Below are 71,294 nucleotides of genomic sequence, written 5' to 3'. Positions count from 1 at the left end.
ATAAAAATCGCCTATTCACCCCCCCCCCCCTCTAGTCGATATAACGCACTTTCATCTGGATTATTAGTGGAGTAGGCATATCACAAAATGACATGTCGTGCAACCGAGCGTATCCTTCAGATATGAAGGAGTGGGATGCTCCAGTATCGAACAGAACTGAAGCTGGGTGACAATTGACAAGAAGCATACCCAGTACAACATCGGGATCATCTTGAGCTTCTGTAGCTGAGACATGGTGCACACATGCTCGTTCAATGGAGGCTGGCTTGGTACTGATCATCTTGCCTGATGGCTTTTCACGGCCAACAGACCTCTCGGACTGGGGTGGAGTATAACTGGACTGAGGGCAGTCACGTGCGTAGTGCCCTGGTTCTCTGCAGGTGAAGCAAGTTCCTGAGGTAGGACGTGGACCTACATTGGCAAGTGGTCCACTAATAGGCCTGGGTGGAGCACGTTGCTGAGTTGGGTGAGGCGCCACATAGAATGGCCTCGGTGCATATCGAGGTGGAAGAGCTGAGTTCGGAATCCAAATCCGTCGCTTCTGAGAGCCGGGGCGGGAGGAAGAACCCAGATCATGGTTGTGCTTTGGAGACTCCTCGTAAGTGAGTTGAGCTGTCTCTGCATTAATGGCCTTGTTCACAAGAGCCTGGAAAGTATCACAATGATGCAGGTGGAGATCACGACGCAACTTAGGGTTGAGACCCTTCCGGAACCTAGCCTGCTTCTTAGCGTCTGTGGACACTTCTTCTGTAGCATAGCAGGCGAGGTTTCCAAACTCTCTACTGTAAGCATCAACAGGCAGCTTACCCTGGGTAAAACTACAGAACTCTTCCTTCTTGCGGTCAATGAGAGCCTGAGGAATGTGGTGCTCACGAAAAGCCTCGGTGAAATCCCTCCAGGTAGGAATCTGACCAGCTGGAAGCATAGCCTCATAGTTCTGCCACCAAATACTAGTAGGACCTTCCAGGTGATAGGTAGCATAGGTGACCTTGTCACCTTCAGCTACGCTCGCAGAATGCAACTTGTGAGTGATGCTCCGGAGCCAGTAATCTGCATCGAGTGGCTCAATGGAATGATGGAAGGTGGGTGGTTTCAGACCAATGAAGTCGGTGATGGAAACCAACTTCTTACGCTGATGTGCGGTGTTCTGCTCAATCTGTGCCAGCAAGCGGTTAGTCTCACGCTTGTTCCTCTCGGATGCTAACAAGAACTCTGCACCAAAGGCTGGTCAGGAGGATCCTCGTCCCTACCATCTCCGTGATTCTTGCTATGAGCAACTGAACCTCGGTTAGCAGACGACATCCTGGCACAGAAACCAAGGAAACAAGGATGGAATTAGCATTGACATAGGGATGCGGAATGTAATGCAAAAGCATTGGAAATTCTTGAAATCCTGGGACAATTTCGGCAGCATAACGGCTGTAAATGCTCAAAAGGATTTTTGAGACATTCATCAAAGGAATAGCATAATCAATCAGCATCATAACATCAAGGTTCTGGGTCAAACTGAGGACACACGAAAGTAGTAGAACTGTAAGGAGACACAACCCAACAATCCTAAGACTTTACGGTTTAGTAACACGTCATCCTGAGAGATAGAGGAGAAGCCTAGGCCTTAACCCTCATAGAAAAGAAGAGGCTGACTCAGAAAGAATGACATGAGGTAAAGGAGTAAAAAGAGCCTTACATTCCCTTCCACAATCAATTCCCTTATACAACTAAAGCATTACTAGACTCAATTTCGACCAGTTTGGCTTGGTAATCCTATAGTCAGTCAGGCTCTGATACCAACGCTGTCGGGACCCCGATCCTAGGTCACACCGATCTAGCATGTAACACTTCGTATCACTTTGCGGCCTCACGCACGGTATTCCCATGGGTGCCACCTTACCTGGCCCGGGACTGTTTGCACCTTTTGGCTCACGTATATGACAGTGTCGCTAGCATCTATATGATAGAGAACCCGGGCCGACATGACTAGTCGTGAACCCAAAGTAGCACTAACTCACGGGGACAGGCATACATGAATCAACCTCGAGCATGTCGGTCAACAGCGTATGAATCCGAGCTGTAGCACTGGGCTAACAGGACTCTGGGAACCCGGGCTGTAGCAGGCTAGGCAGGACTCCGGATGTTACGGCGTGACATTTCCCCGAAGGGACAGACACAGGAACGAAGTGAATCACATGCCGGCCAGTCAAGTGTTCCGGAGAAGTAGTGTTGGGCTAGCAGGACTCCGATGAACCGGGCTGTAGCGGACTACTATGGCACATGGAAGCACAAGACTACATTTCCCCATAAGAGAGGCTACCAGAGGTAAACAACTAGGTTGACGGATCCCACACATAGCAATACACGTTACACGTACGCATAACATGCAAGTATGTGTTGTACAACATGGCATCACAACATAACTCAAACTCATATAGATAAAGGCCCAGAAGAGCCACATAGCATCAATACAAATAGGGGTCTCATGACCCATCATTCAGAGCATACAAGCAACGGAAGCATTACATGTCTGAGTACAAACAACTACAAAAGGAAAAGACTAAGAAGCCTGACTATACATGACCCTCCCAAGGGTACAAGATCGTAGCTAGGATACAAGCTACTCGTCGAAGTCACTAGCGTAACCAACTGCAAAACATAAATAAGCAAACATGAGTACAAAGGTACTCAGCAAGTCTTACATCAAAACTATCTACATATGCAACATTATCAACAAAGGGGGTGGTGGAGTTAACAGCAGCAAGCCAGCTTTGACTCAGTGGCTAGCCTATACTACGAGTATCAGAAACTTCTTTGAGGTGAGAAGACGCACACGAGTCCACATATTCACCATATCAATACTCCACTATGGATCCGTTCCCGTCTCCCTACGAGAAGGCCATCCATAGCACTCACGCTTATCTTGCGGATTTTAGAGTATCCACTTCAAGTTGTCTATGTACTACATAAGTCCTCCAAGTTTCCATATCCGAGGAAAATGGCTATTCGAATAGATAATATTGACCCTGCAGGGGTGTACTTCTTCACACACGCTCTCGCCACTTATAGCCCTGTACACGTCATGTACCTCGGCAACCTTCAAGCGGAAGTCGGGCCAGGGTGTCGGCCACGACCTGGCTAACCACACAAGTCTCTCGTCCAGGTTTATCGCCTAGCTATTCGGGTTCCATCCGCAAGGAGATCCGGCCAGGGTGTCGCTCACGGCCCCAAACGATGTGTGCAGGGTTCCCAAGCCCACCATCCGGGTGCCACTTGGTACACCGTGCCACGGTGCCTAGTCTGTCCCAAGACCGTCCCGTCGGACACCACCTGGTAGACAAGTAGCACTACCTACAAACGCCAGAAACTAGTTGCAACTCCTGGACAGAGATCAAGCGGATTAATAAGCCGAGAGGGGCCGGATAACCGGAACCCAATGTGTGGTAGTAACTGGACTTGGATAACATACACAGAACTCAGTGCTTAAGGACGGTTCCAATGAGACAACCCACCATGTACTCCTACATGGCCTCTCGTCGCTACCTTTACCAAAACATGTTCACACACTTAGCCTTTACCGGTAGGACATGTTCACCACTCCGATTCATTCCCGATGAATCAGACCTGACACAACTCTAAGCATAGCTGGCATAAAGAAAAACAAGCATGGATGAGCAGGCACATCAAGGCTCAAGCAACTCCTACTCATGCTAGTGGGTTTCAACTATTTACTGTGGCAATGACAGGTCATGCAGAGGAATGGGTTCAGCTACCGCAGCGGAAAGTAGCAGTTTGAATCGTTGTTGTCCTAATGCAGTAAAAGGAGCAGGAGCGAGAGAGTGGGATTTATCGAGATGCTCAAGGGGGTTTGCTTGCCTGATAGATCCACGAAGAAGCACTGCTCCTCAAACAGGTACTCGGGACACCTTCCGGAGTAGAACCTATCGAGAGGGGACGGTGCCGGCAATCAATAAACAACCATATGCAACAATATGATGCATGAAGATGACATTTCAAAGATGCTATGATTTTCCCTAATGCATCTAGCATCAATTTGGTTGAAGTCCATATGAACCAAGGGTTCATATGCAAACCCCAAATTAAGTATATAACTTGCCATTATTACATTTTCACTTATACAGCAAGTATAAGTTGGTTTTTCATGCATGAAACTGGCATAAATGGATTCCTTGCATTTTTCTGATAATTTTTCATATATAATTTATTTGATTTGGACTTATGGTTGAATTACTATGAATTTTAGAAGTTTTAACTATTTTATGAAATTCTCTGAATTATTTAAAATCCAGAAAACAATTACTGCGTCAGCGTGACGTCACAGAGGCGTCAGCGGGGCTGACCAGGTCAAACCTGACGTGTGGGGGCCACACGTCAGTGACACTGGGGTTAAGCCCGAGTCAAACCCGCACTGACCAGGGTTTGACTTGGCTCTGGGGCCCACTATCAGTCTCAGGGGGGGATTAGGCTGTGGGATTAACGTTAATTAAGCCGCCACGTCAGCCTCGCCGGAGTTCGGCCGGCGACGACCAAACCGCGCGGCGGTGCTTCGCCGGAATGCGCTACAGGCGGCGGAAGAGCGCGCGGAGACCACCGGGGCGTAGCCCATCATCGTCTGCATCCAATGGAGCATGTGGGATAAGCTGGGGAGGCCGGAGCTCACCAGAATGGAGCTCGCGGTGGCTGCCGGAGTTCGGGGCTGGTGCGGGTTAGCGCTGCGGTGTGCTAACGAGCGAGGCGAAGGTCTGGCGGGGCGCTACGCGTTGCGGGGAGCAAGTTGGACTCGCCGGTGTGACCATTTGGTCGCCGGAGCTGCGCCGACGACGAGCTCAAGCGGCGGCGGCTATGGTCGTCAAGGGGGCGACGTCTATGGCTCGAAATCGAAGGGGAGGAAGGAGGGGATCCACGCAGGAGCTCACAGCGGTTCGTTCGGTGGCCTCAGCCAGCTCGGGGAAGCGTCGGAGCGGGCGCACGGTCGCCGGCGATCTCGGTGGCCTGAGGTTGAAGAAGACGGCGGTGAGGGCATCCGGCGTCGCTTGGCTTGGCGAGGAGGTCGAGAACGAGGTAGCAGAGCTACTGGGCACGTCGAGGGGTCAAGGGGGAGGCTCTGGGTGCGGCAACGGTGAGCGGCAGCGGCGGCTGCGTTCGATGCGTGCGAGGGAGAGAGCCAGGGGAGAGGATGGGGACGCGAGAGAGCAAGAGAGAGTCGGGGGATCGCGTGGCGTCCTCAGGGCGACGGGGAGACATGCAGGAAGGCAGGAGGTGTCCGGCGCGTGGCCGGCGCGCGGCGAGCACGCGCCCCTGCCTTCTGGCGCGAGGAGGAAGATGACTGGCGTGGCCAGTCAGCTGGGCCGGTTTGTTGGGCCAGAGCAGGTGGGCCGCCAGGTGAGGCCAGGTATGATTCCCTTTCTCTCTTTTATTTTGTTTTTGTTTTCTATTTTCTGACATTTGTTTTGTATCTGAAAGAAATGTTAAAACATTTCCATAAATGCTGAAAATAATTGTGGCATCTAGATATAATATTCTAGAGGCCCTCACCAATTCCCAACATTTTTGGAGCCATTAAAATATTTATATAATTTAAACATCTCCAAATCAAATATTTATGCATTGATTCAAAAATCCAAAATGTGTAGCAAAAATGTGCAACACCTCTGGTTGTTGTTCCCAACATTATCCAAAGAGCATGAACATTTTTGAATAGCATTTTGGGTTCATTGAAAATCCATTTTAAAGTTGAACCTATTGGGAAAAAACTTTGGTGCTAGGGTTTGCAACATCCCCATTTCAACTTCATTTGAAATTTAAACATGATGCACAAAGCAAGCCTAGGACCATACCAGAACTAGGGATGTGACAGGCGGCTACCTCCGGCGAGGGACTCCGGCGGGGCGAGGTGCGGGCGGCGGCTCGCGGGGCGACGGCGCCGGCAGCAGGTGCTGGCGGCGGCGAGGCGCGGCACGGCAGCGGCGGCAGCTGTGGGCGGCGGCGGCGGCTGGTGCGGTGGTGGTGTGGGGCGGCGGCGGCTGCAGGCGGTGTGGGCGGCGGTGGTGGTGTGGTGTTGGGGCGTATATAAAGGGGCGGGGCGGCGGCGGCTTGGAGGAGGGGCCAAGGCGGGGCGGCGGAGTCCGGCTCGGACTCCTCGTCCGAGTCGGTCGGCGGCGGCGCGCGCGACGGTGTAGGCGGCGGCGGGCCGGCCTGGCTTGGCTGGGCCGTAGGCCCAGTCGGGCGCGAAACTTTTTTTTTAAATAATTTCGCCGACGGAAATAAAATCCTAGAAAAATAAATAAAAAATCAAAAAAATGCCAAAACAAATTTTCACCGTCTAAATAAAATATTTAGAACGAGATGAACATTTTCTTGGCCCTAAAATGCAATTTTGAAAAAGATGCAATTTTTTTAATGCAAACAAAATTGCGATAAAATCCAAATAAAACAAATATTTGATTTTAATATTTTTCCTCCAATATTTCAATTATCTTGGAGAAGTCATATTATCTCCTCTCATATATTTTAATATGAAATATTTTTGGAGAAAAAAATAATTAAAACCAAATCCTTGTTTCAATATTTGATAAAAATCAAATAAGCAAACCGGAAATCCCCAACTCTCTCTCCGAGGGTCCTTGAGTTGCTTAGGATTTCTAGGATCGTGTATATGATATGCATGGATGACTATGTATAACATTCCAAATTGAAAATTTGGGATGTTACAATAATAATAGTTGGGGTCGTACTATGATGCAGCGGCTATCGCCTCCTGAGCTGCAGCGTGGCGACGAGCAGCCTCCGCTCTCCTCTCGTACTCATCTTCCTCCTCTCTGGTAATAGTATATCCTCCTCTTGCCTGATAATCAAAGAAAGCATGAGCAGGGAGAGTAATATGGACAGCACGATGTCTGTCAAAGATTAGTCAGTACTGGAGAGGTGATTCGTTCCTCTCGACAAAATGGTGGGAAACCATAGAATCAAAATCTAAATAAGCAGGAGGCAACTCCATGTCTCCTTCACGAACGTCTATCTCAAGAAATTTAGCTAAGCGGGTTGCATAATTCCTCCAAAGAAATCTCCATTATGTCTATTATGATGCAACCTACGAGCTACAATGGCTCCCATATGATAAGATTGGTCTCCTGACACAGCACTCTTGAGAATGCTAAGGTCAGGGACACACATGTGACATGCTTCATCCTTAGCATTTATGCACCTACCTATGAATAGAGCAAAATAATGTATACCAGGAAAGTGAATGCTCCCTATGGCAGCTTGCGTTATATCTCTAGATTCCCCTACAGTTATACTAGCAAGAAAGTTTCTAAATTTAGATTTAGGGGGATCCCTAACACTACCCCATTGTGGAAGTTTGCAAGCAAAAGTGAAATCCTCTAAGTCCATGGTATAAGATTTGTCATAAAGATCAAACATGACTGAAGGAGAATTACACGAAGATGAATACTCAAACCTCCTCACAAAAGAGCTTGTGAGCTCATGATACTGGGGGCATTTGTCTGCCTCAAAGTCCTCATGATCGGCATTACACAAATATGCGTTAAATTCTTCTTTAATTCCCGCTCGATCCATAAAATTTTCAGAAGGCCACTCACAAGGACGCACTGGAGCGTCTCTTGGTGGCTCTTCGTCAGCATCACGCACTGCAAGCCTGGGTCCTTGCTTCTTTGAAGAACCACCTTCGAACATTTTCCTAAGCATATTTCTTCCTTTGAAAAAATTCTGAATTTTTTTAGTAACTTCAAAATAAAAGTAAACCAAACTCAATAATATTGATAGCAACCACTCCTACAAGTGCCTAGGGCCTATATCATGCATCAAAACTACTTTTGACCATATAAATTTGACATGCAAGCTCAAGAACAGGGTCACCTAAGCAGAAAAAAATTGCAATGAATAAAGCACCAGAAAAAAAACTAATTATACCAATAGAGGAGTCACATACCAAGGAACAATCTCCCCAAGCAGTTTTCTGAGAGGTGCTTTGAGCAAGGAGATCGAAAATGGCAGCAAAACGAGCTTTGACTCGGGTTTGAGCTGGTTTTTCGTGTTTGGGGGAGGAAGGAGTGTGTGGCTGAAAGAATAACTGGAGGAGGGCCACCGTGGGCCCACGAGGCAGGCGGCGTTCCCTAGAGGGGTGGGCGCGCCCTCCACCCTCGTGGCAAGGTGGTTGGCCCCCTAGTGTGTTCTTTGTTCCATAAATCCTCAAATATTCTATAAAAAATCATATTTAATTTTCAGGGCATTTGGAGAACTTTTATTTTCGAGGTATTTTTATATTGCACGGATAATCAGATAACAGAAAGAAAATTATTTTTACTTTATTTCAACTAAATAATAGAAAGTATAGAGAGGGTACAGAAAGTTGTGCTTCTAGTTTCGTCCATCTCATGCTCGTCAAAAGGAATCCACTAACAAAGTTGATCAAGTCTTGTTAACAAACTCATTCCGATTAACATGAAACCGGAGAAATTTCGAATAACACTAGGTTACCTCAACGGGGATATGCACATCCCCAATAATAAGTATATCATATTTCTTCTTGACAGTAGGAAGAGGAAATTCAAAACCTCCAAATATAATCGATGGAATTTTTCCGGTAGAGTTGATACTATGAATTTGAGGTTGTTTCCTCGGAAAGTGTACCGTATGGTCATTACCATTAACATGAAAAGTGACATTTCCTTTCTTGGAATCAATAATAGCCCCTGCAGTATTAAGAAAAGGTCTTCCAAGAATAATAGACATACTATCGTCCTCGGGAATATCAAGAATAACAAAGTCCGTTAAAATAGTAACGTTTGCAACCACAACAAGCACATCCTCACAAATACCGACAGGTATAGCAGTTGATTTATCAGCCATTTGCAAAGATATTTCAGTAGGTGTCAACTTATTCAAGTCAAGTCTACGATATAAAGAGAGAAGCATAACACTAACACCGGCTCCAAGATGACATAAAGCAGTTTTAATATAGTTTCTTTTAATGGAGCATGGTATAGTAGGTACTCCTGGATCTCCAAGTTTCTTTGGCATTCCACCCTTAAAAGTATAATTAGCAAGCATGGTGGAAATTTCAGCTTCTGGTATCTTTCTTTTATTTGTAATAATATCTTTCATGTACTCAGCATAAGGATTTGTTTTAAGCATATCAGTTAATCGCATACGCAAAAAGATAGGTCTAATCATTTCAGCAAAGCGCTCAAAATCCTCATCATCCTTTCTCTTGGATGGTTTGGGAGGAAAAGGCATGGGTTTCTGAACCCAAGGCTCTCTTTCTTTACCATGTTTCCTAGCAACAAAATCTTTCTTATCATAACGTTGATTATTTGATTGTGGGTTATCAAGATCAACAGCAGGTTCAATTTCTACATCATTATCATTACTAGGTTGAGAATTATTATGAACATCATCATTAACATTTTCATTAGGTTCATGTTCATTACCAGATTGAGTTTCAGCCTCAGAAATAGAAATAGCATTTGGATTATCAGGTGGTTCAGCAATAGGTTCACTAGAAGTTTGCACAGTTCTACATTTTTCTTTTTCTTCCTTTTAGAAGAAGTAGGTGCATCAATATTATTTCTCTGAGAATCTTGCTCAATTCTCTTAGGGTGGCCTTCAGGATACAAAGGTTCCTGAGTCATTCTACCAGTTCTAGTAGCCACTTTAACAGCATAATCCTTTTTCTTACTATTCATCTCATTGAGCAATTCTTTTTGAGCTTGAAGTACTTGTTCTACTTGACTGGTAACCATAGAAGCATGTTTGCTAACAAGTTTAAGTTCACCTCTAATATTAGCCATATAATCACCCAAGTATTTAATCATATCAACATCTTGTTTTAATTGTCTACCAAAATAAGCATTGAAGTCTTCTTGCTTAAACATAAAATTATCAAACTCATCCAAGCATTGACTGGCAATTTTAGCAGGAGGGATTTTAGCTTTATCATATCTATAGAGAGAATTTACCTTTACTACCTGTGTCGGGTTATTAGGGCCTGGAGGTTCTTCAATAGTAAAGGATTAAGATCATATGTTTCTTCGACAGGCGGTAAATTAAGACCATGTATTTCTTCAATAGGAGGTAAATTCTTAACATCTTCAGCTTTAATACCTTTTTCTTTCATAGATTTCTTTGCCTCTTGCATATCTTCGGGACTGAGAAATAGAATACCCCTCTTCTTCGGAGTTGGTTTAGGAATAGGATCATTAATTGGAGCAGGAGCTGGCTCAGGAGGTGCCCAATTATTTTCATTTGTCAACATATTATTCAATAAGATTTCAGCTTCATCCGGTGTTCTTTCCCTGAAAAGAGAACCAGCACAACTATCCAGGTAATCTCTGGAAGCATCGGTTAGTCCATTATAAAAGATATCAAGTATTTCATTTTTCTTAAGAGGATGATCAGGCAAAGCATTAAGTAACTTGAGAAGCCTCCCCCAAGCTTGTGGGAGACTCTCTTCTTTAATTTGCACAAAGTTGTATATTTCCTTTAAAGCGGCTTGTTTCTTATGAGCAGGGAAATATTTAGCAGAGAAGTAATAGATCATATCGTGGGGACTACGCACACAACCAGGATCAAGAGAATTAAACCATATCTTAAGATCACCCTTTAATGAGAACGGAAATATTTTAAGGATATAAAGTAGCGAGATCTCTCATCATTAGTGAACATGGTAGCTATATCATTTAATTTAGTAAGATGTACTACAACAGTTTCAGATTCATATCCATGAAAAGGGTCAGATTCAACCAAAGTAATTATATCAGGATCAACAGAGAATTCATAATCCTTATCAGCAACACAGATAGGTGAAGTAGCAAAAGCAAGGTCAGGTCTCATCCTAGCATTTAGAGATTGTTTGCTCCATTTAGCTAATAACCTTTTGAGTTCATATCTATCTTTGCAAGCTAAAATAGTTAAAGAAGCATCTTGATCAAATAAATAACCTTCAGGAATAACAAGTGATTCTTCATCATCACTTTCATCTTCATAATCAGATTCAATATTTTCAATCTCTCTAGCCCTAGCAAGTCGTTCCTCGAGAAAATCACTAAGTGGCATAGTAGTATCAGGCATAGAGGTAGTTTCATCATAAGTATCATGCATAGCAGAAGTAGCATCATCAATAACATGCGACATATTAGAACGAATGGCAGAAGCAGGTTTAGGTGTCGCAAGCTTACTCATAACAGAAGGTGAATCAAGTGCAGAGCTCGATGGCAGTTCCTTACCCCCCTCATAGTTGAGGGATAAATCTTGGTTCTTGGATCTTTCAAGTTCTTCATGGTGTCCAGCAGATATAAATCCCAAGTGACTCAAAGAATAGAGCTATCCTCCCCGGCAACGGCGCCAGAAATTAGTCCTGATAACCCACAAGTATAGGGGATCGCAACAGCTTTCGAGGGTAGAGTATTCAACCCAAATTTATTGATTCGACATAAGGGGAGCCAAAGAATATTCTCAAGTATTAGCAGCTGAGTTGTCAATTCAACCACACCTGGAAACTTAGTATCTGCAGCAAAGTGTTTAGTAGTAAAGTAATATGATAGTGATGGTAACGGTAACAAAAGAGTAATGAAAGCAAAGTAATGTTTTTGGTATTTTGTAGTGATTGTAACAATAGCAATGGGAAAGTAAATAAGCGTAAACCAGTATATGGAAAGCTCGTAGGCATCAGATCAATGATGGATAATTATGCCGGATGCGGTTCATCATGTAACAGTCATAACATAGGGTGACACAGAACTAGCTCCAATTCGTCAATGTAATGTAGGCATGTATTCCGAATATAGTCATACGTGCTTATGGAAAAGAACTTGCATGACATCTTTTGTCCTACCCTCCTGTGGCAGCGGGGTCCTAATGGAAACTAAGGGATATTAAGGCCTCCTTTTAATAGAGAACCGGAACAAAGCATTAGCACATAGTGAATACATGAACTCCTCAAACTACGGTCATCACCGGTAAGTATCCCGATTATTGTCACTTCGGGGTTAACGGATCATAACACATAATAGGTGACTATAGACTTGCAAGATAGGATCTAGAACTCTCATATATTGATGAAAACATAATAGGTTCAGATCTGAAATCATGGCACTCGGGCCCTAGTGACAAGCATTAAGCATAACAAAGTCATAGCAACATCAATCTCAGAACATAGTGGATACTAGGGATCAAACCCTAACAAAACTAACTCGATTACATGGTGAATCTCATCCAACCCATCACCGTCCAGCAAGCCTATGATGGAATTACTCACGCACGGTGGTGAGGATCATGAAATTGGTGATGGAGGATGGTTGATGATGACGACGGCGACGAATTCCCCTCTTCGGAGCCCCGAACTGACTCTAGATCAGCCCTCCTGAGAGGTTTTAGGGCTTGGCGACGGCTCTGTATCGTAAAACGCGATGATTTCTTCTCTCTTATTTTTTTCTCCCCGAAAGCAGTTATATAGAGTTGGAGTTGGAGTTAGAGTCGGGGGGTCTCCAGTGGGCCCATGAGGTAGGGGGCGTGCCCCCCACCCTCGTGAGAAGGGTGTGGGCCCCCTGGTCTTCATCTTTGGCGAGGATTTTTATTATTTATTGTAAGATATTCCGTGGAGTTTCAGGTCATTTCGAGAACTTTTGTTTTCTGCACATAAAACAACATCATGGCAATTTTGCTGAAAACAGCGTCAGTCCTGGTTAGTTCCATTCAAATCATACAAGTTAGAGTCCAAAACAAGGGCAAAAGTGTTTGGAAAAGTAGATACGATGGAGACGTATCAAGACGTATCAGTGACGCCTATATACATGATCATTCCTAGATATTCTCATAACTATGCTCAATTCTGTCAATTGATCAACAGTAATTCATTCACCCACCGTAGAATACTTATGCTCTTGAGAGAAGCCACTAGTGAAACCTATGGCCCCCGGGTCTATATTCATCATATTAATCTTCCAATACTTAGTTATTTCCTTTGCTTTTTACTTTGCTTTTATTTTACTTTGCATCTTTATCATAAAAATACCAAAAATATTATCTTATCATATCTATAAGATCTCACTCTCGTAAGTGGCCGTGTAGGGATTGGCAACCCCTTATCGCGTTGGTTGCGAGGATTTATTTGTTTTGTGCGGGTATGAGGGACTCGCGCGTAGCCTTCTACTGGATTGATACCTTGGTTCTCAAAATTGAGGGAAATACTTACGCTACTTTGCTGCATCATCCCTTCCTCTTCGGGGAAAAACCAACGCAGTGCTCAAGTGGTAGCACATATAAGAGCCACTTCAACAATTTAATCATGGTCTTCTCCTATCGACCCCAAAGAAAAGAAAAGAAATAAAACTATTTACACGGGAAAGCTCCCAACAAGCAAAAGAAGAACAGGAAATCTTTTTGGGTTTTCTTTTTAATTACTACTACAAGCATGGAAAGTAAACTGATTAAAAGCTACAACTAATTTTTTGGTTTTTCTTAAGGTTTATTACACACACAAGAAGAAAGCATAAAAAGGGAATAAACTAGCATGGATGATACAATGAAAAAGTATGAGCACCGATATCTAGCAATGAGTGTGTGAACATAAATGTAATGTCGGTGGGAAATACGTACTCCCCTAAGCTTAGGCTTTTGGCCTAAGTTGGTCTATGGCCACGGCTGGCCTGGCGGATATCCATAATAATAGTTGGGGTCGTACTGCGAAGAAGAAGACTCTGATTGCCACTGGTTGGCAATCATCTCCGGATCCCACTGGTAATTAGACTGTCGTGGAGGATCAATTTGTGGTTCCAACTCTGGCTCTGCGGCCAATGCAGGGTTCCGGTAGGCGTGAATATCCTCCAGCGAGACGAGGTACTGGCCTGCAGATAAATCAAACAAGGAAGGAGCAGGCAATGTAATAGTCTCCGGATGATGTTTATCAAAGAACAATTTGTATTTAAGCTCCCCTTCCCTATTCTTTATAATGAAATCATGTGCTACCATACTCTTATAATCTAAATAAACAGTAGGCAGCATTTTTTCTTCTTTTTCATAGTGCCTAATAGGTATGTTATAATATGCAGCAAGGTGTGAAGCATAGATACCACCAAAGATGGGTCCTTTTGTACGGTTCAGACTTAACCGTTTAGCAATAATACCGCCCATACTCACAGAGTTATCATGGAATAAACCGTGGAACAAAATAATAATATCAGGAACACTAAGGTTTCCATAGTTTCCGCGACCAATTAAGCAACGATTAGGAAATATTGCAAAGTAGCGTAAAACAGGAAAATGTATGCTAGTGATTCGTGCATCGGAAACCTTCCTCGTTTCCCCTACAGTGATGGTATCGATAAACCCATCCACATCGTCACGATGTGGTTCCTCTATTTTGCCCTCGAAAGGGATCAAACAAACCCGACAAAAATCATAAAGTGACATCTTCTTAACCACATCATATAAATAAAACTCTACTGAAGGAGGTGATTTCCTAGGATAATAGTAGATGTTTTGCACAAAAGTATTGGTGAGTAAGAGATACTGTTCGCGTTGGTCGCGGAGGAAGTCGGTGAGGCCTGCATTCTTAGCCAATTCATAAAAATCCTCATAAATCCCGGTTGCTCTCAAGAATTCATCGGAGGGGCATTCACACGGCCTAACCTCCGCGGTGCGAGGCAAATTATATTTGGGCTTCATTGCTTCTTCATTTTGCTTTTCCTTTGAGCTTTGGCTCGATGAGCCCCTCAAAAATCTCTTCATTATTCTGTGAAAAATTCTGAAATTTTTATGAACTTCAAAATAAAAATGAACCAAACTCAACAAAATTGATAGCAACTACTCATACAAGTGCCTAGAGCCTATATCATGCATCAAAACTACTTGGAACCATATAAATTTGACATGCAAGCTCAAGAACATGGTCACCTAGGTAGCACAAATTTGCAATGAATAAAGCACTAGAACAAAAACTAATTGGACCAATGGAGGAGTCACATACCAAGGAACAATCCCCCCAAGCAATTTGTGAGAGGTGCTTTGAGCAAGGAGATCGAAAATGGCAGCAAAAATGAGCTTGGACTCAGGTTTGAACTAGATAATCGTGTTTGTGGGAGGAAGAAGAAGTGTGTGGGTGCAGGAATAAGTGGAGGAGGGCCACCGTGGGCCCACGAGGCAGGGGGCGCACCCTGGGGGTAGGGTGCGCCCCTGACCCTCGTGGCCAGGTGCCAGCTCCTCCTGCTGTGTTCTCAGTGCCAAATATTCTCAAATATTCCAGAAAAAATCATATTTAAATTTCAGGGCATTTGGAGAACTTTTATTTTCGGGGTATTTTTATATTGCATGGATAATTCAGATAACAGACAAAAAATACTATTTTTATTTTATTTAATATAAATAACAAAAAGTAAAAGTGGGGTACAGAAGGTTGTGCCTTCTAGTTTCATCCATCTCATGCTCATCAAAAGGAATCCACTAGCAAGGTTGATCAAGTCTTGTTAACGAACTCATTCTGAATAACATGAAACCGGAGAAATTTCGAATAACACTATGTTAGATCAACGGGGATATGCACATCCCCAACAATAAGAATATCATATTTCTTCTTAATAGTAGGAAGAGGAAATTCAAAACCTCCAAAAATAATCGATGGAATTTTTCCAATAGAATTGATACTGTGGACTTGAGGTTGTTTCCTCGGAAAGTGTACCATATGCTCATTACCATTAACATGAAAAGTGACATTGCCTTTGGTGCAATCAATAACAACCCCTGCAGTATTCAAAAAGGGTCTTCCAAGAATAATAGACATACTATCGTCCTCGGGAATATCAAGAATAACAAAGTCCGTTAAAATAGTAACGTTTGCAACCACAACACGCACATCCTCACAAATACCGATAGGTATAGCAGTTGATTTATCAGCCATTTGCAAAGATATTTTAGTAGGTGTCAACTTATTCAAATCAAGTCTACGATATAAAGAGAGAGGCATAACACTAACACCGGCTCCAAGATCACATAAAGCAGTTTTAACATAGTTTCTTTTAATGGAGCATGGTATAGTGGGTACTCCTGAATCTCCAAGTTTCTTTGGTATTCCACCGTTAAAAGTATAATTAGCAAGCATGGTGGAAATTTCAGCTTCCGGTATCTTTCTTTTATTAGTGACAATTTCTTTCATGTACTTAGCATAAGGATTCATTTTGAGCATATCGGTTAATCGCATATGCAAAAAGATAGGTCTAATCATTTCAGCAAAGCGCTCAAAATCCTCATCATCCTTTTTCTTGGATGGTTTGGGAGGAAAAGGCATGGGTTTCTGAACCCAAGTCTCTCTTTCCTTTCCGTGTTTCCTAGCAACAAAGTTTTTCTTATCATAACGTTGATTCTTTGATTGTGGGTTATCAAGATCAACAGCAGGTTCAATTTCTACATCATTATCATTACTAGGTTGGGCATCATCATGAACATTTTTATTAACATTATCACTAGTTTCAGGTTCATTACCAGATTGTGTTTCAGCATCAGAAATAGAAATATCATTTGGATTCTCAGGTGTTTCAGTAATAGGTTCACTAGAAGCATGCAAAGTCCTATCATTTTTCTTTTTCTTCCTTTTAGAAGGACTAGGTGCATCTATATTATTTCTCTGAGAATCTTGCTCAATTCTCTTAGAGTGGCCTTCAGGATACAAAGGTTCCTGAGTCATTCTACCAATTCTAGTAGCCACTCTAACAACATAATCATTATTCTTAATATTCAATTCATTGAGAAAATCATTTTGAGCTTTAAGTACTTGTTCTACTTGAGTGGTAACCATAGAAGCATGTTTACTAATAAGTTTAAGTTCACCTTTAACATTAGCCATATAATCACCCAAGTGTTCAAGCATATTTGAATTGTATTTCAATTGTCTACCAAAATAAGCATTAAAATCTTCTTGCTTAACCATAAATTTATCAAACTCATCTAAGCATGGGCTAGCAAACTTAATAATGGGATTTTAGCTTTATCATATCTATAGAGAGAATTTACCTTTACTACCTGTGTCGGGTTATCAAGACCATGAGTTTCTTCAATAGGTGAAGGATTAAGATCATATGTTTCTTCAACAGGCGGTAAATTAAGATCCTGTATTTCTTCAATAGGAGGTAAATTCTTAACATCTTCAGCTTTAATACCTTTTTCTTTCATAGATTTCTTTGCCTCTTGCATATCTTCAGGACTGAGAAATAGAACACCTCAGGAACAACAGGCAATTCGTAAGTATTAGGGGGAGAGTATTCATCATCACTATCTTCAATATAACCAGATTCAATAATTTCATTCTCTCTAACCCTAGCAAGTTGTTCATCAAGAAATTCACCAAGTGGCACAGTAGTATCAAGCATAGAAGTAGTTTCATCATAAGTATCATGCATAGCAGAAGTGGCATCATCAATAACATGCGACATATCAGAACGAATAGCAGAAGCAGGTTTATGTGTCGCAAGCTTACTCAAAACAGAAGGTGAATCAAGTGCAGAGCTAGATGGCAGTTCCTTACCTCCCCTCGTAGTTGAGGGATAGATCTTGGTTTTTGGATCTCTCAAGTTCTTCATAATGATAAGCAGATATAAATCCCAAGTGACTCAAAGAATAGAGCTATGCTCCCCGGCAACGGCGCCAGAAATTAGTCTTGATAACCCACAAGTATAGTGGATCGCAACAGTTTTCGAGGGTAGAGTATTCAACCCAAATTTATTAATTCGACACAAGGGGAGCCAAAGAATATTCTCAAGTATTAGCAGCTGAGTTGTTAATTCAACCACACCTGGAAACTTAATATCTGCAGCAAAGTATTTAGTAGCAAAGTAATATGATAGTAGTGGTAATGGTAGAAAAAGGTAATAGTAGCAAAAGTAGTGTTTTTGGTATTTTGTAGTGATGATAGCAATAGCAACGGAAAAGTAAATAAGCGAAGAACAATATATGGAGATCGTAGGCAATGGATCAGTGATGGAGAATTATGCCGGATGTGGTTCATCATGTAACAGTCATAACCTAGGGTGACACAGAACTAGCTCCAATTCATCAATGTAATGTAGGCATGTATTCCGAATATAGTCATACGTGCTTATGGAAAAGAACTTGGATGACTTATTTTGTCCTACCCTCCCGTGGCAGCGGGGTCCTAACGGAAACTAAGGGATATTAAGGCCTCCTTTTAATAGAGTACCGGACCAAAGCATTAACACATAGTGAATACATGAACTCCTCAAACTACGGTCATCACCGGCAAGTATCCCGATTATTGTCACTTCGGGGTTAACGGATCATAACACATAATAGGTGACTATAGACTTGCAAGATAGGATCAAGAACTCTCATATATTGATGAAAACATAATAGGTTCATATCTGAAATCATGGCACTCGGGCCCTAGTGACAAGCATTAAGCATAGCAAAGTCATAGCAACATCAATCTCAGAACATAGTGGATACTAGGGATCAAACCCTAACAAAACTAACTCGATTACATGATAAATCTCATCCAACCCATCACCGTCCAGCAAGCCTACAATGGAATTACTCACACACGGTGGTGAGCATCATGAAATTGGTGATGGAGGATGGTTGATGATGACGATGGCGACGGATTCCCCTCTCCGGAGCCCCGAACGGACTCCAGATCAGCCCTCCCGAGAGGTTTTAGGGCTTGGCGGCGGCTCCGTATCGTAAAACGCGATGAATCCTTCTCCTTTATTTTTTTCTCCCCGAAAGCAAATATATAGAGTTGGAGTCGAGGTCGGAGGAGCTCCAGGGGGCCCACGAGGTAGGGGGCGCGCCCTAGGGGGGAAGGCGCGCCCCCACCCTCACGGCTAGGGTGTGGCCCCCCTAGTCTTCATCTTTTATAGGGATTTTTGTTATTTCCGAAAAGATATTCCGTGAAGTTTCAGGTCATTCCGAGAACTTTTGTTTCTGCACATAAATAACACCATGGTAATTCTGCTGAAAACAGCGTCAGTCCGGGTTAGTTCCATTCAAATCATGCAAGTTAGAGTCCAAAACAAGGGCAAAAGTGTTTGGAAAAGCAGATACGACGGAGACGTATCACCCACCTAGTGCCAGCCTGTCTCCACGTGAAAAGAATGAAGCCAGTGAGTGGGACCGGTCGAACGCTCGACCGGTATGCCGGCGCAAAGGGTTTTCCAACAAACAGGGCCTTCTGCACTTTACTTTGTGATAGCCATAGTGTTTTATTTGACATAATCCCTCAGCTCGGGTTTTTGACTTGTGAATGGGCTATTGAATAGAACAAGATGCTTGCAGATTATGTGGTGATGATATGTATTTTAGGATTTACCATGCTAGTATCTTGTAGCATTTTTATATCTTTTCTTGGAACCAATCAAGTGTATGTCCGAGTGTTAGCTATCAATCATGTGTATGTGTAGGGAAAAAGTGAAACTAATAAGAAGTGATTTTTTTGTATATGTGCCAGTGTAATTCTATTGTTGAATATGCTGCTACAGGCATTGTGGATTGCCAAAAATGAAGTCATCTTTGAGCTTGGAACCATCAAGCATGTTTCTGACCCCTTGTAATGTGGCATGTTTCTACTGCATAAAGCAATGGAGGAAGCTTATGAGGATGCGACTTTTTGCAAAAGGCTACGCCCAAAGTGGGCAAAGGAGCAATATCGGCAAGGAGAATGTTCACGAAGGTGTGAAAGGATCGAGAAGAGGTGTCTAGAGGGGGGTGAATAGACTCTTAGCAAGAAAATTTGCAGTTTTTAATTTTTTAAGTTGAAGTGGAGTGTTGGCATAAGTTTAAACATTCACAATACATATCAAGTAAGCATGACAAGAGTATATGAGCAGCTGAAAGTAAATCATGCAAGTTGAAAGAATGTAAAGGGATGGGATTGGAGTGTGCAAACGCAATTCGAGACACGAAGATTTTTGGCGTGGTTCCGATAGGTGGTGCTATCGTACATCCACGTTGATGGAGACTTCAACCAACGAAGGGTAACGGTCGTGCGAGTCCACGGAGGGCTCCACCCACGAAGGGTCCATGAAGCAACCTTGTCTATCCCACCATGGCCATCGCCCACGAAGGACTTGCCTCACTAGGGTAGATCTTCATGAAGTAGGCGATCTCCATGCCCGTACAAACTCCTTGGTTCAACTCCACATTCTTGACGGAGGCTCCCAAGTGACACCTAGCCAATCTAGGAGACACCACTCTCCAAAAGGTAATAGATGTTGTGTTGACACCACTCTCCATAATTTTGGGAGAAGTATGCTCGGCCAGTTCACGTTTCCACTATCAATGGTGAATGGCACGGTTCTGCTTTGGGTAAAAACATTGGAGGTGAGTCCTCTCGGCTTCTCTTCTTCCGCCTCTATTCTTATCCCTTTATGCCATGGTTACTTACGTTTTGGCCTTTATGGCGTGAATTGGCTCGGTAAATAATGCACTACTGGTTTTCAAAGTTCCTGATAGCTAGTTAGGTGACTCGATGTTCCTCTGGCTATAGAAGAACTCATTTGTTGAGTCTGTTCTAGTATGTTTTAGGTTTACAAAAGGGCTCTGTTCTAGGTAGGTTACTTGGCATTCGATTTCCCTTGCTTTCTTTGAGAAATTGTTGGGTTGCTGGGTTGATGACTGTTGTGAAGTTGTAGTAATTTTGTGGCCACCATTTTGGCAAAGATGATGCTATGGCGGCGCTGCCAACAGTTGATTTCCGTGACCGACGGTCCTTAACTTTTGTTAGCTCCTTTACATTGGATGGATGTCTCAGTTTTGTCATCTTTTTGGTTTTGAGAAAAGCATGTTGTTTTTGACGTCTCCTGGCAGTGCCTTCCAATATTTAGTGTGAGATTGATTGTCTAGTGTCTTTTTTGGTCACTCACAAAAGGCTTGCAGATTGTGTAGTGATGATATGTATTGTAGGATTTAGATGCTAGTATCTTGTAGCATTTTGATATCTTTTCTTGGAACCAATTATTGTGCTAGTCAATTTGTGGCAGCAACCTCCAGCCTTCCGCTGGGAAGCTTTTGGAGCTTGTGTTGGCTGTAGTTTCTTCACGACTGTTTGTCAGGTTTGCTGGGTGCCAATGATGTTGTTTATATTAGTTTTCTACTCTTTGATTTTGGTTTGTTGCTAGTTCAGAGTGTCATTGAATTCAGATTGTACTGTAAGTGTTAGACGGCACTATATTGACTTGTGTCATATATTGCATATGCTTGACAACTCATCATCAAACTTGTGACATATATTTAGAAGTCTGCTCCAGTAGCTACCTTGTGAATTTGTGGTTGATATTGATGACAGTTACTCCTTGTTTATCTGTTGTCCCCAGCCAGGGACTTTGCAATGAAAGGATTTGTTTTTCTGCTGGAGCGATATGCTGAAGACGCCTATCTTGGTGGACTTGCAGTTCTGTTGGGGTTTTCAGCTGGAGCGATATGCTGAAGATGCCTATCTTGGTGACATGCCGAAGGATCTCAATGGTGCCGACTTTCATTGAGGATGTGAAGTTGCAGTTCTGAACATGGTTTTCCTAGTGCGGAGTGCTGGATGTAGGCCTATCTGTTTGGCCAATGAGCCTCTCTCTCTGGTGGTTTCCTAGGGCAGGTTACTGTTGCGGATGACTTGTCAATGAGCATCTACAGCAGCTCTCGCCTTATGCGACGACAACGAGTTCACCGTGCTGCAACCGCCTCTCGACGGCCTGTACATGGTATTATGCTCGGCCAGCTCTCATCTCCACTGTCAACACGGCATGGCGTGGTTTTGGCCTTGGCTACAAACATTGAAGGTGAGTCCTCTTGGCTTCTCTTCCTCCTCTATTCCTTTCCCTTGCTCTGGGCATGTCGAGCTGTGGCCTTTTTGCCATGGAAACCTAGGTTTTGGCCTTGATGGCCTCGATTGACTCAGTAAATGATGCGCTACTGGTTGTCAAAGTTCTTGATAGCTAGTTAAGCGACTCAATGTTTCTCGCTATGGAAGGAACATTGTTGCCTTGCTAGGTTGATGGCTGCTGTGACTGGTTGGTTTGATCCATTCTTGCTGTATGTTCCTAGTATTGATTTGATGAAATAGTTGTAATTAAGAAATGCTCATGACCTTTTTAGTCAACCCAGAGACACCTGGAATGTACTCTAAAAGCTTGTGCAGTCTGAAAGTTTTAGTCAATGCTTGACACATTGTTAGACTTAACTATATAGAAGACACCCATTTTGTTGTACATAACCTATTCTGTCCACTTCGTCATCTTAAAGTAAGCAGCAAGATGTTTCAGTTATCATGAGGTGGTATATACACCACACGCTAAAATGGCATATGATGTGTTTGACATCACTATATTGACTTGTGACATATATTTAGAAGTCTGCTCCAGTAGCTATCTTGTGAAGTTGCTGTTGATATTGATGGCATTTACTCCTTATTTATCTGCTGTCCCCAGCCATGGACTTTTCAATGAAATGAGTTTTTTTTCTGCTGGAGCGATATGCTGAAGATGCCTATCTATTTCGACTTGTAGTTTTGTCAGGGTTTTCTTTGAGAAGCCACCTGGTTGAATCGAAGGTTGTCAACGGTGCCGAGTGTCATTGAAGACATGAAGTTGCAGTTATGAACCTGGTTTTCCTCGTGTGGAGTGCTGGATGCAGGCCTATCTATTTGGCCAAGGAGCCTCTTTCCCTGGTGGTTTCCCAAGATGTACACAGTTTCTTGCACTAGCAACTACTACATTTGCTTGTTGGGATGAATTTCTGTACATTATTTCTTCTTTTTTGGTAGACCTATGCTGGGAAGTGTAAATTTGTAGGGAAGTTCCTCCTATTGGTATGGAATGGGTTGTAATTTTGGAATGAACAAGGCACATTCATTTTGTGTTGAATAAATTTGTATAGCCATTGTGTATGTGATTCTTCCCAACGCGTTATGCTGCCAAAATTTCTGTTGAAATTTCCCCCGGACTTGTCAAAATCTAGGCCCTTTTTTGTCAAGTTCTCAAACTCACGGGGGCTTGTGGTAAATAAGTAGGCCCTTCTGTGTGAAGTTTTCAAACTCAAGGGGGTTTCTGGTAAATAAATAGGCCCTTTTGTGTCAAGTTTTCAAACTCAAGGAGGGTCGTGGTAAAGAAAACGTTTGTCGCGGAGTGACATTCTTTTTGTGCTTATTTGTTCCTTCTAAGTATGATTAAATGTAGAACTCGTACAAAAAAGCATTCCTGATAAGGACGCCGTAGTAAAGTTTAATTTGTACCTCTTGATTCATTTCATGGCTATTTGCATGTTTCTTGCCATTGGGCATTGGTAATGTAGTTTAGTCACAAAACAGGGCATCAGTCTCTTCACAAGGCCATAGGGAAGAAATTATTGCCGACCTTTACACAGAAACAATGGATCCACAAAAGGGACGTGTTGGTGGTGGCATGATAAGGTAATGCAAGATACATACGGAAGTATTTGCCTAGTATTTGCACTCTGTGTGGCCTCGAATATTTTTTCGATAGAAGGGGCCACACGGCCCCCATTTTCATTATGAAAATGGAGTTGTTTACAAGGCATCAAACCAACATTACATCACTGATCTAGAAGCCACACCAGGATGCTCCAGCCTATCCAGCCTAATCATCACACCACGGATATATATCACCACATCAGGATGCTTCAATCTGCCCAAAACTAACCATGGAAGGGCCTAGTGCTACGCTAGCTATAAAGGTATCAACAGACTAAAGGACGATAACCAAATTAACATAAATGCTTTGAAGCCAGCAAGCATTTCCAGCGGCTAGCTTCACAAAATCCTTCCCACATGCGGCGCCAAACCATGCCCTCCTCTGAAGATATCACGAGTCACCCTCACGATACGCCTAGACACCTGATGAAGCATGCTTTGCACCCCTCTTTTCTGCAAATTTTTCCATGAGTCAAGTAGGGAACAAACAAGAAAGATAATGTCAGTAGGATCTCTAGGCATAACACTTTGAAAACATGATTTGTTCCTTGTTTTCCAAATAGACCACAAGAGAGCAGCGGTACCCAATAAAACAACTACTCTATCTTTGCCAGTATATCTAGACAGCCAGTTCTGGCATAGGTCGAAAAAAGACATTGGAGCTCTCTGGCTCCCTAGAGCACATCCCACAATATTTCACGGGAACTTAGCTAAGGAACAAGTGAAAAATAAATGGTTCACACTCTCCTCACAGTCACAAAATTCACAATACTTAGCACCTTTCCAGCCTTTTTTACTCAGATTGTCCTTGGTCAGAATCCTATTTTTGATTACTAACCAAGAGAATGCCTTAACTTTAAGAGGCATCTTCATCCTCCATAGTTTTTTAAAGGGAAAACAACTTGTCTAGCTATAAGATAGTGATACAGAGATTTAACGGAAAAGCTACCGGAGTTTGTAAGTAACCATTTAACTTTGCCAGGCTTATCCGACAAAATCACCTGACCACACATATCAAGTAACTTATTCCACATATCAAGAGTCTCCCCATGTAAACATCTTCTGAACCTAATACAATTAAACTCCAAGGTAAATACTTTCCAATAGTAACATGTTTGCAAAAGGTTAGATTATAAAGACGAGGAAAAGTCAAACAAAGAGGAGTATCCTTTATCCACGCATCTTCCCAAAATCTAGTTTTACGTCCATCCCCCACAATTCTCTGACAACAGCTATAGAAAATATTCTTAACTTCCAGTAAGCCATTCCAGAAGTGGGGGTTGTTAGGAGATGATTCGCATTGAGTCAAAGTTTTCTTCTTCAGATACTTTGCTCTAATCATCTCCTGCCAGTCCCCCTCCTCATTTTCTAGTCTCCAGAGCCACTTACAAAGAAGACTAACATTTTTAACATCTAGATTAGTAACCCCCAGTCCTCCCTGGTCCCTAGGTTGGCACACATCATTCCAGTTGACCAGGTGGTACTTCCACACTCCCTCCCTTTCTTGCCAAATCAAACGAGCTCGGAAAAATCAAAGCGTTTACGCACACCTTTAGGCAATCTAAAGAAGGAAAGCATGTGACTAGGAACACTACTCAAGCAAGTCTCAGTAAGAATAAGTCTCTCTCCCATAGGAAGAAAGCTCCCTTGCCAGGTAGCTGCTTTCTTCTCACATTTCTCCTCAGCAGGTTTCCAATCGCTATTACTAAGTTTCTTATAGTGTAGAGGCATAGCCAGGTAGCGAAAAGTAAAGGTTCCAATTGTGCAAGTAAAGATCTGAGCATATTCCTTCTGTCTTACTAAACCTCGCTTTTTAAAAAATTAATTTTTAGACCAGTCAAGTGCTCAAAGACACAAAGAATGATTTTAAGATTCCTAGCTCCTTCCAAGTCGCCCTCAAAACAAAAAATCGTGTCATCAGCATATTGTAAAACAGAAAGGCCACCTTCATAAATCTGAGGGGCTAGACCTTTTATAAACCCTTGCTCCTGAGCCCTTCTAACCAGGGTCACCAGGACATCAGCAGCTATATTAAACATCAAGGGGGAGAAGGGACCCCCCTGCCTTAGACCTTTTCTAGTAGTAAACTAATTGCCCAACATCTCATTTAAAGTAATAGTGACTTTCCCATCACAAATGGCTGACTTGGTCCAATGAATAAACTTTTCAAGGAACCCTTTCATTTCTAACACAAAAAGCATAATGTCCCAGTTAATTTTATCGTAAGCTTTCTCAAAATCGACTTTAAAAAGCACACCAGAGAGCTTGTTTCTATGAAGATAGTGCATGGTCTCATGTAACATTACTACATTATCCAACAAATAACGCCCTTTAATAAACGTTGTTTGGATCTTAGACACTATCTTGTCAGCAACTAACATAGCTCTAGTGTTCAAAACCTTGGTAAAAATCTTAAAAGGAACATTAAGCATACAGATAGGTCTATACATCTGAATCTTATCAGCCCCCTGGCCTTTGGCAATCAATGTAACAACACCATAATTTAGCCTAGAGAGGTCCAATTTGCCATCAAAAAATCATTAAATAGCTGAAGTAGATCAGAACAAATTAAATCCCAAAATACTTGGTAAAATTCAACGGCCATTCCATCGGGGCCAGCCGCTCGATTATGTTTCATAGAGAAGACAACAAGCTTGATCTCTTCCAAGGAGAATCTAGCAGTCAACATTTTCTTATCTTTAATATCTAAACAAGCAGGAACGGAAATATTTAGGGAGATAGGTAAAAGGTCTACAGGACCAAAAAGCTCTTTATAGAACTTGGTAGCATAGTCCAATAGCTCCTTATCGCCTTGGATAATAACCCCATCTTGCACAAAACGAAAGATCTTGTTCTTTCTTTTCCTACCGCTCGCCTTAATCATAAAATATCTAGTGATGTTATTCCCTTCCCTGAGATCTCTCTCTTTAGAGCGTCGATACCATTTGATTTCCTCCTCTCTCAAAATCTTATTCAGACTACACTAAAGGTCTTTTCTAAGTTCATAGTCAGCTACTGATAACCCAGTTAGCTCACATCTCCTACCAAGATCATCTAGTTGAGAACTTAGAGTGTTTCTCTTTTTCCTATAAGCCCCCTCCACATTGAGATTCCAGCCTTTCAGGCATCTTCTCAAGTTCCTCATTTTCTGCATCCAAATGGCCAAATTATCCTTGCCATTCACATTAGAATGCCAAATTTTATTAACTACCACTACAAGAAATATGTCAACTTGTGACCTTGACTATTGGTCACTGAAAGGTCATTGTTTTTCATTTGCGACCTTTTTTTGACCAAAATATGCCTATTGTTTTGTTTTGGTCACTAGCAGCCTCCCCAGGCCACGTACGCATCCGACGTGGCAATCTGATGTGGCACAAGAATCAGCCTGGTCCAATTCAATTTTCTACATGGGCCTAGCCCAACAATTCGGCCTTTTTAATGTATTTTTTTCCTGTGCTTTTATTAGCTACATGGGTCTGGCCCAACAATTCAGCCTTATTGATTTCTTTGCGTGGCCCTTTTAACATCACATTTTATTTTTGATCATGTATTTTTCTGGTCCATTTATTTGTTGGGCCTTTCATGTTTTTCCCTCAAAATAATTGTCCAATATAACTTGGGCCTAGCCCAGTTCTTAAAAAATTGATCCAATCCAAAAAAAATATTATGCCATTGACATTACAACACATCACCACAAGCTATCTTGGGCCTAGCCCAGTTCTGATACATTTTCAAAGCATTCATTCCAGCAATACTATTTGAGGCTGGCTGGCTGGCTGAGCTACTACTGACTGACTGCGGGCTAACTAAGTTTTTACAAACAAAAATCAAACGCTACTGCATTTGCATGGCGCTGCTGAAATACTCCAGGATCGTGAAAAAAATAGAACTAGCCTATCTGGTACTTAACAGCAACCAAACATGTAATCTAATTAATGGAAAGATTTCTTCTCCAAGTCCCACTTCTCCCTTAGCAAGCAATGACAGGCTGATGCAAAACATCTAAGCATTCAAAAGAGAACAAAAGGTAAGTCACTGATAGAATATAGAGTACTTTTAAAATAAAAAGTAAAGATACACCAGTATATTATCATTCTACTTATTATTATTATTAACCAGATCATTCTACTTATCCAGAATATGGCTATTGATCAAAATTGGGAATTGAATTGGCACATATGACAAACTTAGCAGCAAACAAGCATGGAATGTTTCACATACACGACAAGGTTTAAAAACCATCATTCAAAGTTACAGCAGATCAAAGTTCCATTTGAGTATATGGAATAACATTCATATTCAATCAATAGTACCTATTAAACTACCAGGTGCATGATGGAATTAAACAGACACTAGCTATTCATCTTGCCATCTACTGTAACAGAGCAACTATGTCAAAGTTAATTATGTGTATGTCACATGATACATGCATCAGGCATAAGGACATCAAGCATCAGGCCCATATCTGTTCAGCAAGACAGAGTACATACCTTTGTGTCGATGCAATGGATGGGGCTGCAGTTGAACACTTGAACATATGGTCCGCATCATCGTTGACGCTGGACGTCGCACGTACTTGTCCATTTAGAAGTATGCCATGAAAGATGTTACACAAGCAAGTATTAGCATAAAGTAGAGCTTCTACAGTACATGCAAGCTTTAGATATGAAGGACCAAGAAAACTATTCTGGAAAATATCTAAAGTTACAAAAAAGCATGTATTGGTCTGAGCTTAAAGGAACAAGCGCCGGTACTTGAGCTTAAACATGTTTTATTTTTACAAGCACCTCTCTAAGCATATTGCATTGTACACATGGCCTAAGACAAGTGGAGTTAAATAAAATCTGGGTGTTGAATATTTTTGCAACTAAGTCAAACTGATGTTTCATCTACCAGAAATAAAATTTAAAGCACATCAACCTTAACACTAAAAGAAAGTGCACAGAACTAAGTTCATCTATTTCATTGTTTCATACAGGAAGTAGGTGACACAAGAGGCTGCAGCAGTTGAGTTTGATTGTTTAGGCAAGATGGCATCTTGTATAAATTATTACGGCATAGTTGCAACTGTTGCTGCAGTCCAACAAAAGATACTAGTGCTTCATACTAGCAAGTATACCAAAATATGCGAAACAGATCATGTCAGTGCGTAGAATTTTAATTGTATCTTGTGAAAGAAAAAGGGCCACAATTGTGGCAGATTCAAGGAGGAAACCTGGTGCATTGGAACCAAAACTTTGCATAAAATTCGATCCATATTTTAGTAGCAAAACAAGCAGCAGCAGCAGCATCATGACAGACAAACAGACAGGGGATATCATATCATTCTTGAAGACATAGCACCAACAGCATGTCAGATCACCACATGGATCGAACGAACGAAATGAACCATGAATGAATCACCTTTTTTAGGGGTATCAATGAATCGTTGGAGTTGGGCTGCCTAGTTGTTGTTCCTGGTTGCATGTTGGGCCTTGCCGAGCGAGGCCTTGTTGGACTTGTTCCCGGTGGATGAGGACCTCGCTGCCTTGCGCGTCGATTCCAGCCCTCCTCTGCTTCTCTGCGCGCGTCGATTCCAGCATTTGTGCTATACAAATTAGCACTGGTCCTCCCCTGGCATCAAACAATACATAGCAGTACATGACTTAGTTTGTAGTCACCAAATTATCCAGAACTAGCAGGATTCATGATAAATAGCAGTTTTCTGGTGAACGCAACACAAAATGAAGGATTCATGATCTACTAATGACTTCTAGCTTAAAAAAAACACTTCTGGCCTAGTAAGCAATAGTATAGCATGCACTTGTTAAGTTCTTAACAGAATCAACAAAGGAGCAGCAGGTAGCTGACCTTTGTGCCCTTGACACTGGAGCTCCATGGACCTGAGCTTGGTGGTGACCAATCAACAGTCGCTGCAAGGAGAGAGAGGAAAGCAGAGGTTAATCACGGGTACCTTGGCTTGAATTCAACATCAATTTGTTGATTCAACATCAAGTTGTCCAGTGCAACAGAGCAACAAGTCAAGTGATGTCATGTGCGTGCGTGAGAAAACTACATTAGGCCAAATGTAATAGAGAAGGGGAGCACCTTGGCGTGGAGGAGCGTCTGCTACCTTAAGGAGGCGGTCAGCCTCGGTGCCAAACCTGAAGATACTTGTATGGCATGCTCTTTGGCGATATGAGGATGCCTTCGATATTATCACCCCCAAAGATTTTTATCCTGCCATCCCTGTAGTTTGAAGCGCAGTCACCATCAATACAACAGGAAGTGAACTCAACATGGACACAGAAAATGTGCTCAAGGGTTTGCTTAGCGACTTGAGCAATGATCTAAACCGCATTCGGGCTTCAAGCTTAAGATTGAAAGGGGGATGGAACACTACAAATGACCTACTGTACTTTACATGCTTATTATTTGGATGTCTTGTTATATGACACAAGAAATGGTTGCTCGGATTCAGAGGGTGGTAACACAACTTGACAGATATATCAGCTTCAGTTTTACTATTTTACAGTGCAAGCAAAGTTAGGAGGAGTGGAGGTTGGGGACTCAGTGTCCCGACGGCGAGGAGCCGCTGCACGGGGTCGAACGCCATGACGGAGGCGGCATAGGGGACACTGTAGTGGAGCGCGATCTGCGCGTCCAGCTGGGCCACATCGCCGGCCACCCCTCCTCCTCCTCCACCACCTTCTCCTTTTTCTCCGCCCCCTCCCTGCAGCAACATCCAAACAAATAGAATCACCAACACGAACACGGGCAGCGCCGGAAGAAAACCCCCAAATCTGACGGGATGGAGCGAGAGAGGGGGTGGGGCGAGACCTGGTGCAGCTTCTTCTGCAAGAAGCGCTTTGCGAACATCGGGGACGGGGCGGTTCGTTGAAGCTGAGCGAGGAGAAGAAGGGCGCGAAGAAGGCCTCGGGATCCCGCACCTGCACGGCCTCCGCCGCCCCTCCTTCCTACTACCGCAGCAGCAGGGACGCCATCATCCAGTACTCCACTCCGTGCTGCCAGGTGGAGTATCCGCGGCCAGAGACGACAGAGCCGGCATCGTGGTTGGTGACGACGAAGGAGAAGACGATGAAGATGAGCCGGCGTCGCGTCCGGTGGCTCAGCCAAATGCCGTCGCCGAGGACGACGAGGGAGAGGACCAGGACCCGGTGGCAACCATGTCCACGACGGCCTCTGTCTCGGGCCAGTTGGATCTGAGAGTGGGGAGGGGAGGGATCTGGATCGGGAGCGCGATGGGGAGGGCCGAGCGGTGACCGTGTGGGGGGAACGCCGGAGGAGTGGGGTGGGGGCAGCGGTGCGTCGAGATCCAAAGGGAGGGAGTGAGGTTGGGGGCGGCGACGGGGGATCCAGAAGGAGTGGTGTGCGGCGGCGGTGGATCCAGAGAGAGGGAGAGGGTGAGAGCGGTAGGGTTCGCTGCGTGGGGAGAGAGTGGAGTGGTGTGCGGTGGTTTTTTTTAGGGGTAGCTCGCGGTGGGTGAGGTGAGGGTCGTTGGATTCAGGAGGATCCGACAGTGGTTTATCCATGATCCACGTGAGAGGCCTTTGGACCAATCAGAACGTAGTATACAGGTGTGATATTTTGACCATTTAAATTGGTCATAATTGACTAAAAGTAAGGTGCTAAATCATGTTAGCTATTTTATTATGAGCTGAAAATATGAAGAAAAAAACTTCTCATTGTGTCAACAAATTTGAGTATAGTTTTCAGGAATAATCATAAATTGAAATAAGACAAATATTTTTTTAAGAGTTATGAGAAATGAGTTCTCTTAAATCATTTTTTTCATTTTTCGAGTGTCCAAAATGAGTTTTTTTTGTGAAGGACCTATAATATATTTGTTGCAAAATTGGACCAATTCAATTTTCTAAAATACTACGACATATTTAATGCATAATTGACCAAATGGTTGGGTGTCAAAATATTCGATCCACCTCTGGTGAAAAAGACAAATTTCCGCCGATTCAGTTGGAAGCGGGTCAAATTTGAACTGCGGCTGCCTCATAGTTTGCTTTTTATTTTTTTCCAAAAATCATTTCTAGGTACATAAGTATCTATTTAATCAGAGAAACATCAAAAGTTTTCCAAGATTCAACCACTAGCTAGGAACGGTCAAGCTCGCCGCTTTGACCGCATTTTGAAACAGGCATAAAAATTACAAAAAAATCAAAATTTAGAAAACCTTCGCATTGTGTCATTATATGTGACCAAGTTATGAGGAAAAACAATAAACTTACAATACAGCAATTCTTTTAAAAAAGTGTTCTCAAAAACGAGCTATCATGTGTGGAGATCAATGGCTTTCAAGCCAAATGATCAATCTTATAGCCACATTCATGGCATAGTTTGTTCAGATGATCTCATATTGTGCACAAGGGTGCATATTGGAATGGCAAACAATGTTTTCTAAGGAAACTTTCATTTTCTTCGGACGAAAAAAATCATTTTTCATTTTCCGAGTGCCCCAAATGAGGTTTTTTTTGTGAAGGACCTACCAAATAATTGTTGCAAAATTGGACCAAATCATTTTTCTAAAATACTAGGCCATATTTAATGCACAATTGACCAAATGGTTGGATGTAAAAAGTTTTGATCCACCTCTGGTGAAAAAGACAAATTCCCGCCGATTCAGTAGGAAGCGGGTCAAATTTGAACTGCAGCTGCCTCATAGTCTGCGCTTTATTTTTTCCAAAAATCATTTCTAGGTACATAAGTATCTATTTAATGAGAGAAACATCAAAAGTTTTCCAAGATTCAACCACTAGCTAGGAGCGGTCAAGCCCGCCGTTTTGATCGCATTTTGAAACGGGCATAAAAATTTAGAAAAAATCAAAAATTGGAAAACCTTCGCATTGTGTCATTATATGTGACCAAGTTTCCAGGAAAAATAATAAACTTGTAATACGGAAATTATTTTAAAAAAGTGTTCTCAGAAATGAGATATCATGCGTGAAGATTCATGTCTTTTAAGCCAAATGATCAATCTTATGGCCATATTCATGGCATAGTTTGTTCAAATGATCCCATATTGTGCATAAGGGTGCATCTTAGAATTCCAAACAATGTTGCCTAAGGGAGTTTTCAGTTTCATTGCACAAAAGAGTCATTTTCCATTTTTCGAGTGCCCCAAATGAGGTTTTTTGTGAATGATCTACCAAATAATTATTGAAAAATTGGACCAAATCATTTTTCTAAAATACTAGGCCATATTTAATGCACAATTGACCAAATGGTTAGGTGTAAAATGTTTTATCCACCTCTGGTGAAAAAGACAAATTCCCGCCGATTTAGTAGGAAGCGGGTCAAATTTGAACTGTAGCTGCCTCATAGTTTGCTCTTTATTTTTTCCAAAAATCATTTATAGGTACATAAGCATCTATTTAATCAGAGAAACACCAAAAAAATTCCAAGATTCAACCACTAGCTAGGAACGGTCAGGCCCGCCGTTTTGACCGCATTTTGAAACGGGCATAAAAAATTCAAAAAAAATCAGAAAATTGGAAAACCTTCGCATTGTGTCATTATATATGACCATGTTTCCAGGAAAAGTAATAAACTTGTAATACGGTAATTTTTTTAAAAAAGTGTTCTCGGAAATGAGCTATCATGCGTGAAGATTCATGGCTTTCAAGCCAAATAATCAATCTTATGGCCACATTCTTGGCATAGTTTGTTCAAATGATCTCATATTGTGCACAAGGGTGCATCTTGGAATTCCAAACAATGTTGCCTAAGGGAGTTTTCATTTTCTTTGCACAGAAAATACATTTTCCATTTTCCGAGTGCCCGAAATGAGTTTTTTTAAGGACCTACCATATATTTGTTGCAAAATTGGACCAAATCAATTTTATAAAATACTAGGCCATATTTAATTCACAATTGACAAAATGGTTGGGTGTCAAAAGTTTTGATCCACCTCTGGCGAAAAAGACAAATTCCCGCCGATTCAGCAGGAAGCGGATCAAATTTGAACTGCAGCTGCCTCATAGTTTACTATTTATTTTTTCCAAAAATCATTTATAGTTACATAAGTACCTATTTAATCATAAATACATGGTTTGGTGACGATACGTCGAGGTTTGGGCGGTGGCCGAGGCCCCCAACTCTAGAGCGCGTAAACTCGCGTGCCCGCCGCATGGTCACCGCGTGACCGTGGCGTTGCCATGTGTTCTGGGCAGCCTAGGCATGTCTAATGGGTTGGGCACTCCCCAGGTAGGTGCTAGGAAGAAAATTACAACATAAGATTTTCACGAGGAGACCGATCGATGCTCAAACATGAATTAGCAGCCAAGTGTTTGATTAGCGGTACGGGAAATGTACATGGCTAATGGGCGTGAGTTTTGGATGAGGATGATCAGTTACTAAGAAGACCGTCTTCACAAATTTTCAGCTCAAAAGAAGGAGCCTAGGTGGTACTTGTTTTGCAAACTACCACACTGGACATAACTACGAATGTTGAAGCTCGGCTCAAAATAATGAATGGATTGAGCTGGCATTTGGTGGAGGATGGTTATTTGGGCATAGGAAAGCACTGTAGAAAATGGATACTATTTGGACATGCCAAAGTGGTACTTCCTTCACAAACTATTGTTCTGAACAGAATACGAAAATGAATATTTTTGAATTATTTTTGAACTAGGAAAGGAAGGTTTTTACATATTTGACGAAGATATGACCCAAAGAATTTATAAGATTTTTTTGGGAATTTTGGGAATGACAAAAATATAGGTTGCTTCACAACCTAGGGCAAAAACTGCCACATGGACATGACACATAGGCAAAACTGATGGGGTGGCGCCTAGTCATAGCAACCCACCACAATTTACAAGGCTATGACTAGCGTTGGTCGTTAACAACTAGAAATAAGGCGGCGGACTAGTGTTGTTTGCTTTATGACTATTTCATGTAAGGAAATTACGACCTTTCTGACCAAAATGGTCGCAATGGTTTAGGGTTTGGAGCCCCCCGAACAGCTTTTGACCAATTGGTCTGAAATGGTCATAGATCTATGACCATTTCTTCCAGGGTCACTCACAGAAGGTCACTAGTTAACATATTTCTTGTAGTGTACAGCAGCAAGATCATCTCTGGTAAACCAACATAATTCAAAACGAAAAGGTTTATTAGCTGTAAGGGTTTTAACCCCGTTATGCATAAGCAAGGCTGCATGGTCACAGACAGCTCTAACCAGTGTCCTCACAGTAACTAGTGGAAATTTTAACTCCCAAGCGGGGCTAACTAAGATCCTATCCAACTTAACAAAAAGGGGATCAATCTGGTTATTCGACCAAGTAAAATTTCGCCCAGAAAGCTCAAGCTCCTTCAGGCCCCAATGCTCAATAATAGAATTGAAAAAAAAGACCATTTAGGAAGCTTCTTGGCCTTGTTCCTATCCTTGCTCCTAATGATATTAAAATCACCGCGAACAACAAAAGGATGATCATTACACCCAAGCATATGCACAAAATCAATCAAGAAATCTTCTTTGTCTCTGGAGTGAGCAGCTCCATAGACATTGACCAGATTCCATTTGAAACCCGTCCTCTTATCCATAAGAGTCATCCTAGTCAAGTATTTACTAGCTACACAAGTATCTACTTCAAATAAATCTTCTCTATCTCTAACCCCCATAAGCAAGCCAACCGAAGCACCAACAGATGGCTGCCAAAGCCAAATAAAGGTGAAACGGCCGCTAACCCCAGCCAGCCACGGGTCAGCGAACGCGCGCCTTTTTGTTTCTTGAATACAAACAAATTCTAGCTTATGCTCCGAGATAGTTTCTGCAAGAAATCTTCTCTTTTCAGGTTCCCCTAATCCTCTAGCATTCCAAAAAATATCAGCCATAAAAAAACTTTATATATAATCATGTATCATTACCAACACTACATCGAACCTTTGGTTTAACACTGAATGCACCAGTGCAAACCTTTCTTTTAGGTTTAAACAAAGAAGATAACATCAATATTTCCTCTCTTAGATCCTCATCCTCTTCGGAATCCGAATCAGAATCAGAAGCTAAATTCTTAATAGCATCAGGGTCAAAACTATCCAGTTTTGACTCAGTATCATTATCTTTTCTATCCTCTTTCCTTAATTTGACAGTAAATAGATCACTTCTAGACTTTTCTAATTCCTTAATCATAGAAATAGATCGCTCTATTTCCTCAGGACTCCTACCTAAGCTAACATCAATAGAACTAGTAATATGGGAAATAAAGCTTAGAAGATAATATGGGAACTAGTAATATGAGATAATTCGAGGCTCTACCTAAGCCTCGAATATGTACACACATAAAATGGACCCTTGAGTGAGTGCACGTGATGATTGTGTGTCGATGGGGGAATATGACACATTAGCTTAGAAGATGCTAACGAACAGGACTCGCCATCCAAGCTGTGCATTTTACCTTTAGGACCTCCAAGATGTGCATGCATGCAGTCACTCGATCCTCTTCACTTAAGCCATGTCACGGGAACGGTGAAGCCACAAACACAGCTCGCTGGCAATTGATCACAAGTCGTTAATGGACATATACGACCAGGGAGTTGTGCTATGCTTACCTTACATGAGCGCCATGCAAGGCAGGCTAGAGCCAAAATTATATTTGGTCAAATGATGGTCAACACCATCTCATATCATCATGCCTACATTTTCTCGATATATTTTATTACCAACTAATAGTACTTCTTTCGTCCGAAAAAACTTGTCCCAAGCTTGTCCCTCAAATGGACGTATCTAACACTAACTTAATGCTAGATATATCTGTTTGAGGGACAAACTTTTTTGAACGGAGAGAGTACTATATAAGAGGTGTTGTCTATGGCAGCAATTCAAATTTTAGAGTATCTCGCATGATTCTCATTCCGATGACCGGCAAAACACCACATACGGTTTTTTTGCCGCGTTAGCGTAGGCGAAGTCCCACATAAACCTAGCCATGGAAACAGAATCATTATGAGCAAAATGCCTTGTACAGCTGCTAGCTCCAGCACATGGTGCATGTGGGTTGTGTTGTCGTTGTGGATGGGAAAGAGAGTGGGCTTAGGGCATATCCAACGGTAAACCCTCCAAGGCTAACACTCAAGTATCATCATTTTCTCATCAAAATGTAACATCTTCAATATAAGTAGATGTCCAACATTATATTTGACTTGGAAATATACAAATTTTAATAAACATACTAATCGATCACCACGACGGCAGAGTCTTGAAAAACACCTCGTTGGACACATCAGAGCGGGCAAACTCTGTGTCGGTAGGAGCGACTGGGGCCTGAGAGGAGACTGGTGTGAGAGTGACGATCTTGGCTTTCTCATTGGCATAGAAGTGTGTGTGACTATTTCTCATCCTACCCACCTTCTTCTATTGGGCAGCCCGATCAAGAAAATCAGTGATTCAACTAATATGCCACGTCAGTCGACTGAGACTTACATAACAAAGTCTTAATCGACTGAGATGTAGATGCATCCTTATTTAATTTTATTTCACCTCGACGCCTCGTCAAAATTGTTTAGTCGACATGACCAACCTAAGGTCAGTACTTGCATTTCTACAACTCATTCATTTCAGAGAGGGCACGTGAAAAGTAAGTACTGACAGGATAATTTGTGTGTCGCATAAAGCACGTCCAATGGAGAGTTGGCCTGCGTCGCCAACGTCGCACTCGCGTGCTTCGCCGAGAATTCCCTCACCGACGAGGTTACCTCATGCTTCGGGGAAATATCTAGTACTCCCATCCTTGAGGTGCTCCCATGCTCCAATCCTTGAGGTACTAGTATATATTGCACTCTGTCTGGCCTCGAATACGTAGGTATTTTGTGCATGCAGGTGATGATTGTGTGTCGATTCTATCGGGAACCACCGATGTTAACGTCACCAACACCACCTGCGTGCCTGGTCATACAAACAAGGGTTTTTATCATTTTTGCCATTAGTTGTGTCCTACTACTCAGTTTTGCCATTAGAAGTTACAACTACTCAAAAATGCCATTGATCCATGAGATATTTGCTCAAAAATGCCATTGTTCCGTTAGATGTTTCCTCAAAAATGCCATTAGACATCGTTATTTTCACATCAAACTCATTGACCATGTTATATGACAAAAATAAGCCTAGACCCACATGTCAGTTCTCTCTATCTCACAATGATAAGTGTGGCCCCACTTGTCAGGAGTAACCAAGCGAATAATTTTATAGGAAAATAAGAACGTCGTTGGGATCAAGTGGGCCCCACACTTTATTGTAGTAAGATAGAAGGAGAGCTGGCATGCTGGTTCATAGGTATTTATGTCATTATAACATGGCAAAAAAGATTTGAGATCACAATAATGGTGCCCAGTGGCATATTTGAACATGTGTCTAACAAAGCGATGGCATTTTCGAGCAGTTGAAATTCCTAGTGGCAAAACTGAGTAGTGGGACACAACCGATGGCATAAATGATAAAAACCCTACAAACAAACATACGTACATACATACCACACCCATGCGTATATTGTACTCCCTCCATCCCATAATGTAATACGTTTTTTGTGTCAATGATGTTGTTTATATTAGTTTTCTACTCTTTGATTTTGGCTTTGTTGCTAGTTCAGAGTGTCATTGAATTCAGATTGTACTGTAAGTGTTTGACGGCACTATATTGACTTGTGTCATATATTGCATATGCTTGACAACTCATCATCAAACTTGTGACATATATTTAGAAGTCCGCTCCAGTAGCTACCTTGTGAATTTGTTGTTGACATTGATGACATTTAGTCCTTGTTTATCTGTTGTCCCCAGCCAGGGACTTTGCAATGAAAGGAGTTGTTTTTCTGCTGGAGCGATATGCTGAAGACGCCTATCTTGGTGGACTTGCAGTTCTGTTGGAGTTTTCAGCTGGAGCGACATGCTGAAGATGCCTATCTTGGTGACATGCCGAAGGATCTCGATTGTGCCGAGTGTCATTGAAGACGTGAAGTTGCAGTTCTGAACATGGTCTTCCTAGTGCGGAGTGCTGGATGTAGGCCTATCTGTTTTGCCAATGAGCCTCTCTCTCTGGTGAGATGGATCTCGATGAGTGCTGGATATGGGCCTACTACGTTTGCTTGTTGGGACGAACTTCTGTACATTCTTTCTTCTTTTTTGCTAGACATATGCTGGCTGTGTAAATTTGTAGGGAAGTTCCTCTGGTTCGTATGGAATGGGTTAAGCTTCATGAATGTAACTTTGGAATGAACAAGCCAGCTTCATTTTAATAAATTTGTTCTGCCATTGTGCATGCGTTCTTCCCAACGTGTTATGCTGCCGAAATTTCTAGCGAAGATTTCCCCGACTTGTCAAAATCTAGGCCCTTTTTTGTCAACATTTCAAACCATGGGGTGGTTTTCTGCAATAACTAGACCCTTTCTTGTGAAGATCTCAAACTCTAGGGGTGCTCCCAGGAAGGCAAAAAAGTACGGCGGAAAAGGATCAGGATCGCCGGAGTCGGAATTGGAGGCTCGTGTCGTCTGTTTGTCCCTCCTGTTGTTTAGAAAGAATAATTTTCCTAGGATTCGTTTATGATATTTGCTATGTAGGACAGCAGAGGGTGTATTTTTCGGATGAAAAAGTGATAGCAAATGCTCCTATAATCTTTTCCATGCCCTTGATACATTGCTCCAAAAACACTCAACCACACCCCCACAATCGTATCTGTCGAAACCTTAAAGTTATTCTTGGTACCACAATGATTTTTGCTAGTAGCGTTGATTACATCTCATGGATAATGCTAGTTGGTTTATTCAGTGGAAGATCATATGTTAATGATGGGACTGGAGATGAGTCAACTTTAATTAGAAGGCGTCCCAAAAATTCGGAGTTTTTAGATCTTGATGCAAAAATTGATAAAAATGGGATTGGAGAGGTCAAAACTTTAGATACCAACGAACTCTGGAAAGATAGGTATTTATGGAGTTGGAATCAGGGTCTGCGGGGCCACCAGGTGGGGACAACCCACCTGGGCATGCCAGGAGGGGGGGCGCCCTGGTGAGTTGTGCCCACCCAGGTGCCCCCCTCCGGTGGTTCTTGGCTTCAGAAATTCTTGTTTATTGTATAAAAATTCCTTGCAAAATTCCGTTCCATTCCGAGAACTAGTTTTGCACAAAAACAACACCATGGTAGTTCTACTGAAAATAGCGTCAGTACGGGGTCAGTTTCATTCAAATCATGCAAATTAGAGTCCAATACAAGAGAAAAAAACGTTAAAAAAGTAGATACGTTGGAGACGTATCAATGCAGGACTAGACAAAGGAAGTTAAAATAAGTTATGATGAACGGTTAAGATTGACTCACTAAAACAATTCCCTCCCAACTCCCACCACCTCCCCTATTAATAAAACAGTGGGAGTTGGAGTATCAAGTCCCATGACTATTCCCTTATGAATTCCCAATCCCTCCAACCAAACAATAGATTTAAAGTCTCGTACCCCTTCAATTCCCATTCCCTAGCTCTAATTACCCCCAACCAAACACGCTGGTAGGGAATGGATCCAGTCTTCCCGTCACCTCTACTGGCAGATGAAGCACCGCCGTCTCGAGGCGGAACCTGGGCAGGAGCACTTTTGCTCTCCTGTGGAGCGATTCCGCCGGTGATACTTCCCTCCGAGAGGGGGGAATCAAAGCCTTCGTCATCACCAACGATTCACTCATCGTGGGAGGACCCATCTCCATCAACATATTCATCGGCACCATGTCATCTCAAACCCCGGTTCATCTCTTGTATTCAATATTTGTCTCAAAACCTCATATTGGTACTCGTGGGTTGCTAGTAGCGTTGATTACATCTCGTAGATAATGCTAGTTGGTTTATTCAGTGAAAGATCATATGTTCAGCTAGTTAATCATATATTATTCTCCTCTGATCATGAACGTGAATATGATTTGTGACTAGTTCTGTTTGTTCTTGAGGACATGAGAGAAGTCTTGTTATAATTAATCATGTGAAGTCGGTATTCGTTCGATATTATGATATGTCCAAATGTATCAGCTGGCTACATGCGTGTACAAATATATTATAGGAAATTTCCCTTGTATATGATCTAATTATATCACAACAATAAACCACTGGCCAAAATAAGTGATGTCTAGACGCGTCCAACTGTATTTATGTGCAAATATAATTTATAGGATGGTCTATAAGCATTTGGAGGGTATCAAAAAATAAAAACCCATTGGCCAACACATTTTCGCTGGCTAGATTGTGTAAGGGTAAATTATAGGATGATTTATATGTAATGTAATAAAGATGTCACAAAAGTGAATTATTGTCCAACAAATAACTACTGGCTAGACATGCTCAATGAAATTATGGGGGACGTGTGCCTCAGATGATGCAACACTCTTAGCGGGAAGCAATCATCAGAGCCTACCAGAAATTTTTGGGTGGGCGAGAGATGCAGAAGATAATTGGGAGGGACCGGCCAGGTGTGGCGGGTGGGGACGAAGGGAATGGTGCAAACCATGTGAGGCATTTTGAAATCGTGGCACACGTGTGGCACGGGGCATGAGTGGGCAAAAATCAGACTTGAGTGAGAGAGGGGACCAAGTGTTTTGAGATTTTCCTTTTCGTGATACACATCAAAAAGTAGACAAAACCTTTCTTTTACACATGTGTCTAGACCCACTAGGCAGCAAATATAGTTGGCTAGACACATGCAAAGATAAAAATATAAGATGGACACTATATGATCCGAGAGTATCACAAGACTGGTCAGCCAGTATTTGCTCGGTAGACGCGTGTAAGTATAAACCATTGGACTATCGAGTGGTCGCAAAGGATGAACCAACCTTTAGCCAGCCGTCAGCTGAATACGTCCAAATGTATTGGTTGGCCAGAAGCGTGTAAAAATAAATCATGAAATGAATTGTATGTGATCTGAAGGTAGCATATAACTAAACAACTAGCCAGCAAATATGTGTTGACCAAACGAGCATCCAAAAAATATTTGCTGACGGGCATGAACATAAATTATAGGATGATCTATATACGACCTAAATGGTATCACAAGATTAAAACCCCGCTACCCATTAAATGTGCACCCTATATATATGCATCAAAATGTAATGGCTAAACACGTGCGGAATGATCGATCGGCAATTTTCAACCCAGCAATGAATGGTTTATATGTGATCTAAAGATATCGCAAAAGTGAAGTATTGGACAGCGAATATTTACGGTTAGACGCGTTTAAATTAAATTTCTCCCTTGTATCTATATTAATTGTCGATGATTTAGTAAAAGGGAGTATTATATATTATATTCTTTAATGGGATTAAATTATTGTAGGCTGGAAATGTGGTGCATGCATACTCTGGCTAGACCAAACATGAGCCGCCCATTGCTCTTCACGCACGCATCACTAAGCTTTCCGGCCCCCATACGGCGCCAACGCGTGCGAACGTCTTACCCGTGAAGTATCACTGACCTGTGGGGCCGAGCGGTCCCCTGGTTCACATGTCAGTGAGCGATATAGGATGTTTAGGCGTCGAAGTCCATGTGACTCGGCACGTTCATCCGCGAAACTGACACTGTATATATTCCCCGCCTCCTCCGCTTCCAACCTCATCGGCCGGTGTGGTGGTTTTCTTCTTGGTTCGCGGCTTTGGTTTCGTGCTGCCAGTTCTCTTAGTGTCGTGCCCACGATGTCCACGGGCGGTAGAGGTGGAGGCGGCCGGCGCGGCGGCCGCGGCGGCGACCAGGGCGCGGGAGGACGCGGTCGAGGCCGGGGAAGAGGCGGCGAGCAGCAGGATGCCCACCGTGGCCGCGGAGGCGGTCGGGGCCAGAGCGGCGGCGCCGACGCCGGGGTCCAGCGCGGTGGCCATCGCGACGCCGGGCGAGGCCACTTGGGCGCTCACCGAGGCGGGCCAGGCCGAGGCGGCGTGGAGGCGGGGGCGGTGGAGCGTCCCGGGGGCGCGGGGCGCGGCCGGCCGCCGGCGACGGCGACGGCGATGGTACCGGCGGAGGTGGAGGCACTAAGTGGGGAGATGGGGAGGAGATTGGCTGTGTCGGAGGCGGTCCAGGGGTCTTCGTCCTCGGCCCCGGCGGCGGCCGCCACGGGAGCCCAGGAGTCGCAGACGCAGATGGCCGTGGTCGTGCCGCCTCGGAATCTGCCTCCGGCGTCGAGCAAGTCGACGGAGTTCCCTGCGCGGCCGGGGTACGGGACGGCCGGCAAGAGGTGCCGGGTGCGCGCCAACCATCTCCTCGTGCAGGTCGCCGACAAAGAGATCTACCACTACGATGTACGTAATGTGTCTCTGCTTTCGCTCACGTGGTACTCTTCTTTTGGAAAGGAAAGACCTCTCTCTAAAATAGGCTAGGTTTTGAGCTTTCAAGGGGATTGGCTAGATTTGTGACTGAAAATCCAATTTGGGTGAGTCGATTCGCTGTGAGCCGTCGGATGCAAGATGGATGACCAGATCAGCTGCTTCAACCTCCGACACGGTTCATTGTTCATCTTCTTCAACCTCGAACCACGGATCTAGCACCGGGCTAACCGCCCGTGGCCGGCAGCGCTTCCGGGCCAGCCTCTCTGCCCCGCCCTCCCCCAACCGCCGCCGCCGTGTTGCCGCCGCCCCCCGGCCATCCCTCTAACCGCGGCCATGAACCATTTTTTCCGGCGAACCTACACACCCCACCCCCAACATGCCTAAGATAGATAGTGGGGCCGCCTGCCACTCTAAGATAGACCCAACGGGCTTCTCCAGTGAGCCGAGGACTGCATCTTCCTTCTCTCCGGCGGACGAGACTTGCCTGCTCCCCCAGCGTGCTCCCATCCGTGCTCCCGCATACGTGGCATGATTTAATTGGAGCAAAATAAGGCCCGGCCCCACCCCCTTAAAATCAGGGGGGGAGATGATTAGATTAGAAAAAAAAGGAGAAAAGGACAGCCGTAGGATGGAGTGGGAGCACGGATGGGAGCATGGCGAGGGAGCAGGCAAGCCGGATCCCTCTCCGGCGGCTTCTTCCTTCCTTCCTTCCAAAATTGACTGACCCAAAAACTATTTTCCGGTGACTTACAAGTAGATATTGTGAGCTTTAAAACCCTTGGAACATGGCTATCATTGGCAATGCATTAATCCCTAATAGCTTGTAGAGGACTAGGAGTTTATGTTCATTTCACATCCACCTTAATTTGCAGTAAATTTGATTAGCATGCTGGACTAATTTTGCAAATCAAGGTCAGTTTAAGGTCACTTGGAAGTGGTTTTGCCACATACATCGATCACCCAATTTTGTAGTGCAGGCATGAGTTTTGAGTTCCTGTTTCAGAAATATTTCGGCCATTGCGGAAATCACTAATTTAGTTATTTCGGTTTTCATTTCAGCGAAGTGACCAAAATTTCAACTTGAATTAACTAAGATCCAAGCAAATATTTTAAAATTTTAAAGAAATAATTTGAATTTCTATGTACTACCAAAATTGCTGAAATATTTTGACCGAAAGGCAATTATTTCAGTATGTACTGAAATGAATGAAATTTCTGAAATTACACTGAAAGTGAGAACCATAATTACAGCCTAGACATCAGCAGGATTCACTTTGGCAGAGATTTATGAAAACCTGGTGGTTCCAGTGGTTACCAAAACATTTACGGTTTAATCAAATAAAATGTGGTGAAAACTGAATCAGGGCCCAACTTAATTCATTTATTTATCAAATTTCATAAAAAAGGTTGAATTAAGTCTAACGAAATTTCGGCACATTGGCCTAATCTGATATGCAAATTTGGTAGGGAAAATACGATTTACCTGTTCTCATTCTTATGTTGTTTATTACAATTTTTTGAGTTGCCTACATTGAATATATTTTTCTCAAAACACACCTAAGGGTGTGTCATCTGTACTCTGTCGAATAGTTGATCATATATGTCAAATCAATTATCAATTTACATAGTTTTGTTTCTCAGTATTGGGCATTCAGTTGTTGTTAAATGCTTTGAAAGATGTTATTATAATCTTTCTTTTATCTCATGACGCCGGTTGATTTGAATAGCAATTGCTATATTCTTATTGATATAGGTATCAATCAGTCCTGAATCAATGGCTCGTGAGAGGAACAGATCTATAATCAATGAACTTGTTAGATTGCATAAACAACATTTGGATGGGAGATTGCCTGTTTATGATGGAAGAAAGGGAATGTTTACTGCAGCTCCACTGCCATTTAAAACCAAAGAATTTATTGTCAAAGTATCAAATACCGAGAGAGGATACCAGGGGTATGATGTTTTCCATTTTTATTATGTAGTTGTAATTTATGTATCACTTGTGTTAATCCTTCTCTTTTTCAGGGAAAAGGAGTATAAGGTCACCATAAAGGAAGTTGCAAAACTAAATCTATACAATCTTCAGCAATTCTTGGCTGGTAGGCAGAGAGAACTGCCGCAGGACACTATCCAGGCTCTTGATATCGCTCTGAGGGAAACCCCCACTGCAAAGTAATGTGTCCAGAGATATTTGATTCATATAGAACAGCACATGTTTATTGGCAGAGCGTGTCTTCCTATTGCTTGAGCATACATGGATTTATTTTGCTTGCTAATTTTTGACAGGTATACACCCATCTCAAGATCATTTTTCTCAAAATCATTTGGACATTGTGGTGACATTGGCAGCGGGGTGGAATGCTGGCGAGGGTATTATCAGAGCCTGCGCCCTACACAGATGGGATTGTCACTGAATATTGGTATAGTAACATACTGGTTTCTACCTATAATATAACTTACTGCACAAGATGTTGTTCTTCTCTTCATGACAGAAGTGTGTACTCCCTCCGTTCACTAATGTACGACCTATTAGCTATTTCAATATTGACTACATGATACTAAAATGAGTGAACATGCGTACTAAAATGTGCCTAGATACATACAAATCAAGAAAAAGCAAAAATGTCTTATATTAATGAACGGAGGGAGGCGCACCCATCTCTTATCAACTAACCATATCATTGCAAGATCTATCTTTGCTTGTGAAACCGAAAGTACACATTCCACAGTTTTCATATTAATTTAAGTGCTTTTTCAAACTTCATCGTCAGTATGAAGCTCTGGAGTTCATTATTTAAAATCCTTTGTCTGTTTGATGAATTTTATATTTTCCTCATGCAGATATTTCTGCAACAGCATTTTACAAAGCTCAACCAGTAATGGATTTTGCACTGGAATATCTTAACATCCGGGGTGATGCTCCAAGGCGTTTGTTTGACCAGGATCGCCTGAAAGTATGTACCATGACACAGCTTTATTTGCATCCTTTGTCATTCTTTACTGTACCAAAATATAATGGTTGAAGTTGATCCTGTTTTGTCCTTTTCTGCTTTGTAGCTAAAGAAAGCCCTCAAGGGAGTCCGAGTTGTGGCAACGCATCGACCTGATATATCCATTCGTTACAAAATTACTGGGATAACCTCAGCTCCGCTAAATGAATTGACGTATTTCTTACCTCTTTTTTAAATTTACTCATCGTTTTCTTTAGTTGCATCGCATTTCATTTATTATATCATGCCATACTCTTACATAATTTTGTTCGCCTTTTACAGATTTGACCTAGATGGGACAAGGGTATCAGTTGTCCAGTACTTTAAACGCCAATATGATTACTCTTTGAAATATATACAGTGGCCATGCCTTCAAGCTGGCAGTGATAGCAGGCCAACATATTTGCCTATGGAGGTTTCCTTTTTCTTTGAATCCTGATCTATCTGATTGCTTAAAACCAATTAATAGGGCGGATACATATGCATAATTATATATGTAAACTTCTTCAGGTTTTGTCTGATGCACCCATATGTAATTAGAATTATCCTTTTGTATGCAGGTTTGCAACATACTTGGAGGACAACGCTATTCGAGAAAGCTAAATGAGCGTCAAGTCACAAACATATTGAGGTTGGCATGTGAGCGGCCAGATAAAAGGGAGGGTAGTATCGTGGAGGTGAATTATCTATTTATTTGTATGTTAAGTGGGGGTGAATTTGTTAGTTGCTCACATTTGACCTCTTTGTTGTTTACATTTAGATATACAGTTTTTGTTCTTGTCTTGTGCTTTTTTATTATGTTATTTTAAAATTGATATACATTTTATATTATCAGGTTATTAATAGAAGCAACTATGGCATTGATGATAATGCAAAAGAATTTGGAATTAAGGTGATGAACCAACTAGCATTGGTCGATGCTCGTGTGCTGCCTCCTCCAAGGGTACATGTTTTTTATTTATACTAAATAATCTCATTAAAACTTTGAGCGCAGTGTCTCCTCATGAAATTGTTCTGTTCTTTTAGCTTAAATACCATCAGTCTGGACGAGAACAAATATGCAATCCGTCGGTAGGACAGTGGAACATGAATAACAAGGTATTTTGAGCTATTTATCTTTTTTTAATCATCTTCTTAAATACTTCAGTTGCACTAATTTGCAACTAATTCTGTTTTCACAAGCAATATAATTGCTACTGGCAGTTTGTGGCTTTGTGCAATGACAATGTTATGTGGCCTCTTAAGGCATATGTACTTATTAGTTGATACTTAGTCAGGGTAACACATCTCCCTCTAGAGACCATCTCTTTTTCTTCTTGTTTTTGCTGACAATTGTAATTATCTTCATGGAGAAATCATTAAAAAAAACGTTTTGTGTTGGTCATGGTAATGTTTCAACATATTTGGTGGTATGATATTTTTATATTCTGGGTTAAAATATGAACTTGCATTTTCAGAGAATGATAAATGGAGGGTCCATCAGGCACTGGGCCTGTGTTTCATTTGGCTCTCGGTTGCAATGGAATGATGTTAGCGTGTTCTGCAACTATTTGGTTGGCACGTGCAATAACATGGGCATGGTAAAAAAACTTTCACAACTCAGAATACAATGCTGTTTATAATATAATGTATGGGTGATCTGACTATATTTTTCTTCTTTTGATGTAGCAAGTAAGTGAGACACCGTGTGTGGACATTGTTCAGGCACGCCAGGGTAACTTAGAAGCTGTAAAAAATATATATAGACAATCTGCCCAAGTACTTGCTCAGCAAGGTTTGGAAGGACAAAACCTTGAGTTACTATTTGTAGTATTACCTGATGGACCTAATGCAAGTGATTGTTATGGTAAGCACATCAAATGGCTTTTCAGGGTGATGGGAGTTTTTTTTTTTTTTGCTGTGCTGTAGTAACCTTTCGTGCATATACAGGAAGAGTAAAGCGGCTTTGTGAAATTGAGCTTGGTTTAATAACTCAGTGCTGTTTACCTAAGCATGTTCAGAGAGCTGGCACACAGTATCTACAAAATATGGCCCTTAAGATCAATGTTAAGGTAGGATAAACTGTGCAAGTGCATGCATTGTGGCTCTAATTCGGAGGTCAATCATTCCACTGACAATGTTAACTTAGGTTGGTGGTCGGAACACCGTACTGGAAAATGCATTGCTTCGGAGGATACCTCTGTTGACAGATAAGCCTACAATTATATTTGGAGCAGATGTGACCCACCCATCTCCTGGGGAGGATATGTCTCCATCTATTGCAGCGGTTAGTGTCCAGTCAATCTTCATACTTTCTCTTATAGCATCGTTGTTTAGATCATTTTGCTTGAGTCCTAGTGTTCTGAGGATTAATGTTTTTTCATCATTGAAGTGCATGTACTAGAAAATTTAGCAAATGTACTCTTTTCAATTGATGTATATCTGTTCATTCATGCATGAGCTATTGTAGAAACTCTTTTCATGTTGATACTGTTGTGGGTGCATGTTCTCATTGTATATAATCAGTAGTTTGTGAGTGTCCGACTGAACCTCAATAAAGATTACGTTTGTTACAACTGGATTTGTCCAAAACGAAGTGGTATGGGGCTCCTTTCATTTTAACTTGTACACTTTTGGGTTTGAGAAAGGCTGTGAGAATAAAATAAGCTTCTTTTGCTGTTGGGAATATGAGTTCATACTGGGAACAAATGAGATAGTTTACCTCAAAGTTGTGGAATGACATAGATAGAATTTATATATCTAAAATGACATATTGTACCAGAATTTTTTTTTCTAGGAATGAACACCATGTCAACATTTACTTCTTTTCTCAAAGCCATGCACTGTATCTTACTAGATTGTATAACTAGATCATGTCATATTTGTTCTTGCAATGTTGTTCCAGTTTCTGCAAAGTAACGTTAAAGCTTTCACAGGTTGTTGCGTCGATGGATTGGCCTGAAGTGTCTAAGTACACATGCTTGGTGTCTTCACAAGGTCATAGGGAAGAAATCATAGCTGACCTTTTCACAGAAGTGAAAGATCCACAGAAGGGGGTTATATATGGTGGAATGATAAGGTAACGTTGGATATGCCAGTGTCTGTTACTGTTGTTCTTTTCCTAATATAATATTCGTTGTGTATAAATGTGTGTGTTGCAGAGAGTTGCTTTTGTCCTTCTATAAAGCAAACAAGTCTTGCAAACCTGGAAGGATAATATTTTATCGGTTAGTGAAGGAAATTATTTGTGCTCTGGTTTCTGAATCAACGCCTTTGTTGTCTGTACTGAGAGCTTATTTGCTTTCCTTGCAGAGATGGTGTTAGTGAAGGCCAATTTAGCCAGGTCTTGCTTTATGAAATGGATGCAATATACAGGGTATTCTTTTTGCCTCCTTTATTTCTCTCTGTTTCTATATTGTATTTGATTTTATTTAGTTGGTTGCAGAGAATAATAACATAGACCTTTGAAATTGTATTTGATTTTATCTTGTTGTTTGCTCTCTCCTAGGCTTGTTCTAGCTTAGAGAACGGTTACCTTCCTCAAGTTACATTTGTTGTGGTGCAAAAGCGGCATCACACACGGCTTTTCCCGGAAGATCATCGTTCAGGGGCCATGGCAGATCGAAGCGGAAACATCCTGCCTGGTAAACTAAATTTGCTAAGCAAGTAATTATCTTGACACATACCATTTGGTTGAGTTTTTTACTCACTAAAAATGTTGTTGTCAGGAACCGTTGTTGATACAAAGATATGCCATCCCAGTGAATTTGATTTTTACCTCTGTAGTCACGCCGGCATTCAGGTAACAGCTGCCCATCCTTACTGGCGCCAGATTCTTATTTTCTCCTCTGATGCATACAACAGTTTAGTACCCTTTCACATTGGAGTAATGTAATGGCAACTGCTTGTGCCTATCAGGGAACGAGCCGTCCAACTCATTACCATGTCCTCTATGATGACAATAATTTCACCGCTGATGCCTTGCAAACGCTGACTTACAATCTGTGCTACACGTAAGCAGTTTTCGGTAGTTTTTGCTGCAATCCTTTGCTAAAAGTATCATTCCCTCTTGCTGATGCGCCGACCTAACTATTCTGCTTGTCTCACAGTTACGCACGGTGCACACGGTCCGTCTCGATCGGTACGTATTGATGTGTAATTTTGCATTGTCTGATATCTACCTTTTGCCTGAGTGACCGATGCCGCTCCCAATTAGCCATGTATCTCATTTTCCTTAACAGACAATTGGCAGCTGATTTTCTGTTCCATTTGTTGCAAATTAACAGTTCCTCCAGCATACTACGCGCACTTGGCGGCTTTCCGGGCGCGGCACTACCTGGATGACAATCACTCTGATCATGGATCATCTTCTGTGGGCGGCACCCGAATGAATGATCACTCTGTCCCGGTAAAGCCACTGCCCAAAGTTAAGGAGAGTGTCAGGCAGTTCATGTTCTACTGCTGAAGACTGATTTCGCATTTTCTGGACAATAGTGGACGGTTTTGCACCTGTGGAACTTGCAAATGTTATAGGCCAAAACGCTTACTATGATGTCTTGTTTGGAAATTTCTGTGATGTGATATAATGTTGAAAATTAAATGCTTTTTCTAACAATCATGGTCCCCGCCTGAGTGCATTACTCAAATTGCCAATCTAGTTTTTTTTTCCTCTTTTCGAAAGGGAGGTTAAAACCTCCGGTGATGCAGATTCTTGTTGATTATTCTGTACAGTACAAAACAAAGAGAACTATGGGTAAACCATTACAAGGTACTAGTAGCTGCCCGCGTGTTGCAACGGGGCATCCATATCTTTAGTAGTTTAAAAATAATTGTGTCAAGCATATACTCTCTCCGTCCCAAAATGCAAGATCATTTTTTATATTATGATAGTGTCAAAAATGATCTTATATTTTGGAACGAAGGGGGTACTTTGTAGATCCTTTTTGTAACCATCTTGATCTAATAGATTTTTTCTTAAGACATCCAAATCTTGCAAATGAAGCACCCGCATCAATATAATTTTCCAGAAGTTTGTAAAATAAGAATCATACACATAGAAAATAACATGTTTATTTTTTGAATGGATTTGCAAATTCTCATCTAAATGATAATTAGGAAAGTCCCTTCTGACTCCTACTCTACTTTTTTTGCGAATAACTCCTAGACTATTTGATTAGACAAACAAAAAGATCAAGAAAAAAATCCCCACAAATCTGCATGTAAAATCCAATGGTTTAGGAGTTAGATGAGACATAACTATTTCTCATGAGAGTTAGACACACCCGTTTGCAATCAATTAACACAAACACTAGAAAGGTTATTTCGGATGCCACTATATGAACATGCAGATCTAAATATCAAAATATTCCATGGCAATGCTATGTACTTATTCCATGGCAATGCTATGTACTTTTCTCTCTAATCTATATTTTGCACTATCACAACATGCCTCATTAGCGAACCAACTTGTGGTTACATGATTAGGAGGACAGCGATATCTTCAGTCCATCGGGGTTGAAATCCTGGTGCTCGCATTATCCTGAATTTATTTCAGGATTTTCGACTATGCGTGTTCAGTGGGAGGAGACATTTCCGTCGACTACAAGGTGCGGAGGTGCTCGTAGGAGTATGGTGTGCATGTGTGTTCATATGGGTGAGTGTACGCACGTATATACGAGTGCCTGCGTCTGTATCGTATTTAAAAAAACATGGCTCATTATAAACAAACCCAAATGATAACGCCCACACGTGTGGCACGAAGCAATTCCGCCCATATATTTTTTGATGGCAACTTTAGCTACAAGAGGATGACAACTTTGGTTGTGAAGCATGACAACTTTCTGTTTGGATGGCAATTTTTCAATTTTTCTAAGATTTTTTTATGACAATTTTAGTGTAAAAAACATGTGGAGGGTGTTACTACACGCCACACATGTGGCGGTTATCCGCGTCCAACACCCCTCTGAGGCGTCGGGAGAGACCTGCCATGAGGGAGTTGCTGCCTTGCTTATGTTTTTTTTTAGGGGTAATCGCAACTTTATTAACTTAAAAGTGGTCTGGGACCTCGTCCGCTACAACATGTAAAATGCAATCAGGGGGAAAATTAGGGAAATAATCTGAAGTCTTGTTGCTAACACCCTCCTTAGCTAAACCATGCGCCGCTCTATTCGCCTCGCGACGTACCCAAGTGACTTTGAACTCCTGCCTTGTCCGCAGCAGCTCCTTCGTCTCCTCGACCAGTTGACCCATAATCGAGAGGTTCTTATCTTCCCCATTTAGCATGGTCACCACCTCCTGGCAGTCTAACTCGACGTGAAGACGCTGGATGTTCATACTCAGCGCCAGTTGCACTACACTTCTCGTTGCTAGCATCTCAGCAAGTTGGGGGTTAACAGTACCCGGGAAGAAAACCGAAGCTCCTCCTCGATAAGCACCATGGTGATCCCGCAGGACCACGCCGCCCCCACCTCCATCCTGCATCTTGGTTGCTGCTCCGTCTGCGTTGGCTTTAACCCAGCCCATCTCCGGTGGCCTCCACCTCTCCAAACTCCTTGGCTCTCTGATAATTTGCTCCCTCGAGTGAACCGACCGCCACTCCTTGATGTGTTCGTGAACTCTCTCTGCCAGTTCCCTTGCATCCCGGATTCGCCTGCCATCTCTCGTTTCATTCCGCGCGCACCACAAGCCGTACAGGGAGTGGATCATTGTCTCTCGTTCCTCCATCCCCGCATTAGCAAGCCACACCTTGAACCAGGCAGCAAGAACTTGCAGCGATCCATCCAGTGCTGGCGGCAGGACCACGGGCTCGGCCTTCTCCTCACAAAGCGACCTCCAGAATAACACCGAGTGGGGACACGTCCAAAATCTGTGGTATTTTGTTTCTTCCCGTCCGCACGCACAGCAGAACACCCCAGGTTTGATCCTACGCCGGTGCAGTTCGGTTCCAACAGCGAGACCATTTTTTAACAGACGCCACGCATGAATTTTTGCCTTAGCAGGTGCGTTGGTCTCCCACAAAGCAAGCCATGCCTTGTGCTCCTTACTAGGCATCGAGGAACTCGGCTGTCCGGCCCCCGTGCCTTTGAGCTGCATGCAGAGGTGATACGCAGATCTGACAGTAAACTGTCCGTTGCTAGTATAGTTCCATGCAAGATAGTCTTGCCTGCCTTGACCACCCACCAATATTTGCTTATGTTGGGGGGCGCAACCGTACGGCAGTTTGAATAAAGCACAGATTCCCTTAATTAACACGTAATGTGATTTTCCCTCAAAAGAAAAACACGTAACGTGATGAGTAATCACAACAAATATTTTGCCTAGCAATGGCGACTGTGTGTTTTGGGATGGAAACAAATGATTTCTCCTTGGTGAAGATTTCCTTGCATGGGCACATGAAAAGTTAGGCATCTACTCTGTTAAATCAGCGTACCGGGTTCTAGTGAATCAAAAAGAGCACTTAGCTCTAGATGAAGGGCAGGTTACCGGCATTTCAGTGAATCAACAACAGATGTGGAACGCAATGTGGAAGCTCAAAGTCACCCCAAAAGTGAGGGTGTTCTGGTGGCGGGTGATGAGGGGCATCTTACCTGATGAATGCACCTCAAAACACCGCCACATAAGACAGGTCAGCACTTGCAAAATTTATCTAGCCATGGATGAGGACATGGAACATGCACTACTGCATTGTTCGCATGCACGGAGGTTTTGGAAGGAAACAAGACTGTTATTTCATGTTGATCTACCTCGGCTCCATCCTCTGACTTGGACGAAAGACATTCTATGTGATCTCCGTTTCTCTGACAAGGAATGGGCGATCTTCATCACGGTGATGTGGGCAATTTGGACGTCTCGAAACCGATTAACGCATGACAAGGAGGGGTGGAATCCAACCTATTCTGTCAGACGGATTAGAGAAGACCTAGCCATCTTGGAGTTACCCAGGCAGTAGGAAATCACGTTACCCGGCTTCGGTTGGGAGCCTCCTGACGATCCTCATATCAAGATCAATACAGATGCTGCAGTTCACCTTGATGATGGCAATGCAGGAGCGGGAGGTGTTGCCCGCTCGTCCTCAGGCTTCAAGGGTGCATGGTGCAAGCCGATATCGGGTGTTACGGATCCTCTCATCGCGAAGGTTCTAGTGCTGAAGGAAGGAGTCCTTCTTGCTACACTTCGAGGCTTCACGCATGTGATCATGGAGACTGACTATCTAGAGGCAGTTCACCTCTGGAACTCTCGCTATACCAGCCGGTCGGTGATAGCACCTATTTTGTTTGAAATTGGAGAGCTAGCCCTTAGTTTTACTTCTTTTCGTATTCAGCATGTAATGAGAACAGCTAATGGTCCTTCACACCTGTGTGCTAAGCATGCATTTATGCTTAACGTGACCGAGAGCTGACTCGATACCACTCCTGGCTTCCTGATCAGCAACCTTCTGGCTGACCGTTCTGCGAACGCTTTTGTTGAATAAAAACTCTCTAAAGTTCCCCGCAGAAAAATGATTTCTCCTTTTAAAATTAGTTGACCCTCAAACAAATTATCTAACGAAATCTTAAAAATACGCACGATCTCAGGAAGGAAATTAACAACTGGCCGTGATTGCCGCATGCAGGCACCCCGAACTTCTCGAGCACGTCGATCCATCACGTACGTGGAGGCGCTTGCGTGCATATACGTACGGAGAGAGAAGCGGCCGAGCACGCACGGGTACGCAGATTTCACAGAAAACCTAGCAGCGCGCGTCGTAGTTGTAGAGCTAGGTCACCAGTCACCACCGGCCGCCGGCCGCCGGCCGCCGCCGATCGAAATGACGGGCAGGACCGCCGCCACCCCCACGTACGCTGAGCATGAAGCTCCTCGTGGACACCAAGGCGCGCCGCGTGCTCTTCGCGGAGGCCGGCAAGGACGTGGTGGACTTCCTCTTCTCCCTCCTCGCGCTGCCCATCGGCACGGCCGTCAAGCTGATCGGCGCCAAGTCCATGGTGGGGAGCGCCGGCGACCTCTACCGCAGCGTGGAGAAGCTTGACGGAACCTACGTCCAGCCCGGCGCGGCCAAGGACGCGATCCTCCGCCCCGTCATGGCCCGCTCGCCGGCCAACAGCGCCCTCCTCGGCCTGCCGACTCCCTCCAACAGATTCTTCAGGTGCTCCTCCTTCAGCGGTTGCCGCGACACGTGACGGACGTGAGCGGCACCAAGTGCCCCAGATGTTCCTGTGCGATGACGATCCAAATCCAGTACGCGCCGCCTGCCGGTGCCATTGCGCAGAACGCGGCCACCGCGGTGGCGGCAGCAGATGGGTTCGTGCGGGGCGTCGTGACGTACACGGTGATGGACAGCCTCGCGGTGTCGCCCATGTCCGCCATCTCCAGCATCGCGCTGCTCAACACCTTCGCGGTCAGGGATCTCACCGCGCTCCAGGAGAAGATCGTGCACATCGGATACAAGGAGGTGAGTGGCCGAGCCATAGATCTACTGCATGCATCTTCATTATAACCCCCTAGTACTTATTTCAAAGAAGGAACAATCCTGGCATGTTTCAATTTCACGATTTTGGTGGGTGGGTCTGTCAAGTGTCAACTGGCTGAATTTACCACCATGGATTTGCAGGGTTTGGAGATATTGAAGGCCTCGCTGCAGTCCAAGACTGTTCTCACCGACGTCTTCCTTGGAAAGAAGTCCCCAAGCCACGACTGAGATCCGGCGGCGTGAACGGTTTGATTGAGATACGAACGTGAACAAACTATAGCAGATAGTTGGATCAATCCATTATCCATCTACATGTCCATTTCAACCAGGCCCATCTTAAAAAAAAATTGATGCATTGCAAGTCCGTGCCACCCATGCTTGAGCTGTACGATGCATGCCACAGACGATACAAGCATCGATTAGGGTTTTTTGCCGCTTTGTGCGAGGTTCAAGTGCCCGACAATTATTTCTATATCTTTCAATGTGTACCCGTCCGTTTGCTGTTGTTGCTTGCGAATGCATCATTTGTGGTGATGTTTCTTGATTAGCTTGCATGCTCTTAAAAATCGTGCAGGAATCTCTCTCTTACTGTTTAGCTGCACGTCAGTCGTCTGAATTTTAAATTCGGGTCAGCCCAATTTTTGGCAAGGAAGCAGTGGCCGTGCAGAGCACTCAAGGCCGCATCCAGACGGCAGGGGTGAAGTTTGTTTTTAAACCTTGAATTTGTAGAGCACTACTTAAACAAATCCTCACGTCTAAATTCCTGAAATCTATACCCTATACTCACCAATCCCGATCAATCTAGACCCTAGACGTGTTTGGCGCGCCGGGAAGAAGATGATCCTGGCCAGGATCAATCGCTAGTCTCACTGACTACTTTGGCACAGCTGTTACAGCCATCGTCTATCTCAATTCTCTTCCTCTCGATGCAGCCTTGGCCAACTTGGTGAGCAGCGCTCCACCCAATGCAGATGATGCATGCAAGTAGCAGCACAATCATCCACACGCACACACGCAAGTAGCAGCGACACACACGCTACCGCAGCAGCAGCACGAGCGCGCCGGTCTGCTCGCGGCGTGCCGGACACCGAGAAGACGACGACGAGTACTGCAAGAAATAAAAAGAGATGGAATTTTGTGAACTGGGTCTCACCGGAGAGGGTAAATCGACGCGGCAGAGCTCTCACCGGAGACGAAGAAGAATGCTCCACCATGGATAAAACGTCAATTCCACTAATTTTAGTCAAACGCCAAGCAAATTGCTCGTGTCAGTAGCCTTCCCTCGTCTCCTGTGACCGCTTGGGCACCAATTGCAGGTTTAATTGGCCACCGGTGAAATCACTTCGAGTCCCTCCACTGATGTCGCTCTGCTCCGCCGTCGCGGTCTTTCCAATCCCCTCCTCTTGTCCATGTCGAGAACTTCTGTTGAACCGTTCGTTCAGAGAGCTCTGCAGCGTTAATTTACACTCCGCCTTCCCCTCCGCGCCCCTCCCGGCGGCGAGACCTGTGGCAAGATCCCTCGAGAGCTCTCGGCCTGCGCTCTGGTGAAGAGGAGAGCTAATCCGATGGCAGCGGCGCTGGGTCGTCACGGGCGGGTGGAGGTCGTGCCCCTGTCGTCCTTGGCGGTGGCGGCCAAGGCGGAGCCCCGTCGTGCGGTAGAGGTGATGCAGCTGGACCACCCTGGGGGCAGCGGACCACAGTGGCAATGGGATCTGTGGCTGGACGCGGAGGTCCAGGACAAGCAACGCTGCCAGGAGACAAAAAGCCCACCCAACGCGAGGACAGCTGCACATGAGATGGATTCCAGACAAGAAAGACAGAGACGAAGAAAAGAGGTCGAGGAAGAAGAAGGACGCGACATGTAGGCCTGTGCGGTCAGTGACAGAAACAAGTGATCCCAGTGGAAATTTTCTTCCAAACAGATCTAGAGTTGGGTTAGGGTTACAATTGACCGGGATCGACAATTATAGGGTATAGACTTTATGGATTTAGACGTCGGGGTTTGTTTGCGTCGCGCTCTACAACCTCAGGGTTCAAAACAGACTTTACTCCAGACGGCAGCGCCGGCCGAGCTAAGCGTGCCACAGCCGGTGGCGAGCCGGCAGAGGCAAGTCTGAAGGTTGAGGGGTGCGGGTGCTCATTGGAAAAAAATCCTCATGATCATTGATTTAGAGGGATGGCTGGGGGTGGTGCCAGCACGGTAGTGTGTGGCGGTGGGGGAGGACGGTGCAACAAGGCTGACGCGGGAGCGTCGCTGGCTGCGGAAGGAGGAGGCAAGAGATTGGGCCTGTGGTACATGAGTGGTTTTGGGAAAGAGATGGATAGGAGGACGGCAGAAGATTGAAGAAGATGATCTGGTCATTTATCTTGAATCCGTCCCAGAAAAAAATAGCCACGTCTTTTTTTCCAAAGAAAAATACATTATAGGATATCCGTACATTGCCTTGTATCATGCGGTAAGCCAAGTGCTAAAACACAGATTCACGGCTTATTTTCATCTAAGCCGAGTATGTCTTAAAGGACACACCACGAACAACGCGTACTCGGCTTACATCTACGTACGCCGAAGATCCAGTATGTCGGCACTCGGCTTAATGACAGAACACGGCGTACCTCAATATAAGCCGAAGGTGCAGCGGAAATGCACCCGGTTTACGAAACAATACACGGCAAATGTAACTGCCACGTGGCTCGCGCGCCGCCTGCTAATGGCTCCGTAACGGTGTTGGATGTAAGCCGAGTACCTGATAAAATACACTCGGCTTACGGCGCATAAAATATATGTAGTGCAAGAAATGATTAGAGTGATGAGTTGGACTTATAATTACTTGTTGCATTTCTTTTCCTTCCCCTAATTTCTCACTCATTCTGTCTAGGCTAGTTTTCATCGCACTTTTAATCTCATTTCATCATTGTTAGAAAAAACTGAGACGCGTACTCGACCTATCAAGGACTGAAAGCAATCATACGAAAACGGCACCGGATTTGTCAAGGAGATTCGTCGATTCAGGTACATTCTCGGGGCCTGACCACAGGCGCTCCACGACGTGACATCGTCCAACCGAGCGCCGACACACATCATCGGCTCCCTTACGTGCCTCTCCTGTTAAACTGGCACAGGTTACATCGTGTCTCTATCCCCACATATAATTAAGAGGACTATGATACAAAGTGTCGAAAACCGCCCGGGCCCACGGACAGTTGAGATATGACAGGAAGGGCCTGGAGACCACACCGTGCTGTGTGGGGCCGGGATATATCAACTAAAGGGCGGTCTAATGTTTTAAATACCCAATACACAACATTGATGTGACACCTCCCTCATAAACCGGTCAGTCATGCAGGAAGGTTTAGGACGTCGGGTGACATCCCCCCATATCAACCAGTTGGGAGGGAGTCATGTGATTGCATGTGCTCCAACCTGGCCTGGCATGTCGGCATGACCTTCCGTGACACAATACAAGGGGAATATCCCCCGGTCAAACCGATCGAAATGACGGGCAGGACCGCCGCCACCCCCACGCTAAGCATGAAGCTTCTCGTCGACACCAAGGCGCGCCGCATGCACTTCGCGGAGGCCGGCAAGGACGTGGAGGACTTCCTCTTCTCCCTGCTCGCGCTGCCCATCGGCACGGTCGTCAAGCTGATCGGCGGCAAGTCCATGGTGGGTAGCGCCGGCGACCTCTACCACAACGTGGAGAAGCTCGACGGAACCTACGTCCAGCCCGGCGCGGCCAAGGACACGATCCTCCGCCCGGTCATGGCCCCCTCGCCGGCCAACAGCGCCCTCCTCGGCCTGCCGGCCCCGACGCCGTCCAACAGATTCTCGTTCTACAGGTGCTCCTCCTACGCCGCTTACATCATTTGCCGCGACTACGTGACAGACGTGAGTGGCACCAAGTGTCCCAGATGTTCCTGTGTGATGACGACCCAAATCCAGTACGCGCCGCTTGCCGGTGCCGTGGCTGGCGTTGCGCAGAACGCGCCCACCGCGGATGGGTTCGTGCGGGGCATCGTGACGTACACGGTGATGGACAGCCTCGCGGTGTCGGCCATATCCGCCATCTCCAGCATCGCGCTGCTCAACACCTTCGCGGTCACGGATCTCACCGCGCTCCAGGAGATGACCGTGCACATCGGATACAAGGAGGTGAGTGACTCATCTTAGCCATCGATCTACTTCATCTTCTTCACTATATAATTAATCCCTAGCTAATTTTATATTTCAAAAAAGAAGGGACAATCTTGATCAAGTTTTAGTTTCACGGATTTGGTAATTGCACAATCACATTATTAATGATTTGTAGGGTTTGGAGATATTGAAGGCCTCGCCGCAATCCAAGACTGTTCTCACCGATGTCTTCCTTTGAAAGAAGCCCCCAAGCCATGAATGAGAGAGATCCGGCGTGCACGGTTTTGAGATATGAACGTGAACAAACTATAGGGTCGATCCATCTATCCATTTCAGTCGGGTCTATCTTAATTTTCTGAAGCATGCACACGCATAGTTGCATGTCCGTGCCACCCATTTTGCATTATGATTTTATATTGATATTTATTGCATTATGAACTGTTATTACTCATTATATCATAATACTTATGTCTTTTCTCTCTTATTTTACAAGGTTTACATAAAGAGGGACAATGTCGGCAGCTAAAATTCTGGACTAGAAAATGAGCAAATATTAAAGACCTATTCTGCGCAGCTTCAAAAGTCCTGAAACTTCACGGAGAATTGTTTTGCAATATATAAAAAATATTGGGCGAAGAAAGCATTAGAGGGGGGCCACCTGCCATCCACAAGGGTGGAGGGCGCGCCCTATCCCCCTAGGCGCGCCCCTGCCTTGTGGGCCACCTGGCAGGCTCCCAATGCCCATCTTCTGCTATAAGGTGTGTTTTGATCTGGAAAAAAATAAGAAGAAAGTCTTCGGGACGAAGCGCCGCCGTCTCGAGGCGGAACTTGGGCAGAACCAATCTAGGGCTTCGGCGGAGTTGTTCTGTCGGAAACACTCAAATCGAAGCCATCGCCATCATCAACGATCCTCTCATCGAGAGGGGGTCAATCTCCATCAACATCTTCACAAGCACCATCTCCTCTCAAACCATAGTTTATCTATTTTATTCGATCTTTGTCTCAAAACCTTAGATTGGTACCTGTGGGTTGGTAGTAGTGTTGATTACTCTTTGTAGTTGATGCTAGTTGGTTTATTCAGTAGAAAATCATATGTTCAGATCCTTAATAATAATTAATAGTCCTCTGGTTATGAACATGAATATGTTTTGTGAGTAGTTACGTTTATTCCCGAGGACATGTGAAAAGTCTTGTTATAAGTAATCATTTGAATTTGGTATTCGTTCGATATTTTGATTAGATGTATGTTGTCTTTCCTCTAGTGGTGTTATGTGAACGTCGACTACATGACACTTCACCATTATTTGGGCCTAGGGGAAGACATTGGAAAGCAATAAGTAGATGATGGGTTGCTAGAGTGACAAAAGTTTAAACCCTAATTTATGCGTTGCTTCGTAAGGGGCTGATTTGGATCCATATGTTTCATGTTATGGTTATATTTATCTTAATTGTTCTTTCGTAGTTGCGGATGCTTGCGAGAGGGGTTAATCATAAATGGAGGCTTGTCCAAGGAAAGACAGCACCCAAGCATCGGTCCACCCACATATCAAATTATCAAAATAACGAACGCGAATCATATGATCATGATGAAAACTAACTTGACAGTAATTACCATGTGTCCTCGGGAGCGCTTTACTTTATATAAGAGTTCGTCCAGGCTTGTCCTTTGCTACAAAAAAGATTGGGTCACCTTGCTGCACCTTGTACGTCTCCGTCGGATCTACTACACTTTTGCCCTTGTTTTGGACTGTAACTTGTATGATTTGAATGGAACTAACCCGGACTGACACTTTTTTCAGCACAATTACCATGGTGTTATTTATGTGCAGAAACAAAAGTTCTCGGAATGACCTGAAACTTCACGGAACGTCTTTTCGAAAATAATAAAAAATCCTTACAAAAGATGAAGACCAGGGGGCCCACACCCTAGCCACGAGGGTGGGGGCGCGCCCCCCTACCTCATGGGCCCCCTGGAGCTCCTCTGACCTCAACTCCAACTCTATATATTTGCTTTCGGGGAGAAAAAAATAAGAGAGAAGGATTCATCGCGTTTTACGATACGGAGCTGCCGCCAAGCCCTAAAACCTCTTGGGAGGGCTGATCTGGAGTCCGTTCGGGGCTCCAAAGAGGGGAATCCATCGCCATCGTCATCATCAACCTTCCTCCATCACCAATTTCATGATGCTCACCGCCGTGCGTGAGTAATTCCATCGTAGGCTTGCTGGACGGTGATGGGTTGGATGAGATTTATCATGTAATCGAGTTAGTTCTGTTAGGGTTTGATCCCTAGTATCCACTATGTTCTGAGATTGATGTTGCTATGACTTTGCTATTCTTAAGGCTTGTCACTAGGGCCCGAGTGCCATGATTTCAGATCTGAACCTATTATGTTTTCAGCAATATATGAGTGTTCTTGATCCGATCTTGCAAGTCTATAGTCACCTACTCTGTGTTATGATCCGGCAACCCCGAAGTGACAATAATCGGGACCACTCTCGGTGATGACCGTAGTTTGAGGAGTTCATGTATTCACTATGTGTTAATGCTTTGGTCCGATACTCTATTAAAAGGAGGCCTTAATATCCCTTAGTTTCCACTAGGACCCCGCTGCCACGGGAGGGTAGGACAAAAGATCTCATGCAAGTTCTTTTCCATAAGCACGTATGACTATATTCGGAATACATGCCTACATTATATTGATGAATTGGAGCTAGTTCTTTGTTACCCTAGGTTATGACTGTTACATGATGAACCGCATCCGGCATAATTCTCCATCATTGATCCATTGCCTACGAGTTTTTCATATATTGTTCCTCGCTTATTTTACTTTTCCGTTGCTATTATTATCATCACTACAAAATACCAAAAACATTAATTTTGCTATCATTACCTTTTGCTACCGTTACCACTACTATCATATTACTTTGCTACTAAACACTTTGTTGTAGATATTAAGTTTCCAGGTATGGTTGAATTAACAACTCAGCTGCTAATACTTGAGAATATTCTTTGTCTCCCCTTGTGTCGAATTAATAAATTTGGGTTGAATACTCTACCCTCGAAAACTATTGCGATCCCCTATACGTGTGGGTTATCAAGACTATTTTTTGGCGCTGTTGCCGAGGAGCATAGCTCTATTCTTTGAGTCACTTGGGATTTATATCTGCTTATCATTATGAAGAACTTGAGAGATCCAAAAATCATGATTTATCCCTCAACTACGAGGGGAGGTAAGGAACTGCCATCTAGCTCTGCACTTGATTCACCTTCTGTTTTGAGTAAGCTTGCGACACCTAAACCTGCTTCTGCTATTCGTTCTGATATGTCGCATATTATTGATGATGCCACTTCTGCTATGCATGATACTTATGATGAAACTACTCCTATGCTTGATACTACTATGCCACTTGGTGAATTTCTTGACGAACAACTTGCTAGGGCTAGAGAGAATGAAATTATTGAAACTGATAATATTGATGAAAGTGATGATGAAGACTCTCCCCTAATAAATATGAATTGCCTGTTGTTCCTGAGGGCTATGTTATGGATGAAGAAATTGCTAAAGCTATTTTTGCTTGCAAGGATATATATGATCTTAAAACGTTATTAGCTAAATGGAAACAACAATCTCTTAATGCTAGAATGAAACCTGACCCTGCTTTTGCTACTTCACCTATCTGTGTTACTGATAAAGATTATGAATTCTCTGTTGATCCTGATATATTACTTTGGTTGAATCTGATCCTTTTCATGGCTATGAATCTGAAACTGTTGTGGCACATCTTACTAAATTAAATGATATAGCCACCCTGTTCACTAATGACGAGAAATCTCGCTACTTTTATATCCTTAAAATATTTCCGTTCTCATTAAAGGGTGATGCTAAGATATGGTTTAATTCTCTTGATCCTGGTTGTGTGCGTAGTCCCCAGGATATGATTTATTACTTCTCTGCAAAATATTTCCCTGCTCATAAGAAACAAGCTGCTTTAAGGGATATATACAACTTTGTGCAAATTGAAGAAGAGACTCTCCCACAAGCTTGGGGGAGGCTTCTCCAATTAGTTAATGCTTTGCCTGATCACCCTCTTAAGAAAAATGAAATACTTGATATCTTTTATAATGGACTAACCGATGCTTCTAGAGATTGCCTGGATAGTTGTGTTGGTTCTGTTTTCAGGGAAAGAACACCGGATGAAGCTAAAATTCTATTGAATAATATGTTGACAAATGAAAATAATTGGACACTTCCTGAGCCAACTCCTGAGCCTATTCCTAAACCAACTCCGAAGAAAAGAGGTGTTCTATTTCTCAGTCCTGAAGATATGCAAGAGGCAAAGAAATCTATGAAAGAGAAAGGTATTAAAGCTGAAGATGTTAAGAATTTGCCTCCTATTGAAGAAATACACGGTCTTAATTTACCGCCTGTTGAAGAAACATATGATCTTAATCCATTACCTATTGAAGAAATACATGGTCTTGATAACCCGATACAGATAGTAAAGGTAAATTCTCTCTATAGATATGATAAGGGTTAATTAGATAAATGCCACTCCAATTATGGTGATTCATAAAAATGCCATTGCAATTTCCAAACTTTGAAAAATTCCACTGCAAATTTTGCAACCTTTGAAGAACACCACTGCAGACTTCGAAAAATGCCACTGGAAGTGGCATGAAATGGCATTTTTCAAAGTTTGGAAATTGCGGTGGCATTTCTCAGAATCGCCATAATTGGAGTGGCATTTATCAAAATTAACCCATATGATAAAGCTGAAATCCCCCTTAGTAAGTTTGCTAGCCCATGCTTAGATGAGTTTGATAATTTTATGGTGAAGCAAGAAGATTTTAATGCTTATTTTGGTAGACAATTGCAATACAATTCAAATATGCTTGAACACCAGGGTGATTATATGGCTAATGTCAAAGGTGAACTTAAACTTATTAGTAAACATGCTTCTATGGTTACCACTCAAGTAGAACAAGTACTTAAGGCTCAAAATGATTTGCTCAATGAATTGAATAGTAAGAATAATGATTATGCTGTTAGAGTGGCTACTAGAACAGGTAAAATGACTCAAGAACCTTTGTATCCTGAAGGCCACCCTAAGAGAATTGAGCAAGATTCTCAGAGAAATAATATAGATGCACCTAGTCCTTCTAAAAGAAAGAAAAAGAAAAATGATAGAACTTTGCATGTTCCTAGTGAACCTATCGCTGAAACACCTGAGAATCCAAATGATATTTCTATTTCTGATGCTGAAACACAATCTGGTAATGAACCTGAAACTAGTGATAATGTTAATGATAATGTTCATGATGATGCTCAACCTAGTAATGATACTGATATAGAAATTGAACCTGCTGTTGATCTTGATAACCCACAATCAAAGAATCAACGTTATGATAAGACTTTGTTGCTAGGAAGCTTGGTAAAGAAAGAGAACCATGGGTTCAGAAACCCATGCCTTTCCCTCCCAAACCATCCAAGAAAAAGGATGATGAGGATTTTGAGCACTTTGCTAAAATGATTAGACCTATCTTTTTGCGTATACGATTAACTGATATGCTTAAAATGAATCCTTATGCTAAGTACATGAAAGAAATTGTCACTAATAAAAGAAAGATACCGGAAGCTGAAATTTCCACCATGCTTGTTAATTATACTTTTAAGGGTGGAATACCTAAGAAACTTGGAGATCCAGGAGTACCCACTATACCATGCTCCATTAAGAGAAACTATGTTAAAACTGCTTTATGTGACCTTGGAGCCGATGTTAGTGTTATACCTCTCTCTTTATATCGTAAACTTGATTTAAATAAGTTGACACCTACTGAAATATCTTTGCAAATGCGTGATAAATCAACTGCTATACCTGTCGGTATTTGTGAGGATGTGCCTGTTGTGGTTGCAAACGTTACTATTTTAACGGACTTTGTTATTCTTGATATTCCCGAGGACGATAGTATGTCTATTATTCTTGGAAGACCTTTTTTAATACTGCAGGGGCTGTTATTGATTGCACCAAAGGCAATGCCACTTTTCATGTTAATGGTAATGAGCATATGGTACACTTTCCGAGGAAACAACCTCAAGTTCATAGTATCAACTCTATTGGAAAAATTCCATCGATTATTATTGAAGGTTTTGAATTTCCTCCACCTACTGTCAAAAAGAAATATGATATTCTTATTATTGGGGATGTGCATATCCCCGTTGAGGTAACATAGTGTTATTCGAAATTTCTCCCGTTCCATGTTATTCGGAATGAGTTTGTTAACAAGACCTGATCAACCTTGTTAGTGGATTCCTTTTGATGAGCATGAGATGGATGAAACTAGAAGGCACAACCTTCTGTACCCTCCTTTTATTTTCTGTTATTTATGTTAAATAAAATAAAAATAAGTATTTTCCGTCTGTTATCTGAATTATCCATGCAATATAAAAATACCCTGAAAATAAAAGTTCTCCAAATGCCCTGAAATTTAAATATGATTTTTTCTGGAATATTTGAGAATATTTGGCACTAAGAACACAGCACGGGGGGCATCCACCTGGCCACGAGGGTGGAGGGCACACCCCCCTGCCTCGTGGGCCCATGGTGGCCCCCTCCACTTATTCCTGTACCCACACACTCCTTCTTCCTCCCACAAACACGTTTATCCAGTTCAAACCCGAGTCCAAGCTCATGTTGCTGCCATTTTCGATCTCCTTGCTCAAAGCACCTCTCACAAAACTTCTTGGGGGGGATTGTTCCTTGGTATGTGACTCTTCCATTGGTCCAATTAGTTTTTGTTCTAGTGCTTTATTCATTGCAAATTTGTGCTGTCTAGGTGACCCTGTTCTTGAGCTTGCATGTTAAATTTATGTGGTTCCAAGTAGTTTTGATGCATTATATAGGCTCTAGGCACTTGTAGGAGTAGTTGCTATCAATTTTGTTGAGTTTGCTTACTTTTATTTTGAAGTTACTAAAAATTTTAGAATTTTTCAGAAAATAATGAAGAGGTTTTTGAGGGGCTCATCGAGCCGAAGCTCGAAGGAAAAGCAAAATGAAGAAGCAGAGAGGCCCAAATATAATCTGCCTCGCACCGCGGAGGTTCGGCCATGTGAATGGCATTCCGATGATTTCTTGAGAGCAGCCGGGATTTATGATGATTTTTACGAATTGGCTGAGAATGCAGGCCTCACCGCCTTCCTCCACGACCAACGCGAACAGTATCTCTTACTCACCAATATCTTTGTGCAAAACTTCCATTTTCATGCTAGGAGCTCACCACCTACGGTGGAGTTTTATTTATATGATGAGCATAAGGAGGTGTCACTTTATGATTTTTGTCGGGTTTGTTTGATCCCTTTCGAGGGCATAATAGAGGAACAACATCGCGGCGATGTGGATAGGTTTATTGATACCATCACTGTAGGGGAAACGAGGAAGGTTTCCGATGCACGAATCACTAGCATACATTTTCCTGTTATACGCTACTTTGCAATATTTACTAGTCGTTGCTTAATTGGTCGCGGAAACTGTGGAAACCTTAGTGTTCCTGGTATTATTATTTTGTTCCACGGTTTATTTTATGATAACTCTGTTAGTATGGGCGATATTATTGCTAAACGGTTAAGTCTGAACAGTACAAAGGGCCCCATCTTTGGAGGCATCTATGCTTCTCGCCTAGCTGCACATTATAACATACCTATTAGGCACTATGAAAAAGAAGAAAAATTGATGCCTACTGTTTATTTAGATTATAAGAGTATGATGGCACACGGTTTTATTGTTAAGAATAGGGAAGGGGAGCTTAAATACAAATTGTTTTTTGATAAACACCATCCTGAGCCAGAGTCACGCCTACTCCTTCCTTGTTTGATTTATCTGCAGACAAGTACCTTGTTTCGTTAGAGGCTATTCACGCCTACTGGAACCCTACATCAGCCACAGAGCCAGAGTCGGAACCACAAGTTGATCCTCCACGACAGTCTAATTACCAGTGGGATCCGAAGATGATTGCCAACCAGTGGCAATCAGAGTCTTCTTCTTCGCAGTACGACCCCAACTATTACTATGGATATCCGCCAGGCCAGCCATGGCCACAAACCAACTTAGGCCAAAAGCCTAAGCTTGGGGGAGTACGTATTTCTCACGGACATTACATTTATGTTCACACACTCATTATTAGATGTCGGTGCTCATACTTTTTCATTGTATCATCCATGCTAGTTTATTTCCTTTTTATGCTTTCTTCTTGTGTGTTTAATAAACCTTAAGAAAAACAAAAAATATTAGTTGTAGCTTTTAGCTAGTTTTAATTTCCATGCTTGTAGTAGTAATTAAAAAGAAAACCCAAAAAGATTTCATGTTCTTCTTTTGCTTGTTGGGAGCTTTCCCGTGTAAATAGTTTTATTTCTTTTCTTTTCTTTGGGGGTCGATAGGAGAAGACCATGATTTAATTGTTGAAGTGGCTCTTATATGCATTATTGTTGATCTGACAAAAGAGCCCATACTGCCTTGTCTTCTCATGTTTATTGAATGCTTGCAGATTCTATCTTAGTCCAATGCACGTGCACTATTATTATTATCCACATCGTTTGGTCGTGCAAGTGAAAGGCAATTATGACGATATATGATGGTCTAATTGAGATGAGAAAAGCTGGTATGAACTCGACCTCTTTTGTTTTTGTAAATATGATTAGTTCATCGTTCCTGATTCAGCCTATTATGAATAAACATGTTTGCAATGGCAATTAGAGATTATAGTTGCTTATGCCATGCTTAATTAGCTAGGAGCTTATAATGGTTTACCTTGCGTGCCAACATGCTATTAAAATGGTTGTGATGTGGTATGATAGGATGGTGTCCTCTTTTGAACGATTCGCGTGGCTTGACTTGGCACATGTTCACGCATGTAGTTGAAACAAAATCAACATAGCCTCTACGATATTTAAGTTCATGGTGCATTATATCCTACTCATGCTTGCATTCGGTGTTGATTAATTTTAATGCATGTCATGACTGTTGTCGCTCTCTAGCTGGTCGCTTCCCAATCTTTTGCTAGCCTTCACTTGTACTAAGCGGGAATACTGCTTGTGCATCCAACTTCATAAACCTCAAAGTTATTCCATATGAGTCCACCATACCTACCTATATACGGTATCTACCTGCCGTTCCAAGTAAATTTGTATGTGCCAAACTCTAAACCTTCAAATAAATATCTTGTTTTGTATGCTCGAATAGCTCATGTATCAACTAGGGTTGTTCGTATCTTCCATGTTAGGCGGGTTGTTCTCAAGAGGAGTGGACTCCGCTCCTCACTCACGAGAAAATAGCTGATCACCGGGATGCCCAGTCCCATGATTTATGCAAAATAAATCAAAATAATTACAAACAAAACTCCCCCTGGGACTCTTGTTAGTTGGAGGCACTCGTTGTTTCGAGCAAGCCATGGATTGATGCTTGTTGGTGGAGGGGGAGTATAAACTTTACCATTCTGTTTGGGAACCGCCTATAATGTGTGTAGCATGGAAGATATCGCCATCTCTTGGTTGTTATGTTGACAATGAAAGAATACCGCTCATAATATTATTTATCTCTATTTCAAAACCGAGCTCTGGCACCTCTACAAATCCCTGCTTCCCTATGCGAAGGGCCTATCTATTTACTTTCATGTTGAGTCATCATCCTCTTATTAAAAAGCTCCAGGTGAAGAGCACCACTGCCATTTGCATTCATTACTGTTAGTTTACATTGAGTATGACTTGACTGGATCTCTTTTACCATGAATTACAATGTCTAGTCAGTCCTTGATCTTTAAAGGTGTTCTGCATTTATGTTTTGCGGTCTCAGAAAGGGCTAGCGAGATACCATCTTGTTATATCATATTATGATTGTTTTGAGAAAGTGTTGTCATCCGATATTTATTATTATTGCTCGCTAGTTGATTATGCCATTGATATGAGTAAACATGAGACCTAAATGTTATTGTGAATATGGTTAGTTCATAATCTTTGCTGAAAACTTGAATGCTGGCTTTACATATTTACAATAACAAGAGCAAACAGAGTTCGTAAAAGTTTTTCTTTATCACTTTCAGTTTATCAACTGAATTGCTTGAGTACAAGCAAAGGTTTAAGCTTGGGGGAGTTGATACGTCTCCGTTGTATCTACTTTTCCAAACACTTTTGCCCTTGTTTTGGACTCTAACTTGCATGATTTCAATGGAACTAACCCGGACTGACGTTGTTTTCAGCAGAATTACCATGTGTTGGAAATATGCCCTAGAGGCAATAATAAAATGGTTATTATTATATTTCTTTGTTCATGATAATTGTCTATTATTCATGCTATAATTGTGTTATCCGGAAATCGTAATACATGTGTGAATACATAGACCACAACACGTCCCTAGTGAGCCTCTAGTTGACCAGCTCGTTGATCAAAAGATAGTCATGGTTTCCTGACTATGGACATTGGATGTCATTGATAACGGGATCACATCATTAGGAGAATGATGTGATGGACAAGACCCAATCCTAAGCATAGCTCAAAGATCGTGTAGTTCGTTTGCTGTAGCTTTTCCGAATGTCAAGTATCATTTTCTTAGACCATGAGATTGTGCAACTCCCGGATACCGTAGGAGTGCTTTGGCTGTGCCAAACGTCACAACGTAACTGGGTGACTATAAAGGTACACTACAGGTATCTCCGAAAGTGTCTGTTGGGTTGGCACGAATCGAGACTGGGATTTGTCACTCCGTATGACGGAGAGGTATCTCTGGGCCCACTCGGTAATGCATCATCATAATGAGCTCAATGTGACCAAGTGGTTGATCACGGGATCATGCATTACGGCACGAGTAAAGTGACTTGCTGGTAACGAGATTGAACGAGGTATTGGGATACCGACGATCGAGTCTCGGGCAAGTAACGTACCGATTGACAAAGGGATTTGTATATGGATTGATTGAATCCTCGACATCGTGGTTCATCTGATGAGATCATCGAGGAGCATGTGGGAGCCAACATGGGTATCCAGATCCCGCTGTTGGTTATTGACCGGAGAGCGATCTCGGTCATGTCTGCATGTCTCCCGAACCCGTAGGGTCTACACACTTAAGGTTCGGTGACGCTAGGGTTGTAGAGATATTAGTATGCAGTAACCCGAAAGTTGTTCAGAGTCCCAGATGAGATCCCGGACGTCACGAGGAGTTCCGGAATGGTCCGAAGGTAAAGATTTATATATAGGAAGTCCAGTTTCGGCCATCGGGAAGGTTTCGGGGGTCGCCGGTATTGTACCGGGACCACCGGAAGGGTCCCGGGGGTCCACCGGGTGGGGCCACCTATCCCGGAGGGCCCCATGGGCTGAATTGGGAGGGGAACCAGCCCCTAGTGGGCTGGTGCGCCCCCCTTGGGCCTCCCCTATGCCTAGGATTGGGAAACCCTAGGGATGGGGGCGCCCCCCACTTGGCTTGGGGGGGAAGCCACCCCTTGTCCGCTGCCCCCTTGGAGATCCATCTCCTAGGGCCGGCGCCCCCCCAAGGCCCCTATATAAAGAGGGGGGAGGGAGGGCAGACGCACCCCTTGCTTTTGGCGCCTCCCTCTCCCTCCGTAATACCTCTCCTCCCCGCTTGCGCTTGGCGAAGCCCTGCCGGGATCCTGCTGCATCCACCACCACGCCGTCGTGCTGCTGGATCTTCATCAACCTCTCCTTCCCTTTGCTGGATCAAGTTGGAGGAGACGTCTTCCCAACCGTACGTGTGTTGAACACGGAGGTGCCGTCCATTCAGCACTAGGTCATCGGTGATTTGGATCACTTCGAGTACGACTCCATCAACCCCGTTCTCTTGAACGCTTCCGCGTGTGATCTACAAGGGTATGTAGATGTTGGAAATATGCCCTAGAGGCAATAATAAAAGCATTATTATATTTCCTTGTTCATGATAATTGTCTTTATTCATGCTATAATTGTGTTATCCGGAAAT

General features: G+C 43.1%; 4 protein-coding genes across 6 annotated transcripts; 3 read left to right on the top strand and 1 right to left on the bottom strand.

Annotated features, from left to right (window-relative positions):
- Positions 1-27,113: 27,113 nt before the first annotated feature.
- LOC147974462 (uncharacterized) lies at positions 27,114-30,930 on the bottom strand. Of its 2 annotated transcripts, XM_087517503.1 has the most exons (7): positions 30,278-30,930; positions 29,971-30,170; positions 29,546-29,686; positions 29,309-29,370; positions 28,862-29,071; positions 27,949-28,033; positions 27,114-27,460 (listed from the first exon to the last, which is right to left on the bottom strand). In XM_087517503.1, the coding sequence occupies exons 1-3, from the start codon at positions 30,314-30,316 to the stop codon at positions 29,584-29,586; spliced, it is 342 nt and encodes a 113-aa protein (XP_087373629.1). In that variant the 5' UTR covers positions 30,317-30,930; the 3' UTR covers positions 27,114-27,460; positions 27,949-28,033; positions 28,862-29,071; positions 29,309-29,370; positions 29,546-29,583. The 2 variants fall into 2 exon arrangements, with proteins under 2 accessions (XP_087373629.1, XP_087373628.1); XM_087517502.1 differs by having other exon boundaries at positions 27,949-29,071.
- Positions 30,931-42,023: 11,093 nt separating this feature from the next.
- Positions 42,024-50,370, top strand: LOC125553415 (protein argonaute 12-like). 2 transcript variants are annotated; one of them, XM_048717200.2, is made up of 22 exons: positions 42,025-42,724; positions 44,505-44,704; positions 44,777-44,923; positions 45,038-45,171; positions 45,593-45,705; positions 45,809-45,915; positions 46,024-46,156; positions 46,302-46,418; positions 46,577-46,684; positions 46,768-46,839; positions 47,199-47,321; positions 47,410-47,587; positions 47,671-47,792; positions 47,870-48,007; positions 48,657-48,799; positions 48,882-48,947; positions 49,033-49,096; positions 49,229-49,364; positions 49,449-49,522; positions 49,639-49,733; positions 49,830-49,861; positions 50,007-50,370. In XM_048717200.2, the coding sequence occupies exons 1-22, from the start codon at positions 42,128-42,130 to the stop codon at positions 50,183-50,185; spliced, it is 3,078 nt and encodes a 1,025-aa protein (XP_048573157.1). In that variant the 5' UTR covers positions 42,025-42,127; the 3' UTR covers positions 50,186-50,370. The 2 variants fall into 2 exon arrangements, with proteins under 2 accessions (XP_048573156.1, XP_048573157.1); XM_048717199.2 differs by having other exon boundaries at positions 42,024-42,724; positions 44,505-44,923.
- A 3,362-nt stretch (positions 50,371-53,732) lies between these two features.
- LOC125554516 (uncharacterized) lies at positions 53,733-55,414 on the top strand. The gene is made up of 4 exons (XM_087520047.1): positions 53,733-53,811; positions 54,538-54,794; positions 54,956-55,168; positions 55,328-55,414. The coding sequence occupies exons 1-4, from the start codon at positions 53,733-53,735 to the stop codon at positions 55,412-55,414; spliced, it is 636 nt and encodes a 211-aa protein (XP_087376173.1).
- Positions 55,415-58,679: 3,265 nt separating this feature from the next.
- Positions 58,680-59,556, top strand: LOC147974461 (uncharacterized). The gene is made up of 2 exons (XM_087519477.1): positions 58,680-59,336; positions 59,494-59,556. Exons 1-2 carry the CDS (start codon positions 58,680-58,682, stop codon positions 59,554-59,556), a joined length of 720 nt encoding a protein of 239 aa, XP_087375603.1.
- The last annotated feature ends 11,738 nt before the right edge of the window (positions 59,557-71,294 follow it).

This window comes from Triticum urartu, chromosome 4A (assembly GCF_056163025.1).
Source record: "Triticum urartu cultivar PI428250 chromosome 4A, HENAU_Tu73, whole genome shotgun sequence".
Lineage (NCBI taxonomy): Eukaryota > Viridiplantae > Streptophyta > Magnoliopsida > Poales > Poaceae > Triticum > Triticum urartu.
Note: the sequence above shows the minus strand (reverse complement) of the source record. Positions and strands in the feature narration are given on the sequence as shown.

Bases quoted from the DNA above. Each gene is read 5' to 3' on its own strand.
- LOC147974462 (XM_087517502.1), bottom strand. From the start codon at position 30,316: ATGTTCGCAAAGCGCTTCTTGCAGAAGAAGCTGCACCAG. The intron at 30,171-30,277 runs GTCTCGCCCCAC...ATGTTGCTGCAG, and splicing joins TGCAGAAGAAGCTGCACCAG to GGAGGGGGCGGAGAAAAAGG. The intron at 29,687-29,970 runs GTAAAATAGTAA...TTCAAACTACAG, and splicing joins CTCCTAACTTTGCTTGCACT to GGATGGCAGGATAAAAATCT.
- LOC125553415 (XM_048717199.2), top strand. From the start codon at position 42,128: ATGTCCACGGGCGGTAGAGGTGGAGGCGGCCGGCGCGGCGGCCGCGGC. The intron at 47,793-47,869 runs GTAGGATAAACT...ATGTTAACTTAG, and splicing joins CCCTTAAGATCAATGTTAAG to GTTGGTGGTCGGAACACCGT. The intron at 48,008-48,656 runs GTTAGTGTCCAG...AAGCTTTCACAG, and splicing joins TGTCTCCATCTATTGCAGCG to GTTGTTGCGTCGATGGATTG.
- LOC125554516 (XM_087520047.1), top strand. From the start codon at position 53,733: ATGCTGCAGTTCACCTTGATGATGGCAATGCAGGAGCGGGAGGTGTTG. The intron at 54,795-54,955 runs GTCATGGCCCGC...ATCCAAATCCAG, and splicing joins AGGACGCGATCCTCCGCCCC to TACGCGCCGCCTGCCGGTGC. The intron at 55,169-55,327 runs GTGAGTGGCCGA...ATGGATTTGCAG, and splicing joins TGCACATCGGATACAAGGAG to GGTTTGGAGATATTGAAGGC.
- LOC147974461 (XM_087519477.1), top strand. From the start codon at position 58,680: ATGACGGGCAGGACCGCCGCCACCCCCACGCTAAGCATGAAGCTTCTC. The intron at 59,337-59,493 runs GTGAGTGACTCA...AATGATTTGTAG, and splicing joins TGCACATCGGATACAAGGAG to GGTTTGGAGATATTGAAGGC.